General features: G+C 32.2%; 6 protein-coding genes, 1 long non-coding RNA gene and 1 pseudogene across 10 annotated transcripts in view; 4 read left to right on the top strand and 4 right to left on the bottom strand.

The window, feature by feature from the left end:
- Nucleotides 1–9,712: 9,712 nt before the first annotated feature.
- On the bottom strand, nt 9,713–12,586 carry LOC18101502 (zinc finger protein JAGGED). Of its 2 annotated transcripts, none has more exons than XM_024606848.2 (5): nt 12,266–12,586; nt 12,032–12,123; nt 11,529–11,660; nt 11,197–11,278; nt 9,713–10,653 (listed from the first exon to the last, which is right to left on the bottom strand). In XM_024606848.2, coding segments are annotated over exons 1-5 (819 nt in total). In that variant the 5' UTR covers nt 12,268–12,586; the 3' UTR covers nt 9,713–10,142. The 2 variants fall into 2 exon arrangements, with proteins under 2 accessions (XP_024462616.1, XP_024462617.1); XM_024606849.2 differs by having other exon boundaries at nt 9,713–10,650; nt 12,266–12,578.
- Nucleotides 12,587–16,708: 4,122 nt separating this feature from the next.
- Nucleotides 16,709–19,793, top strand: LOC7488360 (50S ribosomal protein L15, chloroplastic). The gene is made up of 4 exons (XM_002312365.4): nt 16,709–16,874; nt 16,956–17,298; nt 18,177–18,328; nt 19,410–19,793. Exons 1-4 carry the CDS (start codon nt 16,815–16,817, stop codon nt 19,629–19,631), a joined length of 777 nt encoding a protein of 258 aa, XP_002312401.3. The 5' UTR covers nt 16,709–16,814; the 3' UTR covers nt 19,632–19,793.
- A 5,921-nt stretch (nt 19,794–25,714) lies between these two features.
- Nucleotides 25,715–27,658, top strand: LOC7488359 (uncharacterized). The gene is made up of 4 exons (XM_002312364.4): nt 25,715–25,984; nt 26,324–26,535; nt 26,633–26,696; nt 26,899–27,658. The coding sequence occupies exons 2-4, from the start codon at nt 26,369–26,371 to the stop codon at nt 27,211–27,213; spliced, it is 546 nt and encodes a 181-aa protein (XP_002312400.1). The 5' UTR covers nt 25,715–25,984; nt 26,324–26,368; the 3' UTR covers nt 27,214–27,658.
- A 5,363-nt stretch (nt 27,659–33,021) lies between these two features.
- On the bottom strand, nt 33,022–34,903 carry LOC127905692 (uncharacterized). Its single transcript, XR_008059988.1, has 2 exons — nt 34,788–34,903; nt 33,022–33,862 (listed from the first exon to the last, which is right to left on the bottom strand). It is a non-coding gene; the product is annotated as an uncharacterized LOC127905692 (long non-coding RNA).
- A 2,658-nt stretch (nt 34,904–37,561) lies between these two features.
- On the top strand, nt 37,562–40,628 carry LOC7488358 (uncharacterized). Its single transcript, XM_002312363.4, has 3 exons — nt 37,562–37,806; nt 39,464–39,666; nt 40,230–40,628. Exons 1-3 carry the CDS (start codon nt 37,705–37,707, stop codon nt 40,492–40,494), a joined length of 570 nt encoding a protein of 189 aa, XP_002312399.1. The 5' UTR covers nt 37,562–37,704; the 3' UTR covers nt 40,495–40,628.
- A 21,167-nt stretch (nt 40,629–61,795) lies between these two features.
- On the top strand, nt 61,796–62,826 carry LOC7483954 (LOB domain-containing protein 42). Its single transcript, XM_002312361.4, has 2 exons — nt 61,796–62,056; nt 62,142–62,826. The coding sequence occupies exons 1-2, from the start codon at nt 61,867–61,869 to the stop codon at nt 62,684–62,686; spliced, it is 735 nt and encodes a 244-aa protein (XP_002312397.2). The 5' UTR covers nt 61,796–61,866; the 3' UTR covers nt 62,687–62,826.
- A 2,716-nt stretch (nt 62,827–65,542) lies between these two features.
- On the bottom strand, nt 65,543–71,218 carry LOC112328450 (uncharacterized; annotated as a pseudogene).
- The window catches only part of LOC7483952 (zinc finger protein CONSTANS-LIKE 16), a 3,240-nt gene continuing 1,966 nt past the window's right edge, over nt 70,384–71,657 (bottom strand). The window contains exons 2-3 of one of the 3 annotated variants that reach the window (XR_008059996.1): nt 71,339–71,657; nt 70,384–70,709 (exon numbers count right to left, since the gene is read on the bottom strand). The exon at nt 71,339–71,657 is cut by the window's right edge and continues 78 nt beyond it. Coding sequence is in view for 1 of the 3 variants with exons in the window: in XM_002311422.4 (XP_002311458.2) it covers nt 71,502–71,657 (156 nt within the window). In the remaining 2 variants the exon portion in view is untranslated. Of the gene's footprint in view, nt 70,710–71,106 lie in introns of those variants that run through there. The other 2 variants (XR_008059995.1, XM_002311422.4) reach the window with 2 other exon arrangements.

The following is a 71,657-nucleotide window of genomic DNA, read 5'->3' as shown; positions in this document are numbered from 1 at the left end:
ATTAATGATTATTCTTAAAAATCAAATTAAAAGAGAGAGTTCATCAACTCGAGGTCCCCACTCAAATAATAAGATTCAAACTAAAAATATTCTCTCTCATAGTTAACTCCTTACCACTTAACTATTAATAATTGAGCTACAAGCTGACTTGCTGATCATGTCTCATTTTATTACATTTTTAGTAGGTTATTCATGTATAAATTAGTATATGTATAAAAAATTATTTTTTTTATTATATTTTCTTGAAATTAAATCTTAGATAATAATAATATAGGAAGTACTAGTTATTTGACTTGCACTTCGACACGGGTTAGATATTGTTTTTTGAAAAAACAATATGCAAGCTTTTCAAATGTTTTTTTTAATTCTAATTATAAATAAAAAAACTTATATGTGCATTTAATTAAATATATTGAGAATCATTTGTATCAATAAATAAAAAAAACAAAGTGTTAATATATTTATTAAACTTGCCTCGTTGCAGGTCAAATAGTTTTTTTACTAACACAAAAAAATTAATGTATAGATGTTATTATCATGTTTTTTTAACATAGAAGAAGAATAGAACAATGTTATAATTATTACAATGAAACACCAATATTTTCTTAGTCTTTATATAATAATTTTTCAAAAAACAAGTGTAAAGAAAAAAATTAAATACAAATTATAAAAGAATAAAGATAACAACAAAAAAAAGTATAAATAAGTCAAGTGTAGAATGATAGATATTCAAAGTGTAAGAAATAGAAAATAATATTTTTTTTTCAAAAAAAGTGAAAGAAAAAAATGAAAAACTAAAAAAATATTACAAAAAAATAAAGATGAGAAAAAAATGATGATAAATAAGTCAAGTGTAAAATGATAAAAAAACACCAAGTATAAATAAAAAAAATATAATAAAAACTTTTTTCTAATATAAAAAACCTAAAAATTACAATTTTGCCATCATTGCAGTACCGATATAGTAAAACAAATTGAAAAAATTTACAATTATATCATTAATTTCTACGGGAAAACTTCTAAAAAAACTTGAAAATTATAATTCTACCACCACTACAATAGCACTAGTAAAAATAATTTGCAAAATTTACAACTATATATATCATTTTTATTGGAAAACATCATAAAAAACTCCAAAAATCACAATTATGTCACCGCTACAGGTACACCCACTGTAAGAAAAGTGGCTATAATCTTGTCATTTTTACAAGAAAACACCGTTTTTTGTTTTAGTACATGTATAATATCCAATCTATTAAACTAATCCTTTTGATTCACCATTTTTGAAAACAGGCCATGAAGCCTTGCATTTTCTGTTGCCATAATCATGACTATCGAAATAGGACGCCGCGAATCCTAATCCAACGTAAAGGCTATACAAACACATCATCAAGCTCCTAATTTGGTCCTCGAAAGCAAGAATTACATCATCCTCAAGATAGATCTCCTACAACATCATGAAAGAAAAACAATAGATTTCATCATATATATTGGTATTTTGGAATACTAAAAGAACCGGAGGCTTCCAAACGATCAACATCATCGACTCAAAAACAACAAACTAAATTTCATCTCGGTCGAACTTAAAATCATCACTTCAAATACGGAGTGATACACTTCCTACCTATCGTTTTCTTCTTCTGTGATACCATACCGTCTCTCACTTTTATCTTCTGTCTCAGGCTACTCTTATAATTGGTACAGAAACTAAAAGTGGTCGGCTTTTATGCCTAGTCACAATCACGACTTCAAGGCCTTTTTTGAGAGTACTGAAGAGCTTGGGTTCGTAAACAAAGAGAATCCCACCCAGCAATTTTTTCCCCGGGGACTCATTCAGGGCCTCTGTCAAGCTCATTTGTCTAGTAGAATTCTTGCTTCTCTTTAATTAGCAGTGGTTTAAATTGGCCATGATTTTGATCTATTATTGTCTAAAATGGATTTTCTCAACCATAAGAACTATATCTCAATAGCATCTAAATGAAAAATTCATTGATATCTCACCTTTGGATATAGAATAGAAAATATATAGAATGCTTATTGAGATGGATGCACAACACTGACTGTCATGATTGTCATGATGCAACACGAACTTCTTACCTCAGGGCAATTATGTGCAAGAACGTTTTTATATGTAACAACTACTCTTTACCATTCTCCAAGAAAGTAATATGTTTGGCAGGAGATAGGTTATAAAATATTATTTATATTATTTTTTAATATTTTTTTAAATAAAAGCCCTTTGAATTTGAAACTTGTATAGGCATATACTATCTTGTGCTTAATTTTTATCAAATAAATAAGAATAGTAAAATTTAAACTCGTGACCACTTGATTAAGGTTTTGATACCATGTTAAAAAATCATCTCAACCTAATAATTTAAGTTATTAGGTGAGAGATCTAAGATATAATTTATATTAATTATCTAATAAGAAATAACTTTGATTCCAAGAAAGTGCTTCCCTTGCAAAAGTGATGTAGACTTCCTACTATCAATGCTATATATATATAAGTGTTATAAAATATTTTAGTGCAAAATAATATAAATTATCAAAGAATCAACTTAATTTATTAGTTCAAACTATTATATTAGATTTTATGAATGATATTATATTTTTTTTAATGCGTTCTCTTAATTTTCAAGTAAAATCTTTTAGACTTAAAATGAATAATATTTTATATTTTAAAATAAATGTTATGTATTATATTAACCTTTTTAATATATTTTTTTGATAATTTGTATTGAAACTTTATTTAATTAGAGAGAATGAAGATTGTGAGATTATGTACAAGGAGCTTTCTTGATTTCTTTTTATTTTTTTCATTAATTAATTCATAATTTTCATAACGCACACATCTTCCATGCATGGAACAAGAGATTTGATAACACAAAAGTAATACACCTGAAATATGATTCTTACTAAAAACATTAATAGATGCTAGTTTGGTTCGGTTGATTTAATTTTAAGGCTAGGTAACAATATACATGTTAAATTATTAATGTACTTATCCTCGAGATCAATTCTAGAAAATACTACAAACTATAGGTTAGTGCTAAGCTAAGTTAGGAAAGTTATAGAGAAATCAAACAAACACTAGGAATGTCCTAGGAAAGAAAGAATGCTTGTTCATAATTTAAAGAACTCTAGAATTTTCTAGTGTATTGGCTAAATTTCTAGCAAATTCTATAGCTGGAAAGTTTATCTAGATCCTTCCATTTAGGTTGGTTAAGAAGGCTATAAATAGTCATGCAACTATCATTTGAGGCAAGCCAAAAACTATGCTAAGTTTAGAATCTTTGTCCTAAAACTCTCCTCGTATTATATATCCTATCAATAAAGTTTTTGCTTTGTATATCTCACATCCTTCAACCATTTCCAAACTACACTACAACTAAACATCTTAACTATCAAACTATTTTCATTTCAATCCTTAATCTTTAAAAGCTCTAAACTAACTCCTAAACTACCATCATCCTATAACAATACACAAGGACCCATCCAATGGCCGCTGTTTAGGCCTCGTTGAAGATATACATTAATGAATAACGGACAGGACACGGGTAATTAATATTAAAACATTTCAGTGCAAAACAATGAAGAAAAGAGGAGATAGAGATTGGCAAAATGCATAAAGGTGAAAGAGTAATTAAGACACATCGAGGACTGAGGATCGGAGTTAGTGATAGAAAACTTACTGCAAAGCTGCTCAAAGGGATATAATTATCAGATTCTGTAGCAACAAGACAAATTAAATAAGGTTATAACTTGATAAGAAGTAAAGCCATGCAGCAGCTTTAAACATTCTCGCACTTGATATTGCATGGAAAATTTGCTGAGTCTACTCTCTTATAGCCGGCTGCTTTTGCAGTTTTGCTGCCTACATTGCCCTGTCTTTGCATGCAATCTCTCATATTTCAGTATATTGACAGTTATATGCAACTTTTTTAGTGTAGTTTCTGGCTTTTTATATCGCAGTGACACACAATTAAATTAACACTATTAATGCCCCTCTCTCTCTGGTATTTTTGATCCCGAGATATATTCGAGAAAGGTACAGGACTGGAGCTTGACAAAGATCCTCTGGGTGTAAATAGAGCTACAGTAGCAGAACAGTTGATATTTCTATGGTTCTCTTTGTTGTGGCACAGCGAAGTAGTTCAATGATTCGAAAAGCGGAAGAGCGGGTTTTTTTTTATTAAAACCATGCCATTAAGGAATGGTAATTTAACTTGAATATAAAAATATTGATTCCAACCGTTTTGAATAGATCATTTTATTTTAATAGTTATCTTGTGATAAATAATGTAAAATGTACAGATATTATATTTTAAAGTCATGAATGATGAAATTATAAATATTATATCAAAATAAATGTGTATTATATTAATATTGACCAAGGGATGTGTATATAAATATATTAATATATTAGATTTAAAAAATATAAGTACTCAATATATATATACCCGACCCCCTCAAATACATAGATTATTTTATTATTTTATTTTTAAAAATAAATAATAAAAGGATAATAATTAAATACTCAAAACTTAATTAATAAAATAAAAATATTTAAATTCTTTATCCAATAAATCAATAAATAATAAATAGAATAGGAATATAATTATAAATTCAATCCATAATACTCATTTCAATACTGCGTGCTAGCTCTCAATATCTTCTATTATAAAGGTCAGATACCACGCCATTTGATTAAACTGCACTGTGCCCAGTAATTAATGTCTCATCGGGAATTGGTCAATTAATTATGAGATATAATCAAATAATTCATTGAGTTCATTTAACTAACTATTTTAATGACACCTCTTTCTGGTGTTTAATCAATTGCTTTTACTAGCCAGTACTATTTTAGCACATGGCACTGGGTTTTCAATTAAAAAAATAAAAAACCTCATTAAAAGATAAAATAAAATTTCGTAAACATTGTATTAAGAAAACAATTAAGAAAGACGGTCAAAACTGTATTCTATTTGGCTTTGGAAGGTCAAAACTAGATCATATTTTTGGAACATGAATAAAGTACTAGCAAATAAATCATATATAAATCTTGCGAATTTTTTATAGTAATATTCTTGTCATGTATGGTTTGCAAAGATAATATCATCACAACTTCTTCTTTTTTATTAAAAAAAAAGGTCTTTTAACCATCGAGTAATCTTTCGTGAATTTTATTTCATTTAAAGACAAATTTTTACATCCATACACGTGAATTTAGTCCATGTTATATATAATGTTGAATTTAGATAATTTAGGTTGTTACAATGTGATATGATATTTTAATTAGTAGCTGATAAGGAAGGTAATATATAAGGATGACTTAAGTTCTTAAATTATAATACTGAGATCAAAAGATTCATGATAATTTAAGCTCTTGCAATTTGATATGATATTTGAATTATTACATGATAAAGAAGCAATATACCTACCTACCTCCTCAACTTTCACTTTTGAATTCATGGTTACTAGATTTGTGGTTCGCGTTTCATTGTAGGCTAGTCAATTTTTTTTCAATGTAAAAAAGCATTAAGAAAAAAAATTTGAGATCCGAGTCATTAAACCAACTAATAATTTAAATAATATAAATATAAAAACAATAAAAAAAATGACAAAAAAAAACCCACATGATTTGGACATAAAAAACTCAATGTTGAAAGGCAAAATTACAAAAACAAAAAACAAAAACCCAGTTAAATTAGGTTAACTCACAAACTCCATGACAATAGATATAAGATTGGAATAACCTTGAAATAAAAGCAGGAAAAAAGGACAACTTAAAAGGAAAGGGGAAAAAAGCACGGAGATCAATTTTTAATGCATTAAATTTTGAATGATAAAATTAAAATAAATAAATTTAAAAATGAAAAAAAAAACTAAATTCAACTCATGTTAACCTTTGAAATTGATGAATCTGGTCATGAATCCAAGATTAACCCTATAGAAGTCAAAAGAAGAAAAATAACAAAGCAAAAATCTAAAAAAAAAGTTAAAAAACATCAGCTTAAAAAAAAAAACTAAACAAACCTCTTAAACTTAGTTTAATCTCTAAAACTCACAACCTATAAAATCTTGGACCTAGGTTGAATCAGGAAACTTAATTCCCAATCAATTTAATCTTGAAAGATAAAATCATGAAAAAAATATAAATTAAAAGAATGGTGCTCAAATTTGATAGAAAAAATCCACGGAGGATGAAAAGGATTAAAAATAAATAAAAAAGGTGAAATTGAAAAATAGTTGTAATGTTATGACGCAAATGTGTTTTATTTTTTTAAAATAAATGTGACTTAGTGCATAGACATGATTAAGGAAAAAAGATTGATAGATAGACAAATAAAAATAATAATATGGGAAACAACCAAAAATGTACTGTGAAAAAAAGCATATAGAAAGCAGATAAAGAAAAAAACAAAGTCTAATCACTAATGATATAAATTTTGAGTGATGAAACTGGAAAAAAAATAAAAAAACTCGGGTGAACTTTCTAAACCCAGGCAAAGGTCTCAAACATGCAACCCATTAAATTTTAAACATGGATTTCATCAAGAAGTTCAACCCCTAACTAATTTAATATTGATTAGCAAAAGTAAATCCAACAATTAAAAAGATCCAAAAAAACCTGACTCGTTTTCAAAATCAATGGAAAATCCTAGAGAAAAAAAAATTAAAAAATTATATCAAATAAAACAAAATAGCAATCAAATAAATGAGAGCTAAATTTGAAAGAAAAGAAAATAAAGGGTTATGAAATAAAAAAAATTCAAAAAACCTCATAAATTGTTTTAAAAATCATTTCAAATATTAAAGGAAGAGAATGGGAAAAGAATATAAATTTCAAGAATTAGCCAAAAAAAACTTAATCAGGTCATTTTCAAGATAAAAAAAAATTCCATAAAAAGAATGCTAAAAAAAAAGAATCCAGTTTTTAATTGAATAAATAGTGAAGGATGAAACAAAATTTTTTTTAGCTTAGGCGAAGGGAAAAAAACCTAAGCAGGTGAGGGTGAAATTTAAAAAACTCGTAACCCGTAAAACTTTAGATCCGAGTCCAGACAAGAAGTTTATTCTGAACCAATTTAAAAATATCAATTAAAAAAACTTGTCAAAGCAAAAAAAAAATGACAATAAAAAAAATAGGGATTAAACTTGATAGGAAAAAAAAAACAAATCAAGGTGAAATCGTAAAATAAAATTAATTTGAAAAATGATTTGTAACAAAAATAGTAATAAAAAAACAAAGATTAAATTTAAAAAATAAAAAAAATTAAAAGGGATAAAAAATTAAACCTTGTTCTTGAATTTTTAAAGAGTTAGCATGAAAATAATAATAATAAAAACAATAATTTCCTGTGTGAAACCATCATGAATCATGATTATTTATTTATTTATTTTAAGAGAGAGAAGTTAAAGCAGTAGGTGGTGATTGATCTTAACAAAATATAAATTTTATGTTTTTGGTCAGTGTGAATGACTGAAATTCAGTATACAGTATATGAAATTAGGAAATATAATCAGCGAAAAAAAATCAAAGTTAATTAACAACCAAGCAGAAGTCCAACTCATAAAAAGAAAAAGAAAAGTCAAAAGTTGGGGAGAATATTATGATGAATTTGTTTTGAATATTATGATATTCACCAGTTCATTATTTCGTTTCCGTGTACCGTACCGATATTTCTATTGTCAAACTCACGCTTTCACGCTTCAGTTAATTAAATTGTCAATAAAAAAAACAAATGTGAATCAAGAATTTATCATTTTCTTGCTTCTGTTTTAAAACCTTGAATTAATTATGAATAAAATAGTAATGATTTCTGGTCTTAAGAGTGGAATATAAAAGTCCTGTTACTGATCGAATGTATATCATAAAAAGTCAAAGTAAAGTCAGCCATGATGAAAAATTGCTATCCTGAGATTTTTCAAAAACCATACTGAAAAACGGTGTTTAATAAATGGACAGCCTCGTATGTATCGTCTAAACAACGTAAAGGTTAAGCAAGTTGTTTTTTTCAACATACTAGTTGGAAGACATTAAGTTTTTTTTTTTATATATATATATATATATATATATATATATATATATATATATATATATATATAAACAATATTTAATATTTCCAAATTACTATAATACCCATGAACAATCTTTAAATTTACAATAAACTTAATATATAGTTCCATAAGCAACCTTTATAGTTTTATACGAGAGAGTTATATTATTTTTGTTTTTAATATCAAAGTAATTATATTATTTTAAAATAAATAAAATAACTAAAATACCCTTTAGTGAAATACATTAGATTTTTTTTATTCTAAGGCTGAAATAGTCATGATAAAAAGTATAGTTTAATGTTTTTTTCAAGAGCAAATTTTTAAGCATATTATTACAATAAATAGTAATTTGTCTTGTTACAAAGTAATTTTCTAAGGAGATTATTAGTTTTTTTTTTGTTCCACTGATCAACCATGAAATTTAATTTACAGAATTTATGTTAATTGTTTATAATTTAAATGATTTTTTTTTAAAAAAAAGTTGATATCTTCTGATCGCATTTTAATTACTGCACAAAAGTATATGAGAACAAAACTCCGTTTTCTTTTTTTATGAAAATCGATGGTATTATTAGAAAATAGAAGCAGAAGCTGCTATGAAAAAAAATAGAAGGCTTACACAAAATAACGCGCAGAGAAAATGTCTAAAGTCAAAACCAGGCAACAAAAATGTATTTCCTACTCGGGCAATTTTGGTGGAGGTTGTATTTTATTTAAAAATATATTAAAATAATATATATTTTTTATTTTTAAAATTAATAAATAAAAAAATTCAAAAAGACATAAAAAATTGAAGCTAAAATATATTAAAGCTAATTTTTTTAAAAAAATAAAACACGGTTAAAATGCAATATGAAACAAAGCCTTAATATAAGTGCTTGGCAATGGTTATATCTGACACTCTTCAAACCATTTTTATTGAACAACCCTTGCGTTCTCCATGGTTTCTCTTCATTAGAACTGGTTAGCCACTTCATGGGATTGATTGAGCTAGCCTGTGCATGATGAGAGGATGCCATAAACCATCTTGCCTTTTTTATCGGTTTGACTCAGCCATTTTTGTTACTAATGCTTTAATTGAGTGAATTCAGTATTGAATTTAAGAGTTAAATATTTATGTTTCAACCTTAAATTAAGGTTAAGGTTGATGATTTATTCTCAACTTTTCATATCATTTTTTTTTAATTCCCAGTGGGATTAGTTATCTGAGATCCATATAAGAGAGAAAAATGAATAAGAGAAGAAGGATTCATGATTCTAGACACTAAATTAAACTGCAGTTAGTGAAATCTGTACTAACAAATTAATACCGCAGTACTAGTAAGAAGTAAGAACGGAATCAGAAGAATAAGGATATAAGAAAGAGATCTACTGCTCTCACAGACTTTTCTTGACAGATATTTCTCTCCATGACATTGCTCGTATTGTTCAAGCATGGTCTAACCATAAATGTTTCAAGAAACCAGAAGATGCCAAATTTAGTTTCTTGAGGTGGGCATCTGTACGTCTGTCTATGTGGGTTCTGTGTGGGGGGAGAGAAGGCGTTAAACCCTCACCCTCTCACACCCCTTTTTGGTCAAAGATATCGTGGAGAGCCACAAAATAAAACAAGAAAGAGCAAAAGAAAAAACACACACACTGGCCAGTATAAATAAAAGAAACCAATAAACTATTCATTGCCATGCAAAATCAAGTCCAAATGCAAAAGGGGGTTAGGAACTTTCAGTTCAAATCTAACTCCTTGTCCCACCTCACAAGCTATAGCCTATAGTCCCCTATCTTTCTCACTTGGTTAGTACAATTACACCAACACCAACATATACCCCCCTCCAATCCTCATAGATAGCTCCGAGCCAAACTAGCTGAGAGTGTCCATGAGCTCAAAAGGCTGACCCCAATCCCTGTACATAAACCAAAAACTTCTCTCCTTTGCATGACCCCATTTGTCAGTTTGTTAAGTCCCTCTCGTTTTCTCTCTATGGGTACCGTGTCAAAGATGATCAGTATACTTCATTCAATACTGCCATTAATCCCACAAAAGAAGAAGAAAAAACAGAAAGGAAAAAAAAAAACAATCTTTAAAACCCATCTTGAAACCGATTGATCGAGGAAGGATGATCCAAATGCTGCTGTCCTCCTGCTGCATAGCTCCTTCCCCAATTCAAACCATCTTCCTGATTGCTCAGTGATCCATCTCTACCGCTTCCCTCCGTGCTACGGCTTGAACCAAGTCCGAACCCACCGTGAGCTACTGGTGCACCAATGCAAGTGTAATTGGATTCTGAGGCACTCATGTTGTAGTTCATGTTCTGGTGGGAAGGGTGTGTTTGTGAAGTGTTGTTGAGTACATGTCCAATGTAATAATCGTTTATGGGCTGTTGAGGATACTGTGAGTTATAGGAAGCTGGGAGGCGTGAAGGAGATGTGTATAGATACGGTTGATGAGGAGGTTGTGGTGCTGGTGCTGGTGCTGGTAAGAGAGTTGATGAAGAACTAGGGAACAGTCTTGGTACTGTGTACGCTGATCTAAATGGATCTCCAATGTTGCCTGCTGGGTGGTAGCTCCCTGTTCCCATTGGATGGCAGCTGCTAAGAATATTAATTAAAAGAATCTGTGCCATTAATAGTTCCAAACTAATAGACAAGAAGAAGAAGAATACAGTATATGATAATCATGATCTTTGTGTAACTATTGAAATTAAACAGAAATATTAATTATTGGAATCAAATAATGTTCATGACCTTTGGTGCAAAACAACAGGATGATGTGAAATCAAATAGAGATTTTGTTTTTGCTTCTATGAAATCAAAATACAAGGAACAAAACAGCGAGAGGATCTCTGAAGCATTGATCACATAAGATAAAAGAAAGTAGCTAGAGTCTTCTTCTAAAAGTAGAAGATTATGAAATGAGAAGCCTTTCTAGTTCAAAACAGTATCTGGGATCATGTCATATTTTGCTTTTAAGGATTGTCTTGTTACCTTTTTCCTCTTGAAAGGTCTGAAGAAAGAAGTAAGGATGGAGTAAGAGGAACCCCATGAAAAAAGTATGGAGTGATGGAGGAGAGAGAGATAAGACAAGGGTAAGAAAGCAATGGAGGATAAAGATGATGGATGTAAATAGTTACGTACCCTAGGTGAGCCACAGGGGCGGCTAGGTTATCACTACTGAAGACCAGTTGTCGAGCCCGGTTCAGTGTTTCTGTCTCCCTCTCTGACGAACCAACAACACAAATCAAATCAATCAAGGTATCAAAAAACCAAAAACACACAGGAATATCAACAACACATCAACTTGGTTTTCCTCAAGATTCACATGACCGCGCTATACTATAGTGATCAATTTCATGGCAAATCATACTGCCCTGCCCCGTTAAAAAATATAAAATAAAAGGTACTATGTTTTGACGTCTTTGATTAATACATGTCGATAGAAAGTGAGGAAAGATAGGACATGACTTTGCCTTGTCTGTGTCGGTTCATGTGCCCTCCAAGAGCTTGAGATTTGCAGAACTTGAGGGAACAAAACCTACACTCATAGACCTTACCACACTCTTCTTTCCCATCCTTAGCGCCGTTTTTCTTTTTCTTGCAGCCTGCAAAAAAAGCAGCCAATTAGAGAAACTTAGATGAGTAAATTCTTAGCTCCAAAAGCCGAACCCTAGCTACCCATCTCTTTTCCCTAAACCCCCTCCTTTTCAACTCTTGTTCCATCTCTTCTTCTTTAATGTTTCATTTGAGGCTTCATAATGCCAAATATTAAAAAAATTGATGGGGGAAAGTGAGGGAAGAAAAAGTTTTGCCCTTATACATTTTCTTTCATCGAAATCATGGAGGTTTTCTTCCATTTTCTTGGATTTTTTTTCTTTTGTTTGGTCTTTTCTCTAAAATGAAAAGGAGAGGGGGTGAGAGAGAGGTTATGTGTCGAATTTTTGTACTGTTAAAAAAGGCTTATAGATGTGCTTACCAGAAGAAGAGCCTTCATCAAGGACTTGTTTACCATCTCTAGAGTAATCCTCAGGCAAGTTGTTGAGGTCTAACGGGTTGTTCTCGGGTCTCCTGAAAAAATGATTAAAAAGAAAAAGCAAAAGACAAAAAAAGGAGTTAAAAGGGAGTGTTGAAGAGTAAGAGAACACTGAGATGGTAAAGGAGAAGATAAGAGAAAGGGTGCGAGTGGAAGGGGTTTGTGGGGATGACCTACATGGTACCGACAGAGAGACAGGAAAAAAAAATATATGTGAGGTTAACACTCTTTCAGATGGGAAGATAACTAAAGCTTTAGAAAATTATGACTTCAGTTTGAGACTGCAATATAGAGGCTAGTTGAGTGAAGGTGGAGAAAAGGAGCTTTGAAAGTTCTCTATCAGTTTCTCTGCCAAACCCCTGGACTCATCTCCTTCTCTCTAATTTAAAGAAGAACAAGGGACAGTGTGGTCTCGTGACTTTAAAAAGGGGAGGGGGTGTGTGTGGAGAGAGGCCAAGGTAGACGTGGTATAGTGCCATTTGGTTTGATAAATAGGGAGGGAGGGAGGGAGGGAGGGAGCAATGAGAGGGACGTTGCCTTAGTTTTGCCTCACTTGAGGAAGGCTAGGTCTATTGCCCTAGAACTACTAGTATCAAGCTCAATGATTTATATATGAGAAAAGCATTTAGAAGATGCTAAAAAGATTTAAAATAAGAGATGGCAATCAAACACCAGTGTCCTTTGCATATCTTCCATCACTAATTAAAGCAATGGAAGATGACATTTATACCTTGATGGCAATCAAGACAAGCCTTGCCCTACAAACATGCTGATCCTGCTGCACATTATGTTGTGAGAAGGGCATGCTTCAAGTTTATGGTCCCCATTGAAGCTTAAGGCTTCTTGGGCATCATTGTACCCTGGCTTACCATGGATCATGGAAGCGTTGCTATCAATATCTAATTATTAGGGTTTTGTGATCTAAGTTGGGATATAGTCTCAACCCCACAAAAAGTATTGTTTTATTCCTTGGAAGCTCTAGTTACTTATTTACAGTCCTTTTCAACCAATCTGAAATAAGAAAAAGCTTGCCAGTATCTGGTTTCCTTTTTCTCTCACCATATTAATATTCAACGTTTAGTTCTTATTATCCAAATTAGATTTTACAGAACTGCGGGGATTGAAACTAGCTTAGCCAAGTTCAGCAGCGACAGTTTCTGGTTTTGCTTTTCAAAAATATTTTTATCTTGAAAAGGTATGAAGTTAATTACTTTTTTTAGTGTTTTCTGAAAAAAAATAATTTTTCACTTTGTGCTCCTCTTGAAATTAATAGCTAAAAGCCACATAGCAGTACCCCATTGGTTTTTCAAGAGGCAAACAATTAGCATTTGGTTCATATGGACCACTCTATCTTCTGGTCTTGACTTGATGGTATTGGTCATGTTAATATAACATATTTGTCTGTAAATAAATTTCCATTTAAGCAAGCGGGTGAAGCTTATGTTTGCTCAAACATCTCAAAAATTTCTTGTTAGTGTTTGGATGCTCATTACAAGTGGTCCATTCCTCCATACGTGTCCAGCAGTAAAATCCATGACCATTTCATCAGAGAGTTTGTCAAACCTTCCAAATTTACTTCCCACCACGACGAACATTCTATTTTGGTTCTTTTTTAAGAAAAAACTAGCTAGTTAGGCAAGGAAATTAAATAATTGATCCCGGCGAAATTAGTCGATGATTAAAGAGGCTACTCAAGCTTTGTTTATTAACTCCACGTTTGTGCAATATTGCACTCTTTATATATTTAATTATAATATAATAGAAGAAGACTATCCTATTTTGTAACCCAAGATGCTCTTCATCCATTCATCAAAATTAATTCGCTTTTGGAGTTCAGTTTTTGAACCATTGAGATTATCAATTGTGAAAGTAAAGATCTAATCGTTAATATATTCACCAAGTCTCTTAAATTGGAATGGTTTATAAAGTTTATGAGATTACTTGGTGTTTTCATTAAAAAAAACCGTGTTTAGAGTAGTGTTTATTATAGTTAAACCGAGTTATTGTTAGATAATTAAAAATTCTAATATAATTAGACATCCTTAATCAAAAAAATTTTTTATTAAACTAGTTTACTAGAATCATCCTTGTTTTTTTTTCCCTTCAAAATCAGGGTTAAAGGCCAATTAAATTAAACGAGGTATAATTGATTCAATCAAATTATAATACAAACCTACAATAAAAACCCGCAGGAGGGTCATTAAGGGGACAAGAAGATCTATAAAAAAAATTCCTTGTTAAACCATAGTTTATTAAAATTCTTATTTAATTAGATAGTTAGAGTAGAATCTCTCTACAAGTATATGGGCTAATACATTTAGAATTTAAGTATATTGATAATAAGAATGTATTGATAAGAGTCAATTAAGAGTGGGGGTTCATCTAGATACTTGTCTGATTTATTTCTAACAATTTTATTAGAGATATTTTATTTTTGTAACAAGAAACATATGTTTTATTTTTAGATTAAAAACAATTATGTACTTTTATAAATAAATAAAAAATTGGAATTAAAAGGGGGATAATAACTAGTGGTGATTAAATTTGAAAAGACATGAATTAATTTGCGTCTCTTAGATCAAACAATTAATTTGTAATTGTAAATCTAGTATGCATAACATTGCGTCTCTTTTTTTCTCTTATAACTTCATTTTTTTTTAATTTGATTTGATTGTAGATCAATATAGAAATGATGTTTGAGGGGCTTTGAATATATCTTTTTATACAGGGCTAAAATCTCACTAAGAAATTCTAGAAGTCATATTTTCTACCGGGATAAATTTTTGTAGCGATATAAGGTTATTAAAACCACCAAATATTTGGCTCTAATTAAATCATTAGCGTGTTTTCCTGCGACTCAAAAACCTCATCTTCTTAACAAGGGGTTAAATTAAGGAGATTCAATAAACATACAAGTCAGATCGTATAAATTTGTGTAAGGAAATTAACAATCTTCACTCTTTGTTTATGGAAGCAATCAAGTCTTTCTTGTTTGAACTCTTTCAAAGCTATAGAATCCTTCATAATCATTCTTCCCTTTGATACAAAACATCCTTCTATCTCCGTCAAAACCAAAACTAATAGACCAACCTCACGAGATTTTATTAATTGCTTGAATAAGATTACCACTTATGTGCATTATATTTGTTCCCAGAAAAAAAAAAAAAGAAAAAAAAGCATTATGTGTGCTTTATATTTGTACCAAAGAAAGAACTGCATTATATGCTTTATGTGTCCTCAGGGAAACTACAGCTGGCTTCCTCTTCCAGATACTGTCCATCCTTCTCCATGTGAAATGCTAGGAAGAAAAACATGGGCACCACTGTCTTTGCTGTTACGTACAGGTCTGAAGCTGAATTACTCTCCCGTGGCAGCTATGGTGAACCTTTAGGGCGCTGGCATGACTGTTTGGATCCAGAATGCAAGGATATTTTATATGCATCACAAGACTGTAGCGGCTCTCGAGTGGCAGTAGAGACTGCGCTTATCAAAATAAGAATTTTGTTCATGGGGCAAGCTGATTGATTTTCTTTCCGAGTGAAAAACTGTCTAGTGATTTCGAGTATTCTTGTTTCTATTCAAAGATTCTAAAGCAGATTTTTCTCAAAGCTTAGTACATATACATGTCCTTATGCTTTTGGATCCAGTAGCCTTCCTGGGGGTTCTCTCCTTCTGTCAAGGGACTAACTGACCAACTTATAATTGATCGAGATTGTCATTCAAAGTCTTCCTTAAACCTGTCATATATAAAGTATCCTGTTCTTTTTCTTTTTTCCTTTTTAAAAGAAGTGTGTGCGGTGACAATGGCATAAAAACAGGATGATCATATGTCCGCCGAGTTTCACATCCAAGGGATCCTGCACTTTTATGTTTGAGATAACGTTTTTGTACTTTCGTCAATGTGGTTGGTCATATGGAGAACAAATAGTCAAATATCCTTGTTATTGTTGTTATTTCAAATTTTAAAAATAAAAATCATTTTTAAATCAGTTTTACACACAATTTTTATTTTATTTTTTCTGGATTGATTTTTTTCAGATTATAACATGGGTAATACATCGACACACCAACTGGATTATCCTCCAAAGTTGAAAAGGATAAGTGAATGATAATGTGGAGAAATTGTTGTTATTTAGCATCTCCTCCGAGGTGAAGCCCTATTTGAGACTGCACGGCGGCTTAGAGGTTTGCTATAATTTAAAAATAAAATTATATTTAAAATTAATATTTTTTATATTTTTGTATCTTCTTAATATGTTGATATTAAAAATAAATATAAAAATATATAAATTATATATATTATTTTAATATATTTCAAAATAAAAAAAATATTGTTTAAAAAATCACTAATACCAAAAAAAAACAATTACGCAATTGGAAAGCTGGTTGAAATTTGCTATCATGGCTGGCTGATTTTGTAGATGATGGACGGCCTTTGCTAAAATATGAATATCTACAAGGCCGAAGTTAGGCCCAGTGAAAATCAACATGAAAAAATAATGGCCAGTTGCGTTTGGGTTTTAGCGAAGTTCGAAACTGCAACTCTTTCGAGGTTTCTAGGTCAGGCCCATATATTGTCATTGGACTCTCTATGACACATGATAAAGGCTTCACGTGGGAATGAAACCATGTCGTTTAGGATGGAATAGAGAAGGAAGCCTATCCAGTATCCATATCTGTGAAAACTGAAAACGCTCTCTCACACTCGCTCATATCTACTCAGTCCATGGCAATGGCAATGGCAATGGCAGCAGCGTCTCTTCCTTGCCCTTCTTCTCCATTCAAGGTACTTAAATCAATCAAAACTCTCCTTTCATGGTACAAAAAACCCCGTTATTTTAGTTTTTTTTTTTTATTTTAATGACAGGGAAACTTGACGAGATTGAAGCCAAAGACATGCAACTTCACTTGTCTTACACTCCATTCTAAGAACAAAAGACCATCGGTGGTAGTCAATCAAGCAGCAGCACCTTCTGTGGTTACTACATCTTCAGGAGCGAGGCTCAGGCTGGACAATCTGGGCCCACAACCAGGGTCTAGAAAGAAAGGGAAGAGAAAGGGAAGAGGTATCTCTGCAGGACAAGGGAACAGTTGTGGGTTTGGTATGAGAGGTCAGAAATCTCGGTCTGGTCCTGGTGTTCGAAAAGGGTTCGAGGGTGGACAAATGCCTCTTTACCGCCGTATCCCTAAATTGCGTGGAATTGCTGGAGGTACTCTTGTTTTTATATATTATTATTCAAATTAATTGTGTGTGAAATTTTAGAGAATCTTGTCAATTAATTTTGTAGAAACTCATGTGAGGATGGCTAAAATTTTAGGGTATTGCTATGTATTTAAATTCCAGTGATAAGTGCTTTCTAAAGAGAATACGTTAGTGGGGCAAAGGGTGAGCATGTTTGTAGAATAATTCTTTCTTGCTTCATATTGGTGATCTTCATTGGTTTTGACACACGAATAGCAGGGTCTCTACTGTGTTCAACAATGCATTTGCAACTTCATGTGATCTAGGAGCCAGACACCATTTCTCTAGTCTTCACAGTGATTGGGTTGCAGAATCAAATTTCAATATTTCTGTTTGAATTCTTGGTGATAGTTTGAACTGTGAAGTCTCTAGGAGGTGCCGATGCACAATGAATTTGTTCGGAAAGACTGAGCCAGCATTTCATTTCTCTAAGTTTAAAATGAGCAATACTCAAATTTGAAGGCCTTTGCATGTTGACAATATAATGGCCCAGATGGAGTCATTAACCTTGTTTATTTATTGTTTATTTATTTCTTGGCTTTGGCATGCTGAGAGACCAATCTGTGGTGGGTAAACTAAATGGACATCCCACTGCCATTTTGTTTGGAGCTTTACGAAACACTCTTAAACACTTATTCTGATTGTTGAAATGGTGAAGAATCTAGTATAGAGGGTACATCCTGCTTCTCTATTGCCTATTAACTAAACCATGCTATCACATCTTGAATATCAATATATAGTGCTTTTTTTACTCTCCTTTCTCCACACAGCAAGACTTGCATGTTTCAATGATGTGTGTGTTTTCATATTCATAAACTCATTGGTATGCTTCTGTTACTTTCAAAGGTATGCATGCGGGTTTGCCAAAATATGTCCCTGTGAACTTGAAAGACATAGCATCAGCAGGATTCCAAGAGGGAGCGGAGGTATCACTAGAGACTTTGAAGGAGAAAGGCTTGATCAACCCATCAGGAAGAGAAAGGAGACTCCCTTTGAAGGTATATGACAGTTCTATCTATGATTTATAAGCTTACATAACTTTGAAATATTTGAAATATTTACATATTTTCTTGATTTAGGTGATACCTGTAACACAGAGAGACCTGAGATCCTCAAACCCTCCCACCATACTTTAATATAGCCATTTGTTTCAAATATCTATTCTGTTTGCCCTTTCCATAAGACCATTAACACTTTTTTCTGATTTTGTATGCTATCCATGAGTGTGTCTAAAGTCACAAATAGGTATATGTGGATAAATAAATTGAGTTCCTAACTAGGTAAGCAATCAATTTGGGATGATTATCAAAGTGAACAGATGCCTGGGTCAAGCTTTATATTGCTGGGCCTACTATTCATCTGGTGAGATTCTGAAATATCTTTTATAAGGTTACTAGAAATGATGCCATACTTGCCTTCTATGATTTCTTTTGCTGGAAGGATTTGCCCGTCTTTTTTATATTGTTTGTAAGCTCCAAATTGTTCAGCATGTGACAGTATCTTGCAAATCTCCCCTCTGATTTTCAGAGTATCTGTCATCCTTACATTTTTTTTCCAGTAAAGTGACGGCATAGTTGGAAAAGACATTTGCGTGCTATTTGCATCAGGTTCTGATTCCTCCATTTGGGACATGTTTTACTTCTTAGAGGGGGTAGAAAAATAAAAATTGTGGTTAAGGTTCTTGGAATGGACCTGTTTCACCTTAGTATATTGGTTGTTTTATCCAAGCAAAAAAGGAGGCTGTTATTTTCTGTGAGCTAACAGTTACTCTTTAGTGTGTCATACGAATTTTGATTCAGAAACTTTAGAAACTCAAGCTTAAGTGATTTCATTATCATTGCTTGCTGCATCTTAAAGACTGAAAATCCTATGCTGTGGGTATTGTTGGTGTACAGAAATAATAGGCTGTAGTGTTTGGCATCTCAAACCCGCTGCTTGCCATAGTATGAAGAGACTAAACAATTAAATTCTTAGAAAGAAGTGTAGACAGTTTAGGTCAATTGCATGTGAGAGCCACAACTCATAATGCTGTTTTCTAGCTGTTAACTTTGAGATATGCTCATTTTCTTTTGGATTTAGGTTCTGGGTGATGGAGAACTAAGTGTCAAGCTGAACATTAAAGCTCGTGCCTTTTCAGCAGCAGCCAAGGAGAAGCTTGAGGCTGCCGGATGCTCTCTTACTGTATTACCTGGCCGAAAGAAGTGGGTGAAACCATCAGTTGCTAAGAACCTTGCTCGTGCTGAAGAATACTTTGCTAAGAAACGAGCTGCAGCCATTGTGTCTGAACCGTCCTCGGCTTAAATCATTTGTGCTTGAAGTTTTATATCTTTAAGAGGTGTAAATTAGCAGGTGGGGAAGTAGATTTTCCTGTTGTTTAGGTGTCGTTGGGCTCCATGGTTGTAATTTCTTGCATTCACATCTTTTATTCATTTATCTAATGCCTTTCTGTAATTTGGTTAAAAATTTGGCAGCTTCCCTGTCTTTTTATTGTTGATATCAATATATTCAAATTATCATAAAACATTAAAAAAAAAACATCAATTGATTTCATTTGCATTTTTAAAAAGCATTAAAAAAACATAAGTCATTGCACTCGTATTGTGTGTTAGGTATTGTGATAATTTTTGTGGTTATAGTTTAAGAAAAATTATAAATTATAATATTTTTTTCAAACCCATGTTCTCACCACTATGAAAAGTAAGTTTAAATAATGAAAATTAAATAACTTTTAAAGTTATGATCTGGTTAAAAACATTTGCATCTCGAAGTCTTATCATGGTTAAGAAAGACTGGCTATAAAAATGGTAATTTAAGTAGAACACCCGCTTGCTAAACTAGAAAGTTGATTAAAACTTTTGAAAAACGCCGTTACGTTCCCTGAAAGTTGTTTGCCATTCCCTTTTTCTTGATTACCAAGTTAAATTATTATAATTATCCTAGGTTACATGCAGATAATCTGAATGATGATACATGAGCATGGTGTCCTGAATGGGGTCAGATATTAAAATGGCCGGTCATAGCAGGAAAACGGCATCAACCGTAGTTTCATAACCCTTTCTTCTTGTCGTCGCCTTCCTCTCATCGAATCATTTGGAAGCATCATTGCATAATGCGTAATTTCTGACTCGATCAAACCGGTAATGGACTTGAAAATTGAAGTATAGATTGGGCAATTAGCGTCTAAATTACAAATAAATGGTGAAATGATATAAAAACAATTTTTTTTTTGATAAAATAACATACTTTTAGGATGCTGCAGTTCAAAAATACAATATTTAACTAAATATTACATTTAAAAACTGCGATGTCAAATATAATTTTACCGGGTCAACTAGAGTTTCCTTTACCTGTGCTCCTTTCTCTGCAAGATAACGGGTAATTTTTTTAGTCCCTTCAACAACAGTGTCCTTTGCTTGTATTCCCTTCTCTGCAGCATACTGGGTGGACTTTTAAGGCCCTTCAACTATAGTGTTTTTTGCCTGTGCTCCCTTCTCTGCAACTTTCTCAGCACCTTCAAAGGACAATGCCCTTCGCTTGAGATGTCTTCTCTATAATTTGTTGAGATGTTTTTTGAGCCCCTTCCCGAATAGTATCTTTGGCCTATGGAGTCTTCTCCGCTGCAAAAGCCAAACTCTTCTCCGTTGCAGTATCTTCGGCTATTCATTATAATTGATGTCATGATTTCAAATCAACGATATCTTATATTGTCGCATTTCTAAAATGTAATACAATTAAAATATGTTTGACAAATAAAAATTTTGAGTAAGTTTTATTTTGTACTTGGAATTTTTTTGTTAAATGGAGTTAATTGTCATTTTATAAAATTTAATTAATAAATATATTTTATTTTTTTTTAAAATTTTTGATTAAGCGAGGATTATAGATCATTGCTCAAGTGATCTTAACTTAAATCAGATCTGTACTTTGTCCTTAAAAGTTTACCTCCCTTAACATATTTACTTCAAATTTTTCATCCCATACCAAACACAGCTAAAGGTTTAAAGTTTTTTATTTATTAGTCATGAACATCGACGACGACTTGCATAGAGTTGCGAGGAAAGATTGCATTTCCTCTGTCATTTATAATTCCAAATCATCGTTAAAAGTAAGAGTCCTAAAAGTTGATGGATTATTTATTGTTTTAAACAGACAATGAGATCATGAACATCGTCGTCTAACTGAGAAGACTCAAGGACCACCACTAAACACAATTCAAGGGATGACGCGTCTCCTAAAAAGGTACATGAATTAAACGTACATAATATACGATTTATCCCTGTACTAATTATTAAATTTTAAGGCTCTGAACGTATTTCATGACAGCGAGGATACCAAGGTACTTGGTTTTTGGACGATCAATTGCTGAAGATCACATGTGTGAAGCAAAGTTAGCTAGCTAGCAACCAGTATTATAGTTTACAAGTCAAGCACAAAATTTGATGAGACCTGGAGAAAGGGAGGGGTCGAGGAGGAGGAGAAGAAATCAACAAAATCTATATAGATTATATTAGTGACTGTACATAAAAAAACAGAGTTGCAACTCATAATTATCTCTACTTTTCTTTTCCTTCAAACTAGAGGTACCTGGTGCAAGCTTTTCAATGGTGAAATTAAGTCTATATTTTCAACCCAGTTAAGAAATTATTTTGAGGTTTGAATTTCCACGATTAAAAACAGGTGCGTATTATTTGTTACTCTTTTAATAATCAGATAGAATATTATTTCGAAAAGCTTCTGTGCCCGTCCCGTGAATAAGAAAGTGATAGCAGAATATGGAAAGAGGGTAGCACAAAACCACAAGATCATCCACATCTTTGCATATCAGCTAAGAAAACAGAGTTGAAAATGAAAATTGATAAGCAAATGTGGGATAAGTTTAGGAGAAAATGAATGGATGGTAGCATCCCAAGAGAAAGATAAAGGGAGGTGTGGTAGTCGTTTTCACAATCTTACGATTCTGGATCCTCAATTATTAAAACTGTTATTTTCGTACCTGGAAAATGACAAGAGAAATGTGTGTTGGATATCTCAACAAGCAAGGGCGTGGAACTTTTCGTCAACTAGTAAAAAAAAAATTTATAATATATATATATGAATTCTTAATTCCGAATTCAAAAGTTTCTAGTATATTAATTGCAAGGAAATTGTTGCTGCTGCTGTGGTAAATGGCTCAATTTGTAGTTATACAATTGTATAATTTTCTAATGTATTCTTTTTATATATATAATTCAGGATGTTCGGGTTAACTTACGCGCACCATGACTAATTCTTGGATCCACTGAACACCCTGCAAGCTTAATGGACAGATAAGGCATCGCGGGGTGACAGACATGCACAGAAATGATCGAACTCGGATTCAGAGGAAGGGAACAGGTCCCTTTCCCTGCGAGGCCACAACCTCAAGTGAATGTTAGTGTGTTAGTGTGCCTATTTAATCCATAAATAAAGTATCTTTCTTGATTATGCACTTACATCCATTTGTCATTCAAGCTAGTAGAAAATGTCACGTGACTTGCACCTTATCTATTTTAATATCGAAAAATATCTCTACTCTAAATAGGCCAGGTGACTCGTCCGTCCTCCTTGAGGTTGTTTCCATCAAGTTCTTGTACGTGTAATTGTATTTGTTATGTCCTTGGGTTTTAATTAAAATATCAAATATATAGTGGATAGCTTATTATAAAAAAAAAAAAAAAAAAAAAAACTTATAACTCGTATACAATTCATTTGCAAAATCTCAACTAGGTAGCATGTAAAAACCCAGTCAAATCTCTTAAATTATCCTGGGATTAAAAAAAAGCTAGACAAACATGTATTATAAAGATCAGATTAAGGATGATCTAAATGTGTCTTTTAGATATTGATTCGAACATGCAAGGAAAAACAAATCCCATTAATGTTTGTTGTTGTCAAGGTATTACAGGGAAAACACGTGGCTTTAATTAAACGATAAAAATTCATATACCACATGTGATTAAAATGCGTGAATTTTGTTAAATTGAATGGTGATAGGCGGACTTGTTGGGGGTATAACTAAAAATTAAATGCATGGTGGGTGCAATTGGTGTGTAGAAACTTACCGAATACAATATAACGACATATAATTTCTCTATCCTGTTCGGAGCGAGGGACATATTAGACATCACAAGATACATCATATGAAAGTCACATGATTTTAATTTCTGTTAATTTGGATTAAAAAAAAAAAAACAAGAAGATATACTAGATAAAGATGTTTATTTAAGGATTAAATATACACAATTAAATATGCAATGATAGATTGAAAATTCTCCTCGGAGGATTGAGCCCAGTTGCAAGAAGTCATGCACTGTTTATGTGTAGAGAGGTGCTCGACTATATAACCACATCATCACTGTAATTTTTTTAATCAATATTAAACTTATTAAAACATTAAGTCGGTCTCGATGTAATATGTTAATTATAAAAACAAAAACATGGTTGCAAATTTTAATTTTTTTACTTTAAAAATATAAAAGTCTTTACACTATTCATTAAAAATATAAAAAAATCAAATCGACCCTCATTAACTTGTTAATTACAAGAGAATAGCAGGAAGGTACACAATTACTACTGTTGCAAGTTTTTATTTTTTTGCTTTCAATGATATGAAAGTGATCTTATCATTCTTCATAAAAAAAAATATAAAAAATAAAATTGACACCAATCATCCTTTAAATAGATTTTATTCTCAAAGGTAATATAGTGCTTTATACTGTGTAGAAGGCAAAAAAACAGAATTGTCCCAAAACAATTACACAATAACTAATGTCTCCTGCTAAAAAAACTAAAATAACCCAAAGAGCAAGTTTACTTATTTTTTATTGGAATGGGAAAAAATAATCATATTGTTCCAGTGCACAGTGTTTCCCCAGTAACCTTCAGGTTTTTTTTTTGTTGAAATTTTAATGTTAGTGTTTTAACATTAATTTATCATTTTTGTCTCACTTGACATTTGATGTTGTGTCGAATTTTGATGAAAAGACTTCTTCAAAAGAGATCAGCTGGGAGCTGGATCCTACTGATTGGACTGATAAGGAGAAGTCTATATTCATTCGAGCTATGCCATCCCAAGGATTTTGCAACGATCTCCGTGTTGTCGAGTCAAGAACTAGGGACCAGTGCAGGGTGTTTTTTTCACTAGCAAGGATGGATTGGATTTGATGCATCTCGGAGCTGGAAATTTTTGAACACCATTTAGCAATGATGCAAATGGAGGTGGGGTGACACTAGAGAAATATGTGCTCATGAGATCGGATCAGTTATTTGTAGTCATATTTTTCTAATTAATTAATTAATTTTTTTATATTTAACTTAATTTAAAACTTTTTATTATTTGAATTAATTTATCTATGACGTTTTTTTTGCATTATTTAATAATGTAAAAGAGTTGTAATATTTAATTTTGATTATTGAGAATACAATTCAGAGTATTTTTTTATTATAAAAATTCTGCACAACTAGGTTTTTTTATATATATAGAAATTCTAGTTAATTTTTCCGCTCAATTTATTGTTATTGTTTTCATTTGCGTAAATATGTTAATAAAATCCGAAAACGAAAAAGGCAATTATAGGTGAAAAAGAATTGCATGGACATGCAATCATGCCTACCACGTCCTTGACACCCGGTATTAACCTGCCACGTTTCTTACTTGATAGCGACTCCACTTCTGATAAGGCAACCGCCGCGGCTTCCATCGTTTTGAACGGTTTGGTTACGTTCCCATAGCGATAATTCTCGAGAGATATTTTTACAAAATAATACTATTTAAAAAAGAAGGGTGCTAAAATCGAAGAGATTTATCGCGGGAGGGAGGCACCGCCTGCGTGAACTATAAAACTTTATACAGAAAAAGAAACACCTCAACTTATGATAGGGTTTCACTCTTCCATTCGGAGCCTCGACAATTTTCAATCTAGTCCTCGATATGTTGTCAATGCAGCCATTAGCCACCCGTATTCCGAGTGAATCAGGTTTAAGATCATGTTTGTTTTTGTATTTTAAATATATATATGTATATATATATATATTACTTCAAATTAATTTATTGTTTTTGTACTTCAAAGAAAAAAGCATACAGTGAAAGAGGAATTAAGAATCAATTTGAGAAAAGGATTACGTGAGAGGATGGAAATAAGCAAGCTGATAATTTGGGGGTTATTGTGAATTTGTTTCCACACAATTAATACCATAAAAAGAGAGGGAGCCTGACGCAGTGGGAAAAGGCGGTTGTAGATCTTGCTGCCCCGCTTTCACATGCCCCCCCTACTTTTTATTTTAATTCATTTATTACCTGTACTGTTGCCCAATACCCAAACGACTTCTCCTTCTGCCTATAAATTAGTTTTTGCTTTGACTCTTTTGTGTCTCCCCTCTTATCTTTTTTTTATTTAAAAAAAAACACACACTGATCCATTCCAATCTATAAATCAGACAGAGCCACCCCGTCCTGACCCTTCTTTCTTTCCTCTGTAGCCCCGAATTAACCACCCTCTCTTTATCTCTTCGACGTTTTCTCTTGCTCATGTTCTTTCCATTTCTGTTTATAATATAGCTAATCCACGCCACTTTACCCGGTTGAGACAGTCTTTCCTTCCTTAAGCTGGAATTGTACAGTTAAGCAGCCAAAGGGGGTAATATTCTTGATACCTAGCTGAGTTTTCCCTTTTCTCTATTTAATTATGTTCTCACATGCTGTTTCCCGCTTGGGTTTTGTTCTGGTAATTGATAAATCCACCAATATTTCAGATTTGGTCTTCCCTTGGGGAATATTTCTGTTTCTAGCTCGTAAATATGGGGTTTTTTTGTTCAATTTATTTCTTACGATTCTTCAGGCAACCGTGTGGAGCTGGCAGCTGATTGTCTTCTTTTTTTTATGATTAAGTTTGAATTCTTTTTTTTTTTTTGCGAGATCTGTAATTAGCTTATGTAACTTTAAAGTCTTAATTATTTTATGCTGGTTTTATGTGCAGGACTTTTGTTCTTAGGGAAAAAGGCGAAAAAAAAAGAAAGTGAAGATGAATCACTGTGCGATCCAACAAAACGCCTTCTCAACCCGGGAAGAGATTCGGAACTCCGTCTCAATTCCAATCTCGGAGCGGAGAGACCCGGTGGTTTGTCCCAAACCCAGACGCCTTGGTCTGCTGAACGACCACCCTGCCAGGTCTCTCAGATTTCAGCTCAGGTGATTTTTCCTTTTGGTTTCCTTAAATTTTTCTCCTACTATTGTTTTTTAATTTGTTAAAAATTTCGAAACTAAATTAAATTTTTTGAATCTTCAGCCATCAATCAGAGCTTTGTGATTCAATAGCAGGGACTGATTTTTTGGAAATCATCCTCGCAAAGGTAATACTTCTTTCTTCCTTTTCTGTTTACTTAATTTATTTTGTAGTGTAATTTGTTTTGTTTCTAATTATGAGATAAAAAAATCTGAACTTGGACGGTCCCATGAGCAACGGCAACTTTTCGACCACAAGGGAAAAATAAAATCATTACAGCCTATTTTGGACCATTCATTAACCTTGTCGGTGCCTATGTTTTTTTGTAGGGTTGTTATGGCATGGATAATCAATCTTTTTGCACACAAGTATCCTCGTCGCCGCCCCCATTTTTTTGTGGGTCGCCGCCGAGCAGAGTAGCTAACCCATTAATTCAAGATGCTAGATTTGGGAATGAGAAATTCTCCCCCTTTTCACCTGTCACGCCTATTCCACCGCAGATGGACTTATCATCATCATCATCATCTCCAAGGAAAGGAGGATTGGTTCGATCAAGTTTTGGAAGCAAACCAGTGGTGAGAATTGAGGGCTTTGACTGCCTTGACAGGGATTGTAGAAATTGCAGCGTTCCTGCTTTGGCTTAAGAACCCCGTTTCCCCTCGAAATACGTAGTTCAAAAAAAGAAGCTAAAACAGATCATTTTGGTACGTAGTTATGAGAGGGATTTTGGGATTCTCATGAAAGGCAAACTGAGGGATCTTTTGCCAGTGTAAATAATGTTTAAAGGGTTTTTTTGTATGTCAAAAATATGATGCATCTTTGTAAGTAAAATGAGCTGACAAGAATAATGAGGGGTTTTTTTAGACTTTACTGCTTAGGAAGGAGGTCATGGGTCGATTGTTATCTGTCCTCTGTATTGCTGTAAGAAACGAGTCTCAAAGCGAGAATCGGATTTTTTTCCTTTCTTTTTACATCCTTGTATTTCAATGAGCGGATTATGCAGGGCAATTTGTACAAAATCGAGTTGTGCAGAGTATGTTACAAGATAGTAAATTTGCAAATTACAATGTAAATACACCTTTGCTTTGATTCTGCGTTGTCAGTTTGTTACTCTTCCCCCCCTTGCGTTTCCTTTTTGAATTCGAACCTCTCAAAGCAATATTCTGATGATGGATTGTTGATATTCGCTTGTGAATTACGCCACTACGTGCTAAAAATGGGCCCTGGGAAGGTGGAGCAGTAGTTGTTTTTCAATGGCTTTTTTGTCTACATCGTAATGAACACTAAGATCTTGCTTTGTGAAAACCGCATCTTTAGAACGAAAAAGCATGATAGCTATTGTCTGTTTATGGAATTTTAATAAGAAAAATTAACACAGTTAATTAGAAATATTTATAGAATACCAAACAAAATTGATGAAAAATTGTGTTATTTTATATGCAGTAGCAAAACATGACTTTTACAGTTTGTTTCTGTTTACAAGAGTATAAATTGTATTATTTTATCAAATTTGTTATTTCAATTTTGTTTACAAATAACCCTGTTTATGTGCATAAAAAAGCAACAGTAGACAGAATAGTTTTCATCGTGGAAAGTGTTTAGTCCTTCCAGCAGATCCTCTGACATTTAATATACTTTCGGCACGAGAATCCTAGCACAGGAGTCAGAGTTTTTCTCATAACTGGTGGTCTTATGACTGTCTGAATTATTTGGATATTTTTTTGGGTGTCAAATAGGGTATCCCAGGTTTCGCTCAGACTAATCCCCGTTTCAGGTGGTAAGGACTCCTTAAATAATGAGAACACGTCTAACTGCTCCGCCAGACCTCTTGGGTCTGAATTATTTGGATTTGAGCAGTGATTTTCTAATACATAATATTGACCTTTTCACGTGGATTTGAAAGCAGTAATAATCCCTTCAAATTGAAGTGATCAACAAGTGGAAATCATATGAATAACTTGAATCGTATGAATTTTCCAATATCCTTTCCTTTCACAAATTTTGCAGTGTTTCGCGAAATAAGTGTCCTTGGTCATTTTTTCCGATGTGAGGACTGAGGAATTGTTCAGCACTTACGAAAGGTGAAAATTCTTTCACGGGAGGGAGAACAGGAATAAATCACATCTGTTAAAACAGCCCCAGCTTGGCAGGTCGACCAGAAACTTGGTTGACCCGCTCATTGCTTGGCCTGGATGTTAAAAAATAAACTTAAATTTATCATGGTTTGTCTTGTTGACCTTACAGGTCATTCGATAATTTAATTAAAATCAGTTTAGCTTGAAAAACAACTTTTGTTGATTGATGTTATTTTGGTTTTTTTGACTATCTGAATTAATCCATCTAATTTATAACCATGATAGAGCTGCATTTAATTACCATAGAATAAAAAAGATTATAAAAGTATCAATTTAACTCTTTTTTTTTGTATTTTATCGAACACGTGTTGTATTTTGTTTATTTAACTAAAAAATATTTTTAGATTAATTCACATATTAACTGAAACTAAATTATTATTTTAATGATTTCAAAGTTACACTCATTTGATACATTATGTGAGTATAATAAATTATTGTAAAACTTCAATTCAAAAAGATATACAATAGAGCATGTAACTTTAACCAGTACAGGCGATCTCTTGCAATTATAAGCCATTGTATCAGTAACGCAGAATGATTAATGCTCTTAAAACTTCACTCACTTTTACTTGTACCTCCGGCTCTCAGTTTCCTACCATATGTCCCGGTTTTGATTTTTTGGTACAATTTTCTTTTAAAAAAAAATGCTTAATTTTTTTAAGCGGCATGATATTTTTCCAAATTAAAAAAATGAAAAATATGTTCTAATGCTGTAGATGGATTGGCTAATTTTTAGGGTCATGTTCAAGGTTACATTTTTAAGATGGAAAAAGGGGAGAAGCATGTTTTTTTTTTTTTTGATTAACGTGAATATTCAGACTAATTTATATATATATCGATTAATTCCATAGAAAAAAATACTTTTTTATTTGCATTTAGAAGGAAGAAAAAAAAATATTAGAGAAATGTTAATACATGTTCAAAATAATATTGTAAGATAAAAGGTTTGAAAAAGGGCTTCTCCGAGTTTTTTCTTTTTGAGAAAAAAAGGGTCTCTAATTTGACCACAAAACTTCAACTCGTTTTCTGCTTATCGAGTTCTTTTTTCTTCAACAACGGCTATAATTAATTTCGAAGTGTGTGATTATTGAAGAGCCGGAAGGGTGCCATGCTAGAATTAATTTTGAAGTGTGTGATTATTTAAATATCTAAAATTATTTATATAGACTAGTATAAAACATATATTGAAAGATTTGAAGTTCAGATCAAAATCTAACTGTAAATCCAAGATGCTAATATGATATGAAAGGGATGTGTTCCATAAGGTTTATGCTTCCTACCTCCTCTCCTTTCAATTTTTTCTAAAATGGAACACAGATGAGCACCAATTTAGAAATTTCATCGAAAACTAAAAAAAAAAAGAAGCAAAGCAGAGTCAGATACCGGGGATTTTCCGATCTAGCACATGAAAAGGAAGCGAAAAGGAGAAACTCTCGATGTATCACTTCCCTTTTCTTTTCCGATCTAGCACTCAATAAACCTCTTCGTAAAACATCATATCCAGCTAGTTTCTCAATTCGAGTTCTTCAGACTGAGTTCCACAACACTTTTAAAATCAATCTGAAGAATTCTTATTTCTATTTATTTCTAAAACTCGTTTGAAGGTTTGTTGAATGATTTGGTTTTAACTTTTGATTGAAAAGTATCTGTCCTGCAAAAGCATTTTCCAAGGGAAAAAAAGGTTTTTTTCTCATGGAGATTTTTGTTTGTTGGGAATGGAAAGGTTTATGTTTTTTTTTTTTTAAGAGTTGGATTTTTAATTGATAAAGATGAAAATTTAATATAAACTCAGTAAGCCTGACTCGACTCGAATATATAATTATTTTTTAAATAATATGTAGAATATAAATATTATTAAACTTGATCTATCTTATCCAAAACTCTTGTTTGAACTTAATTCAAAATATATATTTATATTATATAAATATATCTGTAAAATATTTATATTTTTTTAATGTAATATGATACATACATATATATATATATACACACACACACACGCTTCATGTGTGTGTGTTAATTATTTTTATTATTATTAAATGTGCTATTCCTAATTTTTGATACCATATTTGAGTTTGAAAGGGAAAAAAAAACGATTATCCGTAACTTTTAGTACGTGGCTTCTTGTAAAGGGAGAAGGTTTCTAGAAATTGCCGAAACGCTAGCATTCCCCTTGTTTATTTGGCCTTTCAAGTCCCAAGGCGAACGTGACTGAGGCAGAGGCAGCCGCCCAGATGAGTCTAGCCGTTAGCATCTAGGAGCGTGCAATTTTATCTTCGCACGTCGTCTCGACCTCAGATTCTACTGTCAAGACAGTCACTCTCATCCCTGAATAAAATAAAGGAAGAAAGTGGAAATTTTCAACTCAGAAGAGAAAATTATCATCTAATGGTATGGGCTGAACAGGTTTAAAACTTAGTTATCGAGCTCAAACCCAACAGAGAAGTGAGCCTGAGCAGCAATGACAAGGAAAAATGGAGGCTAGTCATAAGTCTGGACCAAACCTGGAAAACGGCCTGGCTCGGTTCGTCAGATTTAAGCAGACCCATCACGTTCGTGCTGATCTTCTTAACCAAATCATCCGAAGGTGCTAAACTGTTCAGAGTTTGCCCTCTCAAACGAATGGTACGTACCGTTACGCAAATGAATTAGGTAACTAATAAACAATCGAATGATTTATAATACTAAAAAAAAGTATAAAGTGAGAAAATGCTACCTGTTTTTATAGTGAAATTCTTTTTAATAAATCAAACGAACCAGATATAAAAAAAAAAATACCGATATAGAATATAGATAGACATAATAGTGATTGTAAAAAAAAAAAAAAAAAAGACACTCGATTAAATAAATTCAAATAAATAATAGTTTTATTTCATAAATTCCAGCAAAGGTTATTTTTTTGTAAATATGTTGCTGACAATTACAGACCTCTTTATTAATAATAAAGTCAAACAATACAATCAATGATAGATACTAATATTTTCATCAATTAATTGTTATTAAAACACATGATAAAAATTAAATACGGCTGTCATATTAAATATTTTTAAACATTATATGCATTTTCTCTTGCTTGTGATTTCTCTTGTACATTACATTTTCTTCTATATTTATTGATTTAAATATGAGAGAATTTCTCTTTTAGCGAGGAACTTGTTTTTTAAAGAATAAGTAAGTCTGGACACAAAACTATATTAAAGTCTACACATCTCATCCCAGGAACATAACCCATGAAAAAAACCCAATTTTTGTGTGAGTTTTTTTTAATAACTTCATGACTAAATAATCCACATGTAAATAAGATTCAAACCTGGCTTAAAGTTTCACTATAAAAAAAATAGCTTGAAGTTTTATAAACTATAAGATCTGTTTGGAATCGTGAATTTCTTTTTAACTTGATATATGCACAGAGCATTTGAAAATAAACTTATAAACACAACTCCAGCTATTTGACATAGAACAATTATTTCAAAAGTTATTGAAGCATAAGGTTATTGTTTTCGGTTTTAATTGTTTTTCTAGTTAATTTTATATTCTAATTACTTGTTTCCTACTTAGTTTAAGATTTTAATTTAATTAGTATTGTACCATTTAAGAATTCTAATATTAAATGGGTTCTATTAGTTATAAGTTTTTCAATTAGAATTTTTTTTCTATAAAAGATTTCAGTATTAATATAAATTGAGATATAAATAGATTCTAATTACTTGTTTCTTACTTAGTTTAAGTATTTAATTTAATTAGTATTGTACCCACAAACCATCTCTTCAATCATCATATAGCCATTCACGCAGTAATCACACTTTCTATAAAAATCATTATCTATAAGAACTCCTGTATCAGCGGATTCAGATGGTGCTTGATGGTGTTTGATACTATAAAATAGTTATTTTTTTTAAGTGTGTTTTTGTTTGAAAGTATATAAAAATAATATTTTTTTAGTTTTTAAAATTTATTCTTGACACCACCACGTTAAAAAAATTTAAAAATATAAAAAATTAATTTTAAAAAAATCAAATTTTATAAAACATGATTTCTACCAAAAAAAAAAAAGTTTTTTACGCTAGAGTGAGACCTGATTTAAGGACTGGGTAATTTTCTGAGACAAGTCTTTAGGAAGAACAAGTTTGAGTGGTGGCGCAAGTGGATCCTCATTCACATACACGTGAACTTCCTTCGATAGCTTCTGTCACGACCCGAATCCCGGATCCATGACCGGCACATAGGCAAGGTTCCCCTCCAAGGTTCCATACCTATGCGAACCCAAACTTACAAACAAACTTATCCTAACTCAATCAGAGTTCAATGCAGCATTAACAACAAAATCAACTTCATAATATAATTGAATTGTCTTAATACAAGAGTTTATATAAGTTCAAAGTTTTGGAGCATTAACTAGACATAAAGGAAAGGTACAAAGTACAACCAAGAGCAGGTTCTGAAGGTCCAACAAAATGATCTGCTATCAAGCTATAAGCCTGAAAAGGATAAATAATGAGATGGTGAGTTCAACAACTCAGTGAGTAGATAACGTTCAATATACACACACGAGGTAATACAGCAATGAGAAATATATATACAAGTATGGCTTTAGGTTCTTATGGAAGTGTTCTCAAATTAGCCATAACAAGAATGTCATATGGTAAAACTCGTCAGAAAATCAAAATGCAATGAGCATGAGGCTCCGTACTGTGGGATGATCAGTCCACACAGGTTGGTGACTCCCCCGACCAACTAGGGTTCAGATACGATGTGCACAAAAACTAACAAACTAACACTACCCTGTTAGCATGGGTATTCTGACTGGCATACCATAGGTTCATAATCATAATCAAACAGACATATTCATATCTCAATGCTCAACTCATGATATCAATCAAATGAGGAGCTATCAATTCAGAATTCAATTCAAAATATATACTGGTTCATATCAAGAATTCAGATTCAACAATTTATCATGCTTTATCAAAACAAGGATAATAATCAACATATATATTATCAAGAAGCATGATCCAATTCATATTAACAAATCAAATATTTATAATATTTCTCATGCATATGGAAAATTATCCACTCACCTGACTCGAAAGCAACAAAACTCAAAGCTGATATCGAAGGAAATCCTACTGACGTCCCGCCGGTAGAATATCAGGATTATCTGAATACAAATGAGACATGTTCAAGAATGACTCAAAAGAACATATAACCTATTTAATACACTTATCTAAGGGTATATTCCATAACCCTAAATGTTTTTAGACTAAACTAGTTATCTTTCCTAAAAACCCAACATTTAACGGTTTTCCCGAAATCTAATCCATAATAAAACAACTAATAAAATTGGCAATAATTCACTAAATAACCCTTAATTATTCATCAAACAATCTGAAAAGGTAATATTACAGCTAGGGACTAATCTGTAATTTATCATATTCTTAAGGGTCAAATTGCAATTTTTGTCTAATTGGAGGACCAAACTGAAATTTATCATAAATCCATGAATATACTGAAATTCTGACCATAATTAGTCCTCATTTCTGTCCAGATCATCTCATTATACTCCAAGGACCATTCTGGAATTTTACCAAATTTTTAGGGTCAAATTGTAATTTTTGTCAAATTGAAGGACTAAATTGAAAGTGTTAAATTCTCTTATCTATACAATAATTCTGTCCATTATTCATATGTTATTCTGTTCAGATTCTCGGAATAGGCTTCAGGGACCAATCTGTAAATTTTACAATGTTTGGGGGACTAAACTGTAATTTTCCAAAATTAAGGGACCAAACCGAAATTTTGTCATCTTCAACCTCCAACCCAGAATTTTTAACAGAAACCTACTGTTCTCTCCAAATTCCTAACACAATTTCACCATTCAAAAAAAATCATAACTCAAAATCATCATCTTTCAATTCAATCTCTCAAAATCATCCAAATAATCAAATATCCACAACAATTAACCCATAACATTCAACTTAAGTCATCAATTAACCCAAAACACAAATTTTCAAAACCCTAACATTCATCAAAACTGAAATTAAAGCTAAAGAAAATATATTATACACATTAAAGCATAATCTTACCCCTTTTTACTTATTTCCTCCAACTCCTTTCTTTTTTTTCTTATTTTCCCCTCTTTTCTCTTCTTCTTCTTTCTCACTTCACTCCTGCGGTTCTCTCTCAAAATTTTACAGGTCTCTTCTTTTGTTTTTTTTTTTTCCTTCCTTTTTATATATATCATCTCTTTATACAATTACTACAATACCCCTCATTTAATTATACCCACTCTTTAAGCAACCAAGGGCTTTGTTGTATTTTCCAATTTATTAATTCAAAACATTACAGCTTCCACTAGTATAAATATACCCATAACACAATATATATAAATGTCAAAAAGTGAACCGTTTTCGAAAGGTGCAATAACACACGTGCTGTAACCCTGGTCTCCCCATACTTCTTCCCTGTAATGCAGTATCATTTTTTGGAACATATTTTTAATCTGCAATTTAAGAAATTAAAAAAAATAATCTAAATGAAAAACTTTTGTAAAAAATGAACTTAGAATTTCAGCAAGAATTGATAATATGGAGAAGATTGATAAAAAAAAAACTCCATGAAACTAATCTTACGTACCCACTCCAATTAATAACCAGTCAATAAACAAGAATATTGAATAAATCTTGGCTTGTTAGATCACCTTGAAATTATACCCATTTCACAGCCTCAGCATGTATTATTAACCTGAACCTCATCGGTACTGTCCGTAGCAAGCCATTATCGTTTTTGTCTAGGCAATTCTTCTTTGTCATTCACGTCATTTTCCTGATACGACAAGAACATGGAAATTTTACCAAGTCCATTTCAATGAAGATCTTGCTTTAATTCTTCTACATGTTCCATCCTCGTCAGCACCCCTCTCTCTCCCTCCCTCCCTCTCCCCCTTTTTACTAGGGACCCGCGACCATCATGTGCCACCAACAAAATATAGTCTGTGACCGAAAACCTTCCCGACTTTTTTTTTTTTTGGCAATAGCAACAATGGTTCATTATTGCCATGGACAGGAACTCGATCAAAATTCTGTATTATAAAAACACTCGAGGGAAGGCTGCACCAAGAGACCCGCGTATCCAAGACACACCTCCGATCCAAGGTCATGTACATTTTCTCTTCGGCTTCTTGCAATAGGCCGTGTTTCTATTCCAATATCCCTACCATTTTTTCTTTTCTCTTCACTTTTAATAATAATTAAAAATATAAATAAGGGTTGTGTTTCGCCCCCTCTATCAATTATTATTCATCTGCAATTTTTCATGTTTTCTTCGTGATCCGTCTACTTCACCATGCATGTACACTGATCTGTTTATGTGTCCTCATGGACATTTTGTGCAATACTGAGAGGACATATGTCTTGGGTTTAAATTAGAGAATGAGTAAATGCTAATCGTTTGTTTGGTCGTCTTAAAACAAAGCTATTAGAAAATTAAACAAGTGTTAGATAAAAAAATAAAAAATTAACACCTCAATATTGTTCTACTTATACGAGAAATGATGTTTTTACATACATATAAAAAGGTATTTATTTCAATTAAATAAAAAAAAACTTTCGAAAATAGTTAAACAAAAAAACCAATAATATATATATATATATATATATATATATATATATATATATATATATATATATATATATATATATATATATATATGAATCTTGCAAAAACCAAGTAATGTTTTGATTTTAGTTTTTTACTTATATTATTCAAGACATGTCATCTTATCAGTGAAAGTTTCTATATTTTTTACTAAGTAATGTTTTATTTTATTTTTATAAAAACTCGATGTTAAACTATGCCCTTACTTGTAATTCATTCAAACAGTTTATTAAAAGATTAGCGGATGATTAATTAATTTTACATACATTACATCACAAAATTTAATCACTGAATAAATTTATTCTATTTAATTTCAAAACATATTACTTAGAACATGACATTCAAAGCACATCAATGCCACGAAACCTAGTATGTTCTAATTAATTAATTCAAACTGAAAAAATTGTTAATATACTCGGGAGTCTATAAACTAACTTAAATTTGGATTTTGAAGTGGAGAGGAGAGCAGCTGAGCTTCTTAAACTAAGATGATTGGAATTTCATTTCATATATTTGTTTGGGAGAAAAAGATGCAACTCTAATAGGGGAAAAACAAAATTTCCTGAAAAAAAGAGTGTGATAAGATTCTTCAAACTTAAATAATTAGATTTGAAATTAATGTATAAAACATATAGAAATCTTTGGAGGAATTTGAGTGATAATATGTTTGGTATGCTGTGATGATTATTTTTTAAAGTATTTATTTTTATAAATATAATTAATTATTTTTTTAAAATTTTTTTTATATCAATATATTAAAACAATTCAAAATCATTAAAAATTTTAATTTAAAAAATATTAATTTATAAAAAAACACCACATCAACGCTTTCCGAATAGTTTTACTAAGCTTTTCTTAAAAAGTAAAGGAAAGAGAACATCAAATAATCTTATCGACAGAAGAGCTCATCAATCACGGTCAATGTGAATCATAGTTCTGGTAAACAAAAACAAAATCATAGAATTCCATTATTCCTCCTTTAATCACTACATAAATTATCCCAAACTCTACTGATTTCGAACTGAGTGCTTTGGGCTACCTGGTAACACAAACATGGCGCTTGGCAAACACAATCCAATAACAACTCGACACAACAACTCTTTAAACCATCGCGTGATACAACACTCATCAGTATCGAGTGGGTTTAGAAAAGATTAAACTAAAGATTTCCTATTTTTTCCGACAATTTTTAACTTCTTTCCATTCCTACTGCGTACAAAACAAGTCCGCCTCCGCGCTTCACTTGCCGCACTGCAGCACTTTGTCTTTCCCTTTTCTTTCTTTCTTTCTTTTTTTAATCTCTTTCTCAAAGACAGAAGAGAAAGAAAGAAGATTCGTAATTTTCAGATGGAAGAAGGAAAAGGTTCGACTCTGGTTCACCTTCTGGTGGTGGTTCTGAGTCTGGTAGCATTTGGGTTTGCCATTGCTGCTGAAAGACGTAGAAGCATTGTACGTACCCCCCCCTCCCTCCTCTTTCCTTTCCTTTTCTTTTCTTTGCCATTCATTTTCTCTCTCATTTTAGTACTTTTTTGCTATGAGTTTGGGTTTAGGGCTTTTGTTATGCTTTCTCATTCCTTTTGGTTTGATTGATTGATTGATCTCTTTTTCGTTACTAATTTTGGGGCTCGGTTTTTAGTATTATTAGAGTTTTTAGAGGTTTTGTAAGATGAGATAAACTGGAGATCTGTGTGTTTTAAGACTTGGTGCAAGGATTGTTAGGTTTTGTTTAAGTTTTTTTAATGTATGGTTAAGTAAAGAATTTGGCCACAATTTTCATTTTGATGAGGGGAGAGAAGAGTTTCGAACTCGAGAACTTCCGCAACTATAAGACTTCCATTCCCGGCCAGTCGGGCTATTGTCCAATTGGTTAAATTTGTCTAAGTTTGAGGTACAGGAAATAGCATGAAAGCCTGTATATTTATGTTAGTACGAGGTGCTGTGACTTTGAGGTGAAATTGGTGTGAAGATATTGGGTTTTCGTAACGAGTCAGGTTGTGATGAGCGATAATGTAAAGGATTATGCTAAATAACTAGTCGAAATTGTAGCCAACTTGAACAATTTGTTTGCGGGGAACTATGATGTTGGCCTGCCACAGCCTTTTACTATCATTTTGCGCTTTCGCCCCAACAAACAGCATTATGTTTAGTATCACTCGTGAAAGAACATCCATTGAAGTTACCAAAATGTCGTGACTTGCAAGCTGTAACTCGTTTTTTCCCCTTTCCTCAATCAATAGGGTTTCTGCTCACCAGGCTTACTGCATTAGAGCTGTAAATGAGTTGGGTGGCCTTGTTTTGATTCCTAAAATTAAATTAGCAACTGTAACGAGGCCAAGCACTTTGGTGACATAATACACTGTGCAATCAAATTTGATTATATATATGCACACATACAGTCATACATCCATACATGTATGTATATATCTGAAATTGATCCACTGTATTAAGATATGCATGTGCAACTGGAACTCTAAATGTAAGGCACAACCTTTTAGTTTCTCCATACAGCGTTTATATTATCTTAATCCCTGGAAATGGTTGAACTCCGGCTTGAATCAATGATGAACTACCAAGAAAAAGTATTCATTTGAAATTGTGTTTCTGAGTTATAAATTTTGTGATGGATTCATTAGGAACTTGCTCCTGGTAAAGAAAGTCTATGCTACTGGAAGGGAAACTTTAATAAATTGACTAGGCAACCAAAGAAATTCTAGTCACCACTTCGTTGATTTTCTTTTTTTTCAGTGGTCTGGAAGATGGAAGTAAAAGCATGCAGTTCGCTGTTTTTGCTTTCAGGAAATTCTAGAAAACAGAATTTAGGTCAATAAGTAGTAGTCTTTTTTTCCAGCTACAGAAAATCCTCGATAGGAAAACAGTAATCTGAGATTTTGTTTGATGTGGCAATGTGCTGGCAGGCCTAGCTTGGGGTGAATGTCTGTATTGGTTAAGACATGGGTTGCACTGATCCCTTCCAGTGGACAATGCATAGCACTGTAGGCATGACTAGTGTTTTACATGAAAATGATAATGAATTAAGTCCTGAACTGTAATATTAGCAATCAGTGGTGTCTTCAATTCATTAACACGATGTTTTTTCTGCTAACAGGGTCACATTGAAAAAGATGCAACAAACGCTACATACTGTGTCTACAACTCTGATGTTGCCACAGGTTATGGAGTGGGTGCTTTCTTATTTCTTCTTTCAAGTGAATCACTATTGATGGGTATCACAAAATGCATGTGTTTTGGGAGATCATTAGCCCCTGGTGGAGACCGAGCCTGGGCCATCATTTATTTTGTCTCTTCTTGGTGAGAATTTTTTTGTACAGGATAACATTCTTGATCCATTTTTTACAAGGAAACTTCATGCAATACAAAAGTGACAATCAGCCTCTCACTATTAACTTAAATTGTGATCATGATTGGTGTCTGTTCACCAGTATTCGATTCTTCATTGTTGCTTCTGTAATTCTACCTTTCCAACTAAGGCAGACATGGAAACACACAACACAGACACACACACACACACAAACTCCTTTCATATTGATTTATGATTTTCATTTTTTTTTCTTTATGCCTATACATCAACTTTCTGGGATCCATACATTCATAGCTGCAAATTACAGATCAATGAACAGTGAATTGACTTAATGTTGTAAATTACAACTTGCCACATCCAGGCAGAGGAAAACTTATTTCAACATGGTTTCATATAATAGTACTCTGATTTGAGGAAGACCTATGATAACTGTGGTTAATCTACATCTGTCATTTCATCGAGGACCATTTCTTTTTCCAGAACTCGAGCACTTTATAGTTAAAATAGAAACATCTTCTCTCTTTATGACCACCTTAATCTTGTGCATCTGCAGGGCAACTTTTCTTGTTGCAGAAGGATGTTTAATTGCAGGTGCAAAGAAAAATGCTTATCATACCAAGTATCGAGGGATGATCTATGCTCAAAACTTCACCTGTGAAACATTGCGGAAAGGTGTTTTTATTGCTGGAGCAGTGTTTGTGGTGGCAACAATGATTCTCAATGTATACTACTACATGTATTTCTCTAAGGCTACTGCCAGTAAGGCCGCTCACAAAACAAATCGTACAAGTTCTGTCGGGATGACTGGCAATCCTTAGAATCAACAACATGACTAGATAGCTAAGTTTCGATTCCTGTTGGTTTGAATCTGTTGGCGGTTCTGTTGTGCAAGTGTACTGACATACATCCTGGTTATCACGCAATATATAGTGCGGCCATGAATGTTTCGATTTGTTTTGTTTTATTTGTGGTCCATCCTTCACGTGCTCTTTCGAGGGCACCATGTTACGCAGCATTCCAAAGACGGTGCACTTGGCAAATTTAGCAAACACAAACCTAATCTAATTTACCAGTAGTTGTATTGGCTGGCGGAACATTTATTAGCTTCCTAGCATTGTTACTGTCATCGTGTTATTTGGCCAACTTTGAAATTAGGAGTGCAAATAGCATTGTATATGTATTTTTTTTCTATTTTCCTACCGTTATGTAGCATTATTACTGTCATAGTGTTATTAGCTGGGACACTAGTACTCCAGGTTTTATCTATTTTCATCGCCGGCCACTCCTGCGGGGGGCGGGACTATAGACCGTGAAGGGAGCAGGTGCGTAGAGACGTAGGGTCTATTAAAGTAGCTTCAGAGTTTAGGCTTTTTTTTAGGCAAGGAAAAAAAAAAAGTTGACTCGGGTCTTCACGTCCTTTTCTTTCACCTTGCCTTCAGTTATTCCTTCTCTTTTCTTTTTTTTGTTATTACTTTGGGCGTAACCATTATTGACAAAATCAATCTCTGTCCTTACCTTAAGAATTGACTATCGCCTTTTTTTAGAGAGTTTTTGGGAATGTAGGATGGTTGGAAATTGTGATAATTTTTTTAATGTATAGTTTATTTAATGCATAAAATATCATCATCAAAAATAAATTTTACATGTTTTATATGAATTTCACAAAAAAAAATTACCATAATCGATCATATCACATTTTTAAATATACACTTAGTCATGTAATCATAGTTACAATACAAGTATTTGTGTGTTATTCATCACAAAAAAAAAAAAAAAAAAATTGCGGTGAGCACGATATTATGATGTGTATAAATGTGATGATATATACGTTAAACTAAAAATTGTAATGATAATTACATTAGAATTGTAGGGTAATGAAGATTGAGTTATTTTTAAAAGAAAAAAAACATCAAAACAATCATCAAAATGCATTAAAAACAATTTAATTATGTAGTTACATTTCTTTTACTAGTCTCCTGAACAATATGAAACCATGATTTCCCCCCTTTATAGCATTTCTATCTTATGTACCACTTATTATTATTGAATATGATAATATATTTCATTAAAAGTTTAAAAGTGTTTAATGGAGTATCCGGTGGGGAATGGGTTATTCACTGGTCAAAAAACTAAAATTTCTAGCCAGAGCCATGCTAATGACTTTGGATTTAGCTAGGTTCAGCTGACTCAAGCATTTAAGTCCAGCTAGAAGATCATGGATCGAGTGTGGACGACTCTAGTCTAGGGGTCGACATAGGGACTTGGTCGTTAATTAAAGATAAGTCAAGAGTCGAGGTCCAGCCCAGGCTACTCAGAAACTGGGTTCATCTAGGATATGGACCTGAGGCGATTGTGGTTAGGGTTGAATATGGTTGCATTTACGACGTTGGATAGCTAGCATGCTAGTTTACTGGCCCGAGGCATAGCAAAAGATTTTTAAAGTGCAAAGAAAAGTTTTAGGTATTTATGATATATCTTTTTAAAAATTAATTTTAATCATCAATTAAAAGTTTTTTTTAATCTAATATTGAGTGGTAAAACAGTTAATCTATCTAAGTTATCATGGTTTGACTTGTAAAATTCGCAAGGATAACTTTGACAAAAAAAAACAGTTTTAAAACCTCAATCCTGAATTAATTCAATGTTGAAAAAAAAATTAATAAAAAATTTACATTTACTTAAAAAAAAATTTAAATGAACTCGAGTTAACAAAGTAAACTCGCGGCACAAGTCATTCACGTCATTGAATTCAATAAATTTATTATCTTAGAGATTATTTTTCATTTAATAATATGACAATAATTTTTTTGTATCAAATATTTATTTTTGAAGTAAAAAATATGTGATAGGAACGTGGTGCTGAGATGGTATAAGTACATCATTCATAACAAATGATAAAATTGTATTTTTTTAAAAAACAATTGAGGGGCAGTAAAACTATTAAACTAAAAAAAAATGATAGCTCGGATGCTGCAAATTAATTCGTTAAATTTGTGACCCGACTCATGGACTTAATTGGGTCCAACAATTTTTTTTATTAATTTTTCTAACTCAAATATAAAACAACGGAAAAAAAAATCTAAAAGGAGCTCTGGCGTCCGGGTCTATTTTTATTTTTTAAAATTTTATATTGTCCGCATTTTTTTTTCAAAAAAAAATGAAGAGCAAATAACACATCTTTTGCTTTTGCAAAATTCAGTGATCAAATGTCATTGGAAAAACAGGGCTTTGGTTTTGTTTATTTACAAACTCATTTTCAAACTATTTTTACCCAAAACACCTAGAAAAACACATTGATAAACATATTCATGACCTAAAAAAACAAAAAAAAATAGCTTCAAAAACTAAAATCAACCCAAACCAAAAAATATTTACGCGGTAAGATTTGCCTCCTTTGAAAAGGAGAAAGAAAAAAACACTTAGGTAAAACTAGTCTCGTGAAATTGAACTCATTGATACTGATTTCAACTTTTTTTGGTCTTCAAAATCATCATCACGACCACTTTCTCTTTTTAAGTCGGAACCTAACATCTTCTCTCTCTCTTGTCTGACAAAAAATAACTAAAAGGTGATGGGGATTAACTTTGTATCAAAATTAAGTTTTGAACAACTAAAATGACTGATCATCTATAAACCTAAAAAAAATGAGGGATGTAAATAAATTTTTTGTATGAAATTTAAATCCACCATCTATTTTATCTGTTATTTTCAATTAGTTGATCCTCTAACTTTCAATCCAACATTTACTTCCAAAAAAAATATGCAAATGATTACTAATTTAAATCCAAAAAGCTAAATTGTGTTGAAAAAAATAAAGATTAAATTGAAAAATTTAACTATTATAATCCATGAAAGGATGAATACTCTTATTAGTAAATTAGATTGATAGGTGGAAATTTAAGAAGAAGTCTAAGACAAGTTAAACAAATTATTAATTTTGAGTTTTAGGGTTTGAGAAACTCTATTTTTTTTTTTATTATTATATATCATGTCACCTAGACAATGTACCTATTTGATATCACCCAAGTTGAGGTCAGGTCTGGTTTGGCTGATCAGATATCCAAAGATCTGACCCAACAAAGATAAATAATTTCATTGTATTGCATTGACTTTAAAGAATGGAATTGCGATGACACTTTACTGCTCTTTTTCCCACCAAATTATAATGACACCTGATCAAATATCGTCAAGGAAATTTCTATAATAACTTAAAAGGTGCTACAGTTGTAGTGCTTTCAAATTTTACAAATTGACGAGGAAGGCTTTTCGTGTATCTAGTTCAAGTACTCTAATTATATATATCTCTAAACGACATATATAACTAGGAAAAAAGAAAATATATATGAAATAGTCATGGAACAATTAGCTAATGTGATTAAGTTGATACCATCCTGCAATTGTTGTGGCTGGCTGGAGAAAAACCAACGGAATTGGACGTCTCTGGGGCAGGGTACACTTAGAGACAATTAGCTTGTTCTTACATGGACCCATGAGCTAGTGCCATGATGGTGTTGCGCAGAGCATACAAAAAAGACACTCAAATATCTGCAAGTGGAGGCAATGCATCGCAAAGTCCCTTTACTAAAGTGTCACGTTGTTGATTAATTTTCAGGGAAGGGAGAACGGAAAAGGGCAAGAGGAAACAGGCAAACGAGAGTAAGGTCAAGTAGAAAAAGGCAAACGTCAACGAAGGACAGGCGAGGAGGGTTAAAAGCATTTAAGACGGAAAGGGCCAAATTGAGAGGTAAAGGACACCGAGAGGAGTACAAAGTCCAAGCATAAGCTAAAAGTTCTCAACTTTATTGCCTGCATGGCATCATATATTTTCCCCCTCTCCAGTTACCTATATGGTATTTGGAGCTGGGTCTAAACCTCCCTTTTTTTTCTTTTTCAGTGACAGATCAAAACAAACTCTACTTTTTGTTTTTTTTTTGGTATGCTCTATCTATTTGGATCGATAAAAGACGAAATTCGGAGCACACCAGAGTTCAAACTCTGATGATAAAATATAATCTCCACAATACCCCTCATTCAGCATGAAATTGCAAGATTACAGAAGATCGGAAAAACAGGCGTGTCCCAGTTTTATTAGCTGATTGGGTTCTTACCTTCCAGCTTTGAGATTTGGAGTATTTAATGTTCTTTGCTCGACTTTCTTCAGTTGATTGCCATGGAAATGACATTTCCACGAAGATACAATTTTTTACAGAGCCGTGCTCTTTTGTGATTTCACAGTGGATTCTGAGTTAGAATTTATATTTTCTTTGAGATAGCTAGTTTAAAATGGACAGCGTTAATCTCAATCAAATCCTACATGGCAATGAAAAATTCAATTCTTCTGAAAAGAAAATTAAAATTCATCAGGGATATGAAGGTCGATGATGCCTGTCTGATTGGGTGTAGTGCATAATCCCTTCAACCTGATGAGTAAAACAAAATCTACATTTTAGGTAACACCTCCTGCGATTTTGTTTCTTTAGCTATTCTTGTAATACTTATTTAAATACCATGATAAAGCATTTAATGAGTGATTGCTCGAAATTTCAAGTAATTGAATGTCAAACAGTTATTCAACTAATATATCTTTTTAAATAAAAATTCTTTAAACTTAAAACTTATAAATGTTTATCATCCTTAATTTTTAATATTCTAATATCCCAATAACATAAAATATCTTGTTCATCGTATGAAGCAAAATATCAAGTAATGATAATCACAACTTCATAATCACTAAATTTAAAAACTTTATTAAAAGAACTTATTTAACCTAGAAGTGATTTTATATTTGCTATTTGATATATTATCTCGAGAAAAAAGTTTTATGAATTTAAAAATTATACAAATATCCATCATTATTTTTTTTTTATTGGTTTAATGAGAAAGAACAAGAATTGTGATATTCAAATTTCTAATCACTGCTAATTAAAACTTTATTAACATGTTAAAAAATCATTACAAATTTATCGTTTGACATCGCATGTAAATGATTCTTACTCTTTAGAACCGAGAGAGTTTCCTCGAATACATGGTGATTGCAAGCACGGAGTAGTTGAGGAATCGCATTAGCTAATTCTTTGTGATTTTCCAGCCGTGATTCTTTCTATAGCAATAACATGTGATTTTGATGGTATGCATTGCATTGTCATAAATCACAGTGTAGCATATCAGCTGACATCAATTGCATTTTCCAGTCCAAGCTACGAGTTACTTTATTTATCACCATTAATTTAGAGGGGTGTCATCCCTATATATATATTAACTATTTAATAACCTTTCTTTTGAGGCCAGGATTCATGTACGAATTCATAATTAGTTTAATTAATCTCGAGCTAATGCTGTGGAAAATTCCATATTCTCCAGTTATACTAAACCCATAAAATCTCAAGTGGATCATCAGTACCAATAAATTCTTAAATTATATACATATTTATCAAGGTCGATTTCAAACTTGCCTCAAGGGCAAGGCATCACTTGTTTTATTTATCGATGCAAAACTACAACTTCACTGAGAGACAACTAGCCTTTCAAAGATCTGACCTCTATATAGCTAGGCCGTCCTTTTTTCTAATGAATGGTGCAAATTGCAAGCTAGGAAAAAAAATAGATTTATTCAGAATGAGGAAAATTCACAAGACTGCATCAAGTTTGATACCTCAGATCGTACGAACTTCTTGATTCAGACAGGATTTCCTTCTTACATACGTCAAGCACGACCAATGTCTCCAACACCGCCGCGAGATTCCCGGCCAGCCTTGGCCAAATCCCATGTTCGACTCAACGTCCAATTAATATACATCGATATCTCTTTTAGTCCAGCTATCCCAAGTAAAGGCGCGTGGGAGTAACAGTTTCTTCTTTATTTTCACAAACATGACGTAACAGAACATGATTTAGATTATTTTTTTAATTTTAATTGTACTTTCTTTGTATATTTCAGCTGACAGCGACTGTAAAAAAAAATTTCACTTGTACATTACTTTTTTTTTTCCTTAAAGCTAAATAATATTTTTTAATTAACTTTTTATCATCTCTCTCTCTCTCTCTCTACACACACATATAATTAAAAAAAATCATGAGGAGCATTTATCCACCTTTCATTTACATATGTTAATTGGAGATATATATTTTTTTTTTGATAATATTATCATGGCGAGATGACATACTAGCTCCTTTTGTATGAAAGTTAACGGTTTTTATTTTTTATAACATGTTTATTTTTAATGTATTTCTCTAAAATTTTATAGTTTTTTCTATTGAAAAAAATAACTATTCAACCATTAACCATTAAAGAGTACTTAAATCCATTAAAAAAATATATATTTACAAGTGTTAGTTATCAATCATTATAATTAATAAAAATAAAATAAATTATTAAAATAAAAATATTAACTAATTATTCAAGATGTAAACCCTACCATTAGGCTACTATAATTTTTGTAAACCATCTATTATAAAAGCGATTTTTGTGAATGAATTGTAGCTAAATCAACCACATTAATGTATTATTGTTGTTAGCAGGTCATCCATTCGAACATCTATCTTATAACCAAATAATTAAATGGACACGTATTGATAATTAAGAGAATGATTGACAAACTACATTTAAATAGTAGAGTGCAAAGGCCCTACTCAAGAAAAGAGGCGCGTGGGCGTGAGTTTTCAACATAATGACCGACATACGGCAGAATTCAAACTGAATTCTCTTGGCTAATGCCAAGAGAGTCAATGTTAGTTTCAGTAATTTAGCTGTGAAGCTTGGACAAAAGTAAAGTTATCTCTTAACAAGATCAGTCTTGTTTGCAATATGCTTTTACAAAATGAATTTAAAGTGCCATTTTTCTCGTCACGTGGGCCAGTGTGGGTGTGCATGAGAGAAGAAGAGTAAGAGGCTCCCTTTAACACCCTCTCCCCTTCAGCTAGTCTCTCCTTCCTCACCCCAATATAGCCGTCACTTCTTTCACTTTTATAGAACCTTCACCTACATGACAGTGCGCGCGCGCGAGAGAGAGAGATTTTTGAGCCTGGAATCCAAACAATCAAACCAACTCACTCCAGCCAAGTAGCAAAATTTCTTGAGAGAAAATTAAGAACTACAAGAGTGTCAAATAGAAAGTTAAAACGAGTGGGGTATTGAAAGCTTTATGCGGGTTAATTAATTAACAGGCGAGATGTCGTTTGGCAGCTCTAGGAGAATCATGTACTCTACATCTCTGGTGGTGGTCTTGGTCATGTTTGTGTTACAGATTTGGGTCTGCGGTGTCTCCAACTGTAAGGCAGGAGCAATAAGGTTACTTCAAGAGAATGACATGGCAAAGTTTAAAGAGAGCGGCAATAATATTCCTGCAAATAATTACAAGAGCAAAGAAGAATACTTCAGGAAGTACTTCAATGAAAGAGGTAACACTTCTCATGGTTTCAACAAAACTGAGAAAGGATTTGAAGAGAGCAAAAGAAGAGTGCCCAGTTGTCCAGATCCTCTCCATAACTAGTTGAATTACTCATTTTTCATTTTTTTCTTCTTTTTTTTGGCATTTTTTTGCTGAATCTTGTCCAAAATACCCACGTTTTTCTCATCGCTTTCGTGCTAGAATCTTGACTAGTGTTTGTAATTCAGGAGGGAAAAACTTGGGTATTTTGCCATGTCAAGTCCTTTTATTTTGCATGTAAGATCATAAAAATGGAGGATGATGATGTTTATAGTAGCTGAGAATTTTGTTTTATAGTGATTACACCATGGAAAAATTTGTTTTGCTTTAATCTGTCTCTATGCACAACAATTGGAATCCTTTTGAGTTCATCTTTTCTTTTAAGAACTAGTTAGAGAGAAGAGTACACGTGGTAGGGATTTTTAATTACAGATACTTTCGCTTTTCACTATAGCAATCCTAAGATTTGTTTTTGCTCCTTGCATCACTATCATCGAATATTGATTGTTTGCAACAGTGTCAATGAGATATCATGGAAGCTTTTATCTTTTCTTTCTGGGTAAGATGAGGTAATAACTTTATTCAGTGTTGAGTCTCCGGTTTTAGCATTTTCTGGCAAATTCTTCCCGTACTTGTCTTCCCCTCCTTTGGTAAGTTTTTCATTGATTAGTGTTGTAGTCTATTATTCATCTTTCCCCAACAGATAAATACTGATCGTCGATCACGTGCTTTCTCTGCTTTCAAAGTCCTGCCGGCATCTATTAGATTTTACTTCACAGCAGTCGTCTGATTAAGAGATCTAAGCCGTTAAATCTATGGACTCTTGTTGCAAGTCCCAAGCGTTGACTCTCACCAGTTGACAGTTGATTAGACGAAACACTGTAAGTAAAAAAAGAGAGAGAACTCACTCTTCTTCCTATGGTGCTGTTGAGGATGGTATGGTAATTGAAGCAAGATACTTGCGTTGTAAATGTTACTCGGAGAAAGATTTTGCAAACGTCAGACATGAAAATTCTAGAGGTTAACACCACAAAGATTTCATAAGATATATAGTAATTAGAGCACATGTAGTTGAATGTTAGATTGGACTTTAGTTTTCATCGATTAATTTGTTTAGTTTAGAAACTTTAAAGTATATATAGTTTTCTATTGCTACTCCCAGTTGACTTTTTGTCCCGTCGTGAAGAAGATAAGTTATTATCGACTGTACAGTGGAAAAGAGGTGGAAACTTTTCTTCTTTTTTCTTAATTCCCTCTAAAAAGTGGAGGAGGAGGTAGACAATTTACCTGGCTAATAGTTTGCAAGCTTTTCGTCAATTATTTGTGCTGTTTTTCTATACTTATGTGTGTGTATCAGATATTCGAACAATCTAAGATGGTCTGTCTTGTTCCGTTGCTAGTTAAAACACAAAAACCCTTAATTAGCAGTGGTGTTTGTCGCATCTTTAAAGTAAACCCTACCTTGTTAGGGAAACGTCTGATTTCGAAATATTTATTAATAAGTGATTTATCACTCTGTAGATACTAATTTTTCCTCCCTCTCTTAAATAATGACAATAGGTTTAACGAAAATTGAGTTATTCAAGGGGATAGTATTATTAATGAAACATTTAAAGGTACTCTACTAAAAATCATAGCGTTAAACACTCTAGAATCTTTTTTTTTTCTGTCTCCGACCTCCCACTGTCCTCTCACCTTTTAATAATCTAAGCCTCAAAACTCTTGGCTATAGTTCCAAATTTTAATATGAGAGACCTCCTTCCAGTACTATTCCAGGGATATTTATTGCCTACTTTCTTTATTTTTATATCCCAGTAAATTACGCATGATTAATACCAATCTGGGTACCAAGTTGCAGGGGATTGATTATCTGTGTTTTAACTAGCAAATTACTTACTACAATACTAATGATGTTGCGTATGATTATTTCATGGGCATTACAATATTCTTGGATTGTAATTATAAAATAAGCATGTTCTTTGTATTTTGCGTGAACAAAACAAAGGTGTCTTCTCTCGTTCTCTGGTAATTTTGGGTGGTATTAGGGGTGAGAGAGAGAGAGAGAGAGTTAAAAAATGCAGAGAAACCAACGTGAGAAAGCTCCACGTATTATGCGGCGTAAGAAGTTGAAAAAGCTGCAAGTGATTCTGTAGCCGTGTTAATCTGTCTTCTTGCTTTTTGGATTTGGAATCAAACTGATTCTGCCCTCTCACAAATCCTCCCCTTGAAGACAATTTAGCTCACCAACGCCCCTATATATTGGTTCTCAATGATAAACGCGTTGTGTATATATTACTAGATTTGATACCCGCGCGATGCCGCGAGTTATTTTTTTTACATAAAAAATATTAAAAAACATAAAAATTTAAAAATATTGGGTTTTTTGCAAAGTTATACCCAAGAATCTTGGGTTTGGCTGCAATGCCTGACCTAAGAGTAATATTTATAATATTAATAATAAAATTAAACTTGTACAACCCAAGTTTAAGTGAGTCTGGCTGTAACACCGGACCCAAGAATACTGGATGTGGGTTTGACTATAAGGTCGTGTCATAAAAGTGTGATAATTAAATAGATTAATTAAAAAAAACAAAGAACAAAAATTAACAGGAAGGAACAAACTAATGAAGAAAAAGAAAAAAAATTGAATTAATTGGGTCAACCTTTTAAACCAGGTTATCCCGTAAAACCTAAGATTTGCGTCATGAAAGTTTGATAACTAAATAGAAAAAAAAATGACTGGTTTACCTAGAATTAACCGGGTTAACCCATCAAACAAAGTTAACCCGTCAAGCCCAGGATTCGTGTCATGAAAGTATGAAAGTCTGATAATTAAATAGAAAGAAAATTAACTTTAACAAACTAAACTAAATAAAAAAAAAACTCGTCAAATCAGGTTAACCCATCAAACCCGAGATTCGTATCATGAAAATCTGATAATTAAATAAAAAAAAATCATAAAAAAAACTAAAAAGAAAAAACAAAAGGAAAAAACAATTATATAATATAATACAATATAATAATTATTATTATTATAATTATAATGAAAAAACATGGGGAAAATTTCAAAAAATGAAAAAAAAAATGGGGAAAGCTAAAGCTAAAGCTAAATTCTCAACCAACTCAATATTGAAAAAATAAATTTAACAAAGATAATTTTTTTTAAAAAAAAACATGTGGGGAAAACACTGTAGCCAAATAAAAACCATGTAAGGGAAACACTGTAGTAATCCATAGTATTTTTTTTTTTTAAAAAAAAAACCTACAAAGTTAATCTCTCAACCAGCTTAATATATAAAAAAAATCGACAAAGGCTATCTAAAAAAAAAACAAAGAAGTCAATTTTGGGTAAAAGAAATGAAAAACAAATGCACAAAAAAGAAAACAAAAGCGAAAAAAAAACACGCGGGGAAAGCTACAGTGTTTTAAAGAAAAAGACAAAAAAACTAAATTTTCAACCAGCTCAATAGTAAAAAAATAAAATCAACAAAAATAATTCTGAAAACAATAATAATAATAATAATAAAATATGTAAAAAATGACAATTTTGGAAAAAAATAAAAACTACAAAGCTAGATTATCAGCAAGCTCAATATTGAAGAAATAAATTTGATAAAGATAATTTTTTAAAAAAATATATTGGGAAATTTTTTTTTTTAAAAAAACTACAAAGCTAAATTCTCAACCAACTTAATATAAAAAAATAAAATCTACAAAGACCATTTTGAAAAAAAAAAGAATAAAGAAATCATTAAAAAAAAGAAAACAATATATGAGAATATTATAGCAATCCACAATGTTTTAAAGAAAAAAACTACATAGTTAAATTTTCAACCAGCTCAATATTTAAAAAAATTTAGCAAAGATAATTTTGAAACAAAAAAATTAAAAAAAAAGCGAAACAAAAAAAAGAAGAAGAAATCAATTTTGGGTAAAAAAAAAAGCATAAAAAAAACATGTAAAAAAAAAACAAAAACAAAAGCAAAAAAAAAGAAACAAAAAAAAAACAAAACCAACCTGCTGCTACAGTGAAAAACCCGATTTTGGGTTAAAAACATGTAAAAAAAACCAAAAAAAAAAAAGCAAAAGCAAAAAAAAAAAAAAAACTGCTGCTGAAAAACCTACTCGTTTTAGAGTTCTTATTAATTATTCCTTTCAGGTAAATTTAATATTTTTTTTACAAAAAAATTATTTCCTGTGTAAAAAAACATTAACTTAATGATTTGATATTTCCTTAAAAAAAAAATATTTTTAAAAATAATTTCATTCGCATTATTAAACACGCTAATTTTCATCTTCAATTTAATATTTGGCTTGATCTCTTTGTTTTCCTTTTTCAAAATTTTAAAGCAGTTACGAGGAAAACGTTTTCTATAAATAAACTAGTTTAAATGTGGATAGTTTGCTTAAAATTCGACTTGAAATGAAAGCGATTGTGATTTAGAATCGGTATGCGAAAATTAATCGACAAATACTATGGTTATACCTCTTGCATGTGGGCTCTATACTCGTTGAGTGAGAAGACAAGGCAAAATAGCCATTAGCTATCAAGAGGACCAATGTAGATATGCCTCCTTGTGCACAGGACATGGGAGATGGGCCGCTATTTAATGCTCTGACCTCGCGTTGCCATCCAAAACTGCTGACAGGTTTGTAGTGGACTCGAGCGCGTGTCGAAAAGCCTCAAAGCTGGTGTCAATATAACTATGCTTTTTGCTTTTTGCCAATGAACGGAATTCTCATTGTGGCAGCACTAAAGAGGTGGTTTTTTGGGCCCCCGCAGCAGAGCTCAAGAATCGCGCGCCATCATTCATTGAGTCTAAAGTCTACTGAAGCCCAATAGCTTGGTAGCCCACTTCTTTTATTTAATTTGTTGACTCAATTAATCCCAGCACAGCACAGGCCGGCAACTGCCGCGTCGCTGAAGAAGTTGTTAACCAGTAGAGCATGTTAAAAAATGACGAACAAAATAAATTAATTGGTGCATAAGCATTTGTTCAGAAAGCTCGCCAGAAACATGCGTGGTTGGTCACCGGTGTTCTAAGCCTGTGGTTTTGTAATGGAATATCTTCTCCTTTAGAAATAGCGTGTGAACTAGTAGTCTGTTCTAAAAACCAGGAGGGTTTTCTGGTAATATTACAAAATGCCCATAGTTAGGTAGCAAAGATTCCCTTCATAATATACCACCACTCAAGCATCCACACTGAAAAAGATACACAATTATTTATAGACTTGCAAGTTTGGAGACGGCTCCTCCTCTGATTATGCTCACAAGATGTTCGGTTGATTGTCTACAAAGCCTGGGATTCGGCAATTGCTGTCATACCTAGATCGACGGTTCCTATATGTTAGGGTCCGCGGTCAAAAGACCATCTTGCTCTCTCTTTGGACTCTCAAATACGCGGGGTTTCTACATTGCCAAAACTTGCAAATCCAAAGCTATTAACAACTACTTTTTCGGAAGTCCCAAAGTGAATGCCTGGGCCGAAGTCCCAATCTTAATATTACGTCCAAAGCACACTGTCTTGAGACTTGGGTCCCAGGATATTAATAATTTTCACAATCCCAAACTACGTCCATCCGCTAGTAGTAAGCAAATTTTGAGATACAGGCACTAAATTGAATAATTCGAAAATATAGGGACTTTAAAATGTGTATATATAATAGCTGAAGAAAATGAAATCCTCCGGAAGGCAGCCGCCGCCTCTTGTCTCTATGGGGAACCGCCACTGAAGCCCGTAACATGTAACTAACCACAGAATCCTTAATCAACCATTTCCACTTTCCAGCATGTTAGAAGAGTAGATGCGTCATGGATCGAGCATTTCCTGTAAACATCGGATACCATTTTCATCTGTTGCCTCATCAGCCCTTTAATTAATGATCACTTGCCTATGCGCCTTAAATTTGAGTCGACCGGTATTATGAAGTCCTTGGTAATTTTTTTCTTTTCCTTTCCTTTTGTTTTATGAGGTCGTACTACTAATATTCGTACTTTGGAAAGCAACAAAACAACGTTGGAGAAATTAATGGGATTCGCTTTTCACTTCTCCAAGTTCCAATATTTCTTGGCATATTGGCACGTGAAAGCTTATATAAGAAGATGAAGGATCAACGAAATTAATATTTTATTACTGTAAACGAAAAAAAATAAAAATCACTGGTTGACAATTAGAAACCGGGCTTTCTTAAAAATAATTTAAACAATAAGTTAACCTAGATCATATGCATATCAAAAGTATATTCGTGTAATTTGATTTATAATATTATGATAAATTGTGCATAAAAAGTTATAAACAACATGATTATTTAAAAGGAAAAAAGACACGGAATTGCATTCTTATTTTTATATACGGTCCACTCGAATCCTCTATTTCAAATTAAATCATCTCAATTCGTTTATTTTTAATTATAGGTGGTTTGAGATCTCCCCTCCAATTGCGTTCTAAAGAGTGGCTGATATTGTACTTCTAGAAAAGGCATTTAATTACTAACATAATTGATAGAAGGAGACGAGTAATTTTATAATTTTCACGCTTAATTTGATACTCATTTATGCCAAAACTTGGCAAAAATGCAATAGGTTACGCTATTTTAAGTAACGCAACCTATAAAAAACATTAAAGATTATTGTACTTGTAGAAGCGCAGATATTCAAAAATAATTCTCAAACATTACGCTAGAAAGAGCAATATTTTTTACCAACCGCAGCCACTGTTACAATTACGCGGCTGCTAATATTACCAGCCAAGTGCGGAATTGGCAATCAAGCAACTTGCAAGGGGAAATTTTGTTGGGAATTATTGTTTTAAAAAATTAATTAATTCCAAATAAAACCAATAAACTACAGAAAATAACAAACTTAAAATGAACATAAATAATATATATTTAAAAAACTATCCACACACAACTAATTAATCAATTATAAATACAATTAACTAAATAATTAACAATATTATTTTAATAATTCAACATGAATCACGCACAACCAAAAAAATATCAACATTTTCAAATATACTATAACTTAATTTAAATTAACCATTAGAACACTTACACGTATATTTTACCCAAGCATAATAGTTATTACAAAGCTTTCCTTCATTGGTATTTTTTTTTTATCAAGTAAGCAAACTCATTCATTTATATTTTAAGTTAATCTATTGATTTTTTTAGTTTTATAATTTGCCTGTATATTTAAATGTTTTATTTATTGTATAATTTAAATTTTAGTGTATTAATGTGGAATTTATATTTTAGAGTTTGTTTGAGATTTGGGTAAAATGAACTTGATAAAATTGAGTGTGATTTTGTAACTTAACCGTGTTATAATTAAAAAGATGATGGGTAATTTAATAGATACCAATTATATTTTTTTTTTTGTCAATTTCATGGTTAAGTTGAAAATTAATGAAAAATTAAATTTATATGGAAATAATAATCACTCAAGGTTAAATTTTAGGCTGAATAAGTTAGAATTGAAGAAATGATTAATAATTAGTTGGGTCCTTATTAATTTTTGTCAATTTAGGATTTTGTTGAAAATTTAGAGAAAATTAAATTAATGTATAATTAATAATAATTAGGGAATTAATTGATGTTATTTGTGCTTGAATTGAATAAATACTAGGTGGTTAGTTGAGTACAAACTGATTTTTATTAATTTTATGGTTTAATTGAAAATTAAAGAAAAAATAAATTTGTGTGAAATTGATTGGATTCTGTTGGGTGATGTTAGGCTGGAGGAAATGTTTATGATGAAGTACGTTTTCAAATAAAAAAAATCATATTTGATAATCATGTTTGGTTGTTTTGTTCGTAGGAGAGAGATGATGATGAGTAAGCTAATGACCAGGAGCAACCGAGGATGCAAAGATGAAGTATTGAGCAATTTGGTGTAGAATTGCGTAGATTATAATTACTTGCATTTATAGCTTTTAAATAGTAGCTCCGTTTTTAGCTGTTGTTTAGATTTAGCTTAGGACAAAACCAAAGTGGCCATGGATCTCATATGGTGGTATATATGTACTTAATTAAATCTTTTCATGTTCAACGGAGCAGTAGATTGGGTTTTAAAATGAAGTAATTTCCTCTAATATGTGTTTTGTGGTGCTGTTATGCTGTGTTGGTTGTTCATCATTACCTATCATTAATTAATTGCACATGATGTGAACAACTGTTTTATATTGGGTTTAGTATGCTGTTTGTTTATGTGACCATGAAAAAGATTTTGTTCTTTGACATCTTGTTTATTTGATTCAAGCCCGACCCTTAGCGGCTACGTGCACTTGTTAATGTCTAATGGGAATTGTTTGTAATTGGTGTCTATTTTTTTAATATTTGACGATGCTTTTTGTCATGGCTGTAAGTTTATTGTGAGTAATTACTGGCTTAAAAATCATAATAAAAAAATAATTGAAAACAAAAATATAATTGCTAATAGTTTTCAATTTTTAGAATATTTTTTACTGTTTATAATTTTTAATGCCGACAAGTTTACCAATGGAAAATTAGTGGTCAAATTTGATTTTTAGATGCAAATATTTCATTAATGATTTCATCAGTATTATAAACTATTAACAAAATAAAAATTCCAATGAAATATTTTTCGACAATTTTATTCATTGCAATTGCTGATATCATTGAAATTAAGTTTCCTTAAATACCAATGGAATATTTCATCAATATTTTCTAATTTTCTTGTTGGGAATACCAACCCCTTCTGCAATGTAATTTCTCTTGCTAAATAATCACTTAGTATCTTTTTTTTTAATCTAAAATTTCGAATCTCTTTTGTAGCATCAACAGGTTAATTTTTTCTACCTTTTTTTTACCAAGTCTATAAATTAATCCTGCAGTACCATGCATCGCAAAAAGCACAACAAGGCATATATATCTCCACCCACCAATGCAACCACCATGAAAACCATAAGCCACATGAAACATACTGCTATAAATATTCAACATACAACTTTAAAACATCAGACATGACAGCTAGCAATGCAAAGAAGGAGAACCCCGAAAATGGTGCTCTGTGATTTTGCAACCACTCATTTGACGTGACGAGATCAAATATACTAACTTTGTGTCGATGGGTTTGGTTCGATTTTTTTTTTTACCATATCTGCTGTGTTGTAAGCAAAAGTTAAGGATGTTTTCTTCCATGCACATTGCAGTTTCAAGCGGTATCAACTGTCCCTTTCGAAATATCACCTAGATCATGTAGAATTGCCTCTAATTTTATACACGCAAAACCTCATCTATGCATCTACTTCATTAAAAGCACCGACCAACCACCAAATCGGTGCTAGATCAACAAATGTATCAATTGACTCGATTATTTTTATATATGTATGCACTTCAATTTCCAACTTCTTCTGTAGTTCTTTTGGTTAATTATCAGACAAGAAAGTCTTGGTTCCAGCTATTTGTTCTTTCGTTTTTAGAACATTGTCATCTATTATTAATCAATGTCGCATATATATTGTCTGGCCGATTAGATCAAAGTTTGAAAAAAATAATAATAAGAAAATTTCATAACTCAAAATTAAGAGTACTTTAATTTAACGCTTTGTTTCTTGTGTGTCATTGTTTTGTAGTTTTTCAAGGCTTTTTTCTACATTTTTTTTCTCTCGTTTCTTACAAGGTATATATCTTTTATTCCTTAATGGATGCACCAATTGACATATATTCGCTTACAGTGTTGCTCATAGAGATTCAGGTTCGAGGATTTCAATCTTTTGGAAAAAACGGGAAAAAAAAAAAACCATCCAGTAAAATATTTTCTGGTCAATGCACTCTGATCATTAATTAAGTCTAATGGAAGTGGAATTATCCACGCATGTTTAAAAATATTTATTGACCCGACCATTTTCTAATTATAATTTATTCACACAAACAACCCTAAGCCTTCGTCCTCGTTTTGTTAGAGGTGGCAACATAAAGATATCATCAAACGTCCCCAAGATATTCAAGGTAGCAAAAATCTCAATGTGTCGGCATTGGCATTTTATTCATCATTTCAAATGTTTAACTTATTATATCATTAATGTCCATATGGAAGTTCAGACGCAACTGAAAATGTAAAAAAATAAAAATAAAAGAAGAAGAAAAATTCATTTTTCTAAAGTGAAAAAATGTCTAAATTTTCTAAATGGAAATGAACACACAGAATCCATCATTAAATAACATATGATTTTCAGAACATAAATGAAACTAAATAAAAAAAGATCGAGTGGATAATATGATCCAAGTCCATAAATCCCATCACTCTCTCAAAGCATGGAATTCTCGAAACCACTGGGGTTTCGCACAGGGCGCCCACAGTACCAGCACAAAACTTTTTTCTCTCTCTCTAAAGGGCAAAAAAGAGGTTCTATTTTTCTTTTGCTTCCATGTACGGACCCCTGAAAACCGGGGAGCTTTTGAGTTTGCAAGCAGCCACAATTCTTTTAAACAAATAATAAGACGCGGCGATCCGCACGAATTATTATGTCCGAGCTTGTGCTCTACACGTGCCTCGTTCCAATTTTTGAGTCTTCTCCGCCCATATCTGCTTCCTCCATTCTTCTTTTCCTCAAACTTCTGCCTACTCCACAAAGTGGAACTGAGAAGTGGAACGAAAGTTAACGGTGTGTTTGGCACTGTGATAAATTTTATTATTGTAATTCGAAAAAATATATTTTATAAGAGTATTTTTAGTTGAAGTTGATTTTGGTAAAATATATATTTAGTTAAAATTAAGGTTGAATAAAAAAACAATGTAATGTGTTTGATTAAAAATGTTTTTCAAATTGAGTTTTGGTATAATAAAATGACTATAAAAGACATTTATTAATATTAATGGTTTTTAATTATAATATTGTAGATTTAATTATAATTACATCATGAAATAAATAATACTTCATGAAAAATGTTTTTTTTTATCCCATTAAATTATTTGCAATTACATCTTGTACAAAATCCATCCAAAAAGGCCTTTAGTATCCATGAATTTCTGAGTGTGCAACAACGTCAATTAAAAAATTACCAGGAACAAAATTGAAATTGTGAACAAATTCTGCAAATGTCGCGTCATCATATGATTTTCTTCTAATGTAATTATGTAGTGTCATTAATGCCACTACAATCTAAACTTGCAATTTGTATGGATAAGCAGACATGTTTTGTAAAATTATCCACCTTTGTTTTCATACTCTAAAAGAACAATCTATTACATTACTTATTGATGAGTGTGTACGATTAAATATTTTTCCTGATTTATTGGTTGTTTACGACGCCTAAAATCTTGTAAGTGATACCTATCATATTTTATATGTACCTAAATACCTATATTCATTGAGATATCCAACATCAACCAAATAGTATTTACCTGCAATTTTAAACAACATTTTAAATTTGTCATAATATTAGTAAATAAAAAGGCAAATTATTATACTTATATTAGCATTCAATTTCTATCATATAACTACCTTCTGATAGTTTTTGAAATTTTATATTACTATTGCCAATAACCTTAAGAAAAATACATGTATTGTGACACTGTATTCTCATATTGCCTACACCAACATGAACTGTATGTCAAAATTATAAAAAACTATTATGTTTTGTGTCAGTACACTTTTTCTTACGATAAATAAAATTTGATTTTCGGTTGATATACAAGCTCGCACATATATACCATCAATTACACCATTATGATTCTCCTACAAATTATGTTTTCTCACTTTTTCCCATAAGTCTCAAGATTCAACCTCTTCTTTATTGTTTATAAAAAATTCCATTGACTCATGACTTTATTATTATACAAAATTAAGCTAAGTTAGAAACAAGAAGGTGCACAAAATCAGGCAAATCGTTTGTGTCAATTTTAAACTTACTTAAAGTCTTTGGGAGAAATAATAATAAAAAGATTTAATATTATACTCTCCAAACATCTATATCTTACAAAATTAATTATTTCAATCTCTAAATTATTTCAATTTATATTTTAAAAATAATTATTCTAAAAAAGGTGATGAAACTGCCCATTTAAAAAGGCAAAACAAAATCTTAATATTCTAAACCATTAATTAAAACAAAGCAAATTGATGAAAGAACAAAAGGCAGAGTACTAAAACGAGTACAAGGGGTTGGTGGTGCATAATTCGAGTTACTTTTGACATATCCTTCATACAAGATGATAAAATACATACTGTAAAATAGATCTTATCATTCTAAGAATACATTAGGATATATCATTGGGTATTCAAATTCCTTAGCTTCTAAGTATGAATAATTCATTTTTAACAAGATTTAAGAGGAAAAAAAATGCACATTGTCGGCATGAAAACCTAGTAGTGCACATGGTTAATTAACCTACTTCACAACACCCAAAGTTCACAATATCATAAATAAAAACAATCAACAACACCCAAACTTTAATTTTTGTGAAATTAAAACAAGTTTTTAGTTAAAAATATGTAAAGAAAGAAACACATTATCTACTTCACAACACCTTCTCTTCTTGTTCCCATACTAGTTTTCGAAGTCCTCTTGTTGTTGTGCCTCCAAAACCAACATAGATCTGTAGATAGAGTCTACAACAACAGATTTCACTGTAAGAAACAATAAAAATACTGTAGTTTAATTCTTTTTTATTCTACAACGACAAAACAAAGAGATGTCGGATCATGTTTTAATTTTGAAAAATAAAATAAAGAAAAAAATGTTCATTGTGTAAGCAATAAACATCACTTAATCAAATACCTTTTTAAATAGATCTACAAGATCATTACCTCGGAAAAACTTATTGGGCAGAAAAAAGGAAGGAAAAATAATTTTGACAAATGAGGAAAGGAGATTGTTGGAGAAGATAGAGCTCTGGAATTTTCGAGAGAGAGATGATTAATTTACCCAGTCAAAAAACCATTGCAAGATATTTTTTCAAAGGTTTTTAAGATGAAGAATTATTGATGTAATGAACCATTGCAGGGTGGTACGAGAAAAAGGGTTACTCCAACGGTTTTTTTCTCTCCTATCTTCTCTATATGTGTTTTTGTCGGTGGATTTAGAAAATGAGATAATAAGTTTCTGACTGATTTGTCTTACTTTTTTTCAAATTGAGATTCAATCTCAATTCTTAGTGAATCCCGCCAAAATAAAACACAGTTTCAGCCATAATCAAACATAAATTTTTGTGGTTCATTTAAAACTTACCCACAATCACACTACCAAAAATAATCTAAATCTACTGTAGAAAAATTTAAAAGCTAAAATTATTTTATATTTATCTATTCAAGCTCTTTTTTTAGTATAAAAATATATAATGGGAGTCAGCTCCAATATTTAAAGAAGACTTTGTACCATCTTTTTATTCTTTAGTGGGTGAAAACACTCATTAATTAATAATTAATATTTCATTTTTTTATAAAGTGATTGAATATTGTGCTTTCCATAAATTTAAATGCTCAAGTGTATCGTGGTATATCTGTAATAAAGTTTATGCATGTAGGGCAAAATACTAACCAAGGAAAAAGACTGGAGAATCAGAGGCTTTTCCAAGGAAAGCACCCTTCCTAAACAAGAAAAGATTAGGAACAAAGCCCCTGGTTTTCAGCAAATTTATTTTACTCCCAAAACACCCTCCTTCGGAAACCGCTGCGCCTTTTGCATCCCACCAACCCTTTGCCCTTAAATACTCCCCTTCATCCCCTCCTTACCTATCCCTCTCTCTCCGTCTCCGTACAATAAACCCCTCCTCTCTGTAAATCAGAGACATTAATAACCATGAGAATGAGCTGCAATGGCTGCAGGGTCCTCCGTAAAGGTTGCAGTGATAACTGCACCATTAGACCTTGCCTTCAATGGATCAAAACCCCTGATTCTCAAGCGAATGCCACTTTATTCTTGGCCAAGTTCTATGGTCGTGCTGGCCTCGTCAATCTCATTGAAGCCGGCCCCCCAAAACTCCGCCCAGGTATAAATTACTATTCGATCTGATTTTGTATACATATTTTTCTGGCAAATTTTAGGTCTGATTTTGTTATTGGCTTTGCATGCAGCTATATTTAGGTCATTGCTATATGAGGCGTGTGGCCGGATAGTGAATCCGGTCTATGGTTCAGTAGGCATGCTTTGGTCAGGTAATTGGGCCCAATGCCAAGCAGCCGTTGATGCGGTGCTCAAAGGGTCACCCATCATGTCACTGCCTTCCTCTTCTGAGGTTCCAGCACCACACTTGATCTCTTCTCTCAACACCTACGACATACGCCACGTGCCCAGGGACCAAGACTCCCCTGAACTAACCAAAGCCAAGAACCAGACCCGGTTCAAGCGGTCCATTGCCACCAGGCCCAATTCACAGTCTGAACCAACGAGCAGGGTTAACCCGGGTGAGTGGGGATTTGAGCCGGTTCGTGATTCATGTTTGGGTCATTTGGGAAATCGGGGTAGTTATATAAAAGATGAGGATAGCATATTTTCTGTTGAAACAGTGGAGGGTTCTTTGTGGAGTCAGGTTGAACCGGACAGTTTCTTCAAATTTAATGGACAAGGTGATGGCAGTGATGTCCGTTTGGATCTGACTCTTGGTTTGGTTTCAGAGTAGTACAAGTTAAAATGGTACCTGTTCGTAGAATATTGACTTGAGGCATGCAGGCGTGCTGCCTTAGCTTCAGCGATGCGGTTTTATAATTATTTGAACTTCTTTTGCTAGCATAAATATATTGTAGGAATAATTTATTCTTATTTAAGAAAAATCATCAAAAACTTAGAAGAAAAGGCACATACAATATTAGGGATATATAATTTTACCTTTTGTTAATTTGGCGAGGAGTATGAATGTGGTTGTTTTTTTTCTTTCAGAATCCATGAAATATATCGGATTGCTTAAATGAAATCAACAAAATATTTCATCTCGGATGTGTCTCCATCCTTTTGTTTTGTGGTCAGACTTCAGTATTGAATGCTCTCTGCTCATTAAATAATCTTTCTATGAGCTTTGCTTATTAATTAATCTTTCCAGTACCGACGTACCAGTACTTTTTTTAGAGAAATTAATAAAAATTAGCTACTGGTCGAGAACCATTATTTTCCTTTTGATTAACCTTTTATTTTAGTCACGGTGGATGATATATTATGGTGGTCGTCAAAACAGTCATGACCATTGTGCATGTATTTGGTCGTGAATTCACTCCACGTAATGTGGTGGTTCTGTAAGGATTCAGACAGCTGCCCTTCATGAATGAATCCAGGGGATTGTTTCCAGGTCTCATCGCATGTAGTGGCTATAATGCTCCAGGTGGACACAGCTCCTCTCATTTCTGCCCCCATCAATTAATTTGTTGCAGGGCCGTGACTCCTTTCACTCTCAGTCAAGGAGTATCGATTAAAGTATTTTTATTCATTTATGAAAAGTTAAATGATTGTTTTAGAGCAAGCAGGTATTAAAATTTTCTTTCTAACACGATATGAGATATAAGATTTATGCTGAAAAAGTAAATCCCATGATAAATAAAATTAATAAACATAAACTTATAAGTAAATCTAAAAAAAAGGTTTATTACGAGGTTTATTGGATTTTGAGCTATACAAAAAATAATAAAATAAATCTACTTTACTGAAGAAAATTATATGTTGAGTTTTGTAATGGAACCTGAATTTAACACTCAAAATATGATAGTGGTATGTGTTGGAAAAAAAACTAGAAAAACTTCAGTATTTTTAAAATAATATTTGCCTAGCACTACAAATATATCTTCCAATGATCAGGCAAAACAATTTAATTCAAGCCACAAAAACTTCAATAGAAAGCAAATCATTCTCTTCGTAAGGAGATTTTTTTATATAAAGAAATGAAGAAGAGAGGAAATTTGGGAGACATATATTAAGAAAGTTTTCCATGCACTCAAACACACGCACACCCATATATATGTTTTGAATGGTAAAAACCATTTAAAACAGTTTTCTTGAGAAATTTTTAATTGTTCAATGTGAAGAGCACTTTTTAGGCTCTACCTGCCACGATCTGGTCGACAAGTTCTGACTAAAACGTCATCGTTTTTTCCTTGAGCTATAGCTGCCTGGCTGGCTGGTCTATAAATGAGTAAAGAGTAAACTTTTAACTGGATTTAATTTTGAAGCAGACTCGACTACAGCTATTGCTTGGATGAAGAGCGGAGCTCATAGTACCGACCGTGAAGAATGCAACGTATTTTTAGTAGTTTTATATATATAATCATCGATAGTTTGATAGTTTTATTGAATAGTAGTTGTTAGCTATTTAGTAAAAGACTCTGAAAGTAAAAATTAATACAAAAGGAACAATAAAAAAAAATATCGTGTGTTTAGGGAGGTTAATGAGATTGCAGATGGTTTAGCAAAGGATGCTCTCGGAAGAGAGAATGAAATCACTCCATGATTGTACGTAATTCTTCTTGGCAGTTTTCAACCATTCCCTTAATTCCCCTAGTGGCTGCAGCTTTTTTAATTTAATTTTTTAATTTTTTTTATTACTTATTTTTGGGCCCACATGAACAAAAAATCAGAAAATACAAAAAAAAAAGAGAAAATATAAAAAAAATCAAAAATATTGAAAGAAAATCAAAAAAATATATCAACGAGAAGAGTCTACAATGAGTTTAGAAAACTAATTTTGAATTTATGTTGTATGAATATATATGCTGTTTTAAATTGTTTATTTTTGGATTTGGTATCTAAGTTTAATTTTAATGTTTTGATGTTTTTATTAGTTTTTTGAAATCATATTTTAGAGGCAAAAAATGCTTATTTTTGGGCTTGATATTGGCTGTCTCAAGGCTGCATTTTTTATGGGTTTTTAGATAATGTTCTTCGGGTTCCTGATAATAACATTGTGTTAAATCCTTGTTTGAAGTTGAAAACACCGCAGTGCTTTCGGAAACAGTAGACGAGTACAGCAGCAGCTTGAATCTCGAATCAGCAGCCGTTCCTTCTTCGAGCAGTACCTTGGACAAGTAGACGTGCGTTAATATTGATAGTAATAGCAGCAGCTCCTTAGAAACAATCAGCCTCAGTATCAGGTCCTTTTTGACAGCAGCTGCTTTGTAACAGCAGCAGCTTTGATTTGTTTTTCACACCTGCCCTCTCCCTGCGTGACCGCTGCAGCGCGTGGCAGCAGTATTGAACTTCACCAGCAGCTGTCCAGCATCAGTTTTTCTTAATCAAAGCCACGTTCCTAGAAGTAGCAGCCAGTGACAGTCACAGCAGTAGCCGTAGAGACAAGTCAGTTCAGCCTTGGCAGCAGCATTTACAAACCTTTCCAGCTGCAGCGTCAGTCTTTTTTCAGCAAACAGTAGCAAGTTTCTTAACGTAACAGTAGCAATTTTTTTTAAAGCAGAAGTTCATCCTTTTTCAATAGAAGTAGGTTTGTCGAATTAGTAGCATTGATAGAATTATTGCATTGGCAGTAATTGTTTTTAAAATATCATGGCTTGAGGTAGCTATCTAAGAGAGAATGTTTTGGCAAATAAGCCAAAACATTGAAAACCTTTCTGGACACTGTAATGCTCTATTGCACTTCATCAACTTCATTATATTGCAGTAATATAGTGACGATATCACCCATCTTGACACCTTTCTACTTCACATATTCAAGGCCACTGTCCCGTGATAACAGGTTTATGATGGATTCCACCTCTGCCAACGGATAGTTTAAAGGACCACTGTTTCCCAAGAGCATCTATTGCCTGGGACTCGATTGCACTTTTCCCTTCAAGCTCTGGGAAAAAGCGTAGACATCTTGTAGGGGCGCTCAATCTAACCTCTATGTCAGTGCGAGACAAACTTTTCGAGAAGAGCTTGGTAGGTTTGCGGTTGTGCCCCTTTTAGGATGTGGCACGCCAACATGATTTACAGGATCATGATTATTCAAATTGTGCTCCTTATTTTCAGTATTCATTTGTTGTTCGTGGAGTCCATCATCAATTTCCACAACTTCACCGCCCAATCCCACCGCAGATTCAGAGTCCTCTTCCATCTTGTCATCGCCATCGTCGTTTCGACTGATCCTTTGCCTCTGTCCGTTGCTGTATTTTGTGTCTATTTTCCTACTGATCTATGCTTGTTGCTCTGATATAGATTATTGAAAACACTAAATCGGTAAATCCAAGCTCTAATACTAATGGTTGGAAATAAAGTATTTGGATCAACCTTCTAAACTTTATTGGTTAATTTATCTTCTCACCAATAAACTTATCTAACATGCTTATTATTCTGAACGCGTTAATCTAATTATCTAATTAAACAAAGATTCTAATAAACTCATCTAACACAGATATTTTTTCAAGGATTCCTACCTGCACTAGAATTATAACTAATATCTAACACGAGCAAGCTTCCATATAAGAGTAGTAGAGATGTTCGTAATTATCAGTCAATGACTGGTGGTGAAGGTGATTGAAACCTACGTACAAAACAAATCTCCTTCATAAGTTGTGGAAAATTTCATAGTGGCAATACTAGGAAGTTAAGTAAATCTTTATGTGCATGTATATGTGTTACAAAGAGGGTATAATAAGTATTTAAAGGTTGAAGAAGAATAACTTGCGAGCTTAGAGATCGAAACTCTTTATCTAAATTAAGTTCATGAGCGTTTGTAAACCTATTACCACTTGTACAAAGATAGTTGCAAGTGGGGAACTGGTTACTTTCATGAAGTGAAAGGTACAGAATTGAAGGGGGAAAATGACATTGACATTTGGTGAGTGCTAATATATATCCTCGTCGAACTGTTCGCTACTGTCCGACCCAGTGGAGATCAATGCTTGGTGGTCTGATTGTTTCGGCTTCTTAATTTTGTTAAAATGAAAGAGGATTAGTGGAGCGTTATTGTGTATTTATTAATTCCCAATGATTGTATTCTATCTTTAATTACGAAAAAAGAAAGCCGTACGAGTTTGAGTTGGTTTGCCAAGATCGGTTCCATTAATGTTCTGCTTTAACTCTGGTTTCTTTAGTCATAATTAATCTATCTTTTACATTGTTTTTCCTTACTGGTTTATTGAATTCGAGGTTCAAAACATATTTGTTCCTCCTTCAACAAAGAATTGCAGATATAAAGGCAAGGACCATTTCATAACCTCAGGATACTGACTGCTCAAAAATTTTACTACCCAGATGAAAGTGAAACAATTGCAGCTATCTAGGGACTAGGCTATCGTTAATCACGCCAAGTGCCAACAGAGTGGAATGACATGATATGACACGAGTTTGCCCTTAAATTGATAGAATCCATGGTCCCCAGAACTCATCTGCTTTTCACAGCTTGGGTGTTAGGTGTCCTTTCCAGATAATAATTTACGCCCCACACAGACATTTGGTGCTCATTTTAATTCAACGAAGAGAAAGTTCTACCCTTGAAATTAACATCCCATAACAAGCGTTTTTTCTTCTCTGATTCTTTTTTTCGTGGCTGTTAAATGTGGCATTGGTCTAATCAAAGGCAAAATTAAAATCTTTAATTGTCGTGACCTGAAGCGTACAAGTTTGTATAGAGACAGATTCTATTACTGTATTCGGTGGTCATCTGGTAAACTTCGAGATTGATTTTATTGTATCTGATATTTTTGCAGAAAAAGTGGTTGATGAAGTTGATGCCTGACAATCTAAAATAAATAGTCAGCAACTTTAAGTGGTTGTGTTTATAAAAATATAAAAATAAAATAAAAGGCTGTGCTTATGGATGAATCAATGCAACCCTCAAAAAAAGAAAATTGAAGAACCGTCTTGAAAGGATTAGCTCAGCCCTTTAGTTTTTTTTTTTTTTTTAATTTTTTTGTATTTTATCAAGTTGCACCGACATATATAGTGATTGTGTTCTTCTCGTCAGCATAACCAATTAAAATTCAATAGGGTTTACTGATGCAACCATTTAAAGTGTGTTGACTATTTATTTTCAACTATGCTAGTTTGTTAAATTTTTTATATGTTATTTTCTTTTTATATAAGATCAGGGCACGGAAAATAGAGACATAAATAGAAAAATATCATCAAATTTCACCTCAAATTTATCCTTACAAGCATTTAAAATTTTCACCCTTTCAAACTTTTTAGATTTTCAAAATATGTTCTTCACTGTGCAATTATGGCCAATGATTCTACATGAATATTTCTTTTTTATCGTTAGATTTGCTTTTAAAAAATATATAAAAATAATAATATGAAAAAAAGGAAAAGGAGAGGAGAGGAGAATAAGAAGAGTCAGAGAAGAAAGTGGAAATATCTGTATAGAAAACTTATCTTTAATAACAAAAACTAAAACAATAAAATAAAGCTCTCAATGTAGTAAATATGTGGACATCAAAATCTAATTGAAATAGATAGGTAAATAAGTTTAAGTTCAATTTTAGCATAAACCGAATGCTTACAAATGGTTTCTGAGTTTAGATTTTTGTTTAGGATGTTTAAATTATTTTGTGTGCAGAAAAAATGATATAGTTAAGCACTGTTTTGTGTTTTTTTGTTTACTTTTTTTTTTTAAGTTAACACTTTAACAATTCAATCTTCTCCCCCTTTTTTTTTAATTTAATCTTTCAATAAATTTTTTTTTTAATTTTCTTTATATTAAGTTATTTATTGGTTTCTTGGATAATTTTTTTTTTATTTCAACATTAGATATGTTGGAAGGGAGACTTCATGATTTATTTTTATGAATTTATCATAATTTCATAACTTATATTGCGGGTTTAATAGGTTAACCCGAGTTGACTCGAGTTGTTTTATATATAATGATTTTCTATTTGATTTTTTTTCTGATTTTATAATTCAACATTCTTAGTGGCAATACTAGGAAGTTAAGTAAATCTTTATGTGCATGTATATGTGTTACAAAGAGGGTATAATAAGTATTTAAACATTTGGTTGATTAAAAATTAGGCTTTGTCTCATGAATTTAGTTTTTTATTATTATTATTTTAACTTTTAAGATTAGATCTGTTGAAGGTGAAGATTCTTGATTTTTTTTATTTGCTTTCAATGAATTTATCTGTCTCGTGACCCATGCCGCGAGTTCAACATGTTAACCCGAGTTGATGAAGATTGTTTATTTCTTGTTGGATTTATTTTTTTATTGATTTCAACCTTCAATATTTATACTTGTTATATTGGGGCATCATAAATTTTTTTTCAATTTGCTTTATATAAATTTATTTTTATCTCATTATTCAAGTCACGTGTTTGATAAGTTTTCTTAGGTAAACTCGAGTGTTTTTTTGCAGGTTTTTCAATTTATTTTCTATAAATTTATCTTGTTCACTTGATTCAGGTTGCTGGTTTAACATGTTAAACTTGTTTGACCCAGTTTTTTTTGGGCTGCTGTTTTTAATTTATTTTATTTTATTTTATCCTTTAGTATTTAGTTAGATGGAAATTAGGCTTCGTCTCATGGATTTAGTGTTTTTTGTTTTTTAGTTTTCAACTTTCAACATTTAGACTTGTTGAAAGTGGGGCTTCATAAAAAATTTATTATTTGTTTTCTATGAATTTATCATGATCTCATGACTCATATCGCAAGTTTAACAGATCAATCCGAGTTGTTTTTTTTCTGTTTAATTTTTTTTATTTCATCATTCAATATCTAGTTGGTTGGAAATTGAACTTCGTATTTTTTTATTTGCTTTCTATGAGATTATTTCAATCTCATGATACGAGTTGCATGTTTGGTAGATTGACTTTAATTGATTGTGTTTATTTTTTGGATTTTTTCTAATTGAATATTTTTTTCATTGAACTTATAATTTCTTTTAATAGGTTAACTTGGATCAAGTCAATATGTCACAGTCTCAATATTTTTTAAAAAATATTATTCAATATGCCATCATATTAATAGTTAAAAAAGATGTTATCAAATATGTATCATATTTTTTAGTTTATGATTAAACCTAATTTTTGTATTAGAAAATACATTAATAATACCTATATAATTTTGTTTACATTAAAAAAAATTAACTTGTCTTGTAGCACAGCACAGCCATCTATCTAGATAGTCTTAACTTATGTTTGATTTAATAGCCTAGAAAAATATACCAAGCATATATGGTTAATCTGGAAAAAAGAGAGAGTTAAATTTGTCCTCATATAACAAAATAAGTTTCCAATTACAATTGACATCTCTAATTATGTCAATTTAAGTCTCGAATGAAGTCAATCTTTAGTTAATTTTTTTTTTTTTTATCAATTTATCTTTTCAAACATAAAATACGAATCAGTGTCATAACAATTCACACGCAAAAATTTGTTAGATTACACATCACAATTTGAAAGAGTAACTAAATGAAAAATAAATCTTTATTTGAGATTTAAATTATTATAATTAAAAACATTGCAACTAACTGTCAGACGTTCCCTAGTACGAAGGAGGATACTGGGTCCTTGTTATATATATATATATATATATATATATACACGCGCTTGTCCAAAGCTTATAATTGCCTTTCACTGTTGAGTAAAAAGGGATGCCAGAGTGTAAGGGACCATACATTAACTTATGACTCGTCATATTTTGTACTGCAAAGATGCTACCCATAAAACAACCGAGCACCAGGTCTCTCTCTGTCTGTCTGTATGTAGGCCAAGCGCACCTGCCGAAGGTATACCTACATGTGCATAATTGAGAGTATAATTGAGAGTATTGAGGAGTTGTTTTTTAAATTATTATTTTATTTGAAAATATATTAAAATAATTTTTTATTTTTAATACTAGTATATTAAAAATATTTTAAAATATATAATATTAATTTAAATCTAAAGAGAATTTAAAATATTTTTAAAAGTATAGTTAGATATTGGTACCAGACACCACCTTGATACATGAGCCAATCTCACTCTAGTCCCTTTCAAAATTTAACGTCAAGAAGTTCAAAGCCTAGCACATGGGCCTGGCAGAGGTGAGTCTAATACTTCCAAAATACATTTTTATTGTTAAAAAAAACCAAACATGCCCATTGTATAATTTTTCAATGGAAAAAATACCTCTGTGATGCTCAGACTGTAAAGCTGTAAACGCTAGAGAGTAGATTTTAAAAGTTTTTTGAGAAAAGAGACTAGCATTTCGAAAATCGACATCCATGATGAACAACACAGGTGGCCAAAAACCCGTCGCCATCTTGACGTGGATCCTTCAAAAAGAAAAAAATCAAGTCGAGAAAAGTTCTCATAATGACTGAAAAATCCACATGAAAATTTTTTCCTCTGCGCAGCAAAAGTTAGCAGGAAGGAAGGGTACCTATACGAAGTTACCAATTGCCAATGCTCTACTACAGCACAAAAACTTATTATTTATTAAATCTGCGAAGACCCTCAATCAGAGCTCCTATGTAATGTGCATATCAGCGTCGATCGCACCGCTTGGTGCAAGCAAACTGGAACCTCGCTAGAGCAGTCCATATTTATTTTCCTGCTAAGGTTGTCCTCTTAACAAATCTCCCTTTCATCCTCGGCCTCTTCTCTGCATTCAATTTCCTGACCTCGTATCTTATTTTCTTGGAGAACAATCTTGTTCTCCGCTTCTCTCTATACCTGGATACTCTTGCCTCTCGCCCTCC

This window comes from Populus trichocarpa, chromosome 8 (assembly GCF_000002775.5).
Source record: "Populus trichocarpa isolate Nisqually-1 chromosome 8, P.trichocarpa_v4.1, whole genome shotgun sequence".
NCBI classification, from domain to species: Eukaryota; Viridiplantae; Streptophyta; class Magnoliopsida; order Malpighiales; family Salicaceae; genus Populus; species Populus trichocarpa.
This window is presented reverse-complemented; position numbering and strand designations above follow the sequence as displayed.

Excerpts from the sequence above, each read along its gene's own strand:
- LOC18101502 (XM_024606848.2), bottom strand. Across the intron at positions 11,661-12,031 it reads TGATGAAGGCTCTTCTTCTG|GCTGCAAGAAAAAGAAAAAC; the intron begins GTAAGCACATCT and ends CTTTTTTTGCAG. Across the intron at positions 11,279-11,528 it reads CATGAACCGACACAGACAAG|AGAGGGAGACAGAAACACTG; the intron begins GCAAAGTCATGT and ends TTGGTTCGTCAG.
- LOC7488360 (XM_002312365.4), top strand. The coding sequence starts at position 16,815 with ATGGCAATGGCAATGGCAATGGCAGCAGCGTCTCTTCCTTGCCCTTCT. Across the intron at positions 17,299-18,176 it reads ATTGCGTGGAATTGCTGGAG|GTATGCATGCGGGTTTGCCA; the intron begins GTACTCTTGTTT and ends TTACTTTCAAAG. Across the intron at positions 18,329-19,409 it reads AAAGGAGACTCCCTTTGAAG|GTTCTGGGTGATGGAGAACT; the intron begins GTATATGACAGT and ends TTTTGGATTTAG.
- LOC7488359 (XM_002312364.4), top strand. The coding sequence starts at position 26,369 with ATGAATCACTGTGCGATCCAACAAAACGCCTTCTCAACCCGGGAAGAG. Across the intron at positions 26,536-26,632 it reads TCTCTCAGATTTCAGCTCAG|CCATCAATCAGAGCTTTGTG; the intron begins GTGATTTTTCCT and ends TTGAATCTTCAG. Across the intron at positions 26,697-26,898 it reads TGGAAATCATCCTCGCAAAG|GGTTGTTATGGCATGGATAA; the intron begins GTAATACTTCTT and ends GTTTTTTTGTAG.
- LOC7488358 (XM_002312363.4), top strand. The coding sequence starts at position 37,705 with ATGGAAGAAGGAAAAGGTTCGACTCTGGTTCACCTTCTGGTGGTGGTT. Across the intron at positions 37,807-39,463 it reads CTGAAAGACGTAGAAGCATT|GGTCACATTGAAAAAGATGC; the intron begins GTACGTACCCCC and ends TTCTGCTAACAG. Across the intron at positions 39,667-40,229 it reads ATTTATTTTGTCTCTTCTTG|GGCAACTTTTCTTGTTGCAG; the intron begins GTGAGAATTTTT and ends GTGCATCTGCAG.
- LOC7483954 (XM_002312361.4), top strand. The coding sequence starts at position 61,867 with ATGAGAATGAGCTGCAATGGCTGCAGGGTCCTCCGTAAAGGTTGCAGT. Across the intron at positions 62,057-62,141 it reads CCCCCCAAAACTCCGCCCAG|CTATATTTAGGTCATTGCTA; the intron begins GTATAAATTACT and ends CTTTGCATGCAG.